At 45.6% G+C, this 72,089-nt stretch overlaps 2 protein-coding genes across 2 annotated transcripts; one reads left to right on the top strand and one right to left on the bottom strand.

Annotated features, from left to right (window-relative positions):
- Positions 1-21,795: 21,795 nt before the first annotated feature.
- fancl (FA complementation group L) lies at positions 21,796-48,600 on the top strand (the record flags this gene model as incomplete). Its single annotated transcript, XM_079229811.1, has 14 exons — positions 21,796-21,879; positions 22,527-22,585; positions 22,661-22,721; positions 23,194-23,250; positions 24,625-24,722; positions 30,118-30,214; positions 32,170-32,238; positions 41,080-41,230; positions 41,352-41,435; positions 43,022-43,067; positions 45,843-45,924; positions 46,563-46,679; positions 48,324-48,395; positions 48,574-48,600. 14 exons carry the CDS (start codon positions 21,796-21,798, stop codon positions 48,598-48,600), a joined length of 1,104 nt encoding a protein of 367 aa, XP_079085937.1.
- Positions 48,512-68,392, bottom strand: LOC306746720 (serine/threonine-protein kinase VRK1-like). The gene is made up of 14 exons (XM_079229677.1): positions 68,293-68,392; positions 67,045-67,201; positions 66,716-66,771; positions 65,310-65,379; positions 64,478-64,565; positions 63,153-63,261; positions 62,898-62,990; positions 58,106-58,238; positions 52,269-52,389; positions 51,878-51,936; positions 50,988-51,166; positions 49,850-49,996; positions 49,262-49,423; positions 48,512-48,976 (listed from the first exon to the last, which is right to left on the bottom strand). Exons 2-14 carry the CDS (start codon positions 67,172-67,174, stop codon positions 48,635-48,637), a joined length of 1,689 nt encoding a protein of 562 aa, XP_079085803.1. The 5' UTR covers positions 67,175-67,201; positions 68,293-68,392; the 3' UTR covers positions 48,512-48,634.
- Positions 68,393-72,089: the final 3,697 nt, after the last annotated feature.

Raw genomic sequence — 72,089 nt, 5'->3', positions numbered from 1 at the left:
CCCATGGGACCAACTGTGATCTCCTCCACAGGACCAACTTGGATCTCCCCCATGGGACCAACTGGATACTGGGATTTCCCACACAGGGCCAGGGATCTCCCCACAGGACCTACTGGAATCTCCCATATGGGACCAACTGGATCTCCCAAAGGGATCAACTGGGATCTCCCCACGAGACGAGCAACCTCCGTTAGTTTCTTTATTTCAGAGTCCGAACACAACAATCTTTTAACAAAGCTTGAGTTCACAGCGACTGAATGTGATGATGTGAAACTGCTCTTTAACGCTCATTGTGCTGGCAATAGTTTGTTTTAAGAGTTTTCTTCTTTTTTTTAAAGGCCCCCCTGAATTAATCACCAACACATTCGCAAAGAAGACCAGAGCCTCGCCATCATCATCCTCCTCTTCGGCGGAGGTATACTACCCACAATCCTTTTCCAGGAGCCGACTAATTAGTCACAGAAAGGTCACGTAAAGTCAGAGTGTGATTAGAGAGAGGGGGAGGAGGAGGAGGAGGAGAAAGAGGAGGAGGAGGAGGAAGAGGAGGAGGGGAAAGGGAGTGAGACGAGAGGGGGAGGGAAGAAATGAGACAGACAAGAAGAAGAAGGAGAAGCTCACACCGACTAGTTTTGGACCCGTGCCAGAACGTCTCCTTTGTTTTGTTGGTGGGGGGGGGGAGGTCCTTCACTGTCGCCGACTGGAGAGCTCTTCTGCAGAAACGTCGGCTTCAATTTTTAATGAAATGCTTATGCCGTCGCACCTGGACACATTTCGGCAGAAAGCGGGCCCCATCAGGTAAGGGTTCCCAGGAGGGTCATTAAAAGAAAAAAGGCAGATCGGACCGGCCCGTGTGCCAGCCGGGACGCGGCGGCCTCCGGAATCAAACGTAGCGAAGACGGCCGTGTGCGCATGTGTGCAGCCGCCAGCGTGTTCACATCTTATTGTTTCCTCTCCCGTTATTATCGCTCGACGCCGTGCAACAGTCGCACGCAGGTAGATCCCATCATGTCTGTGTGTGTGTGTGTGTGTGTGTGTGTGTGTGTGTGTGTGTGTGTGTGTGTGTGTGTGTGTGTGTGTGTGTGTGGTTGAGTGCCAAGCAGAAACCATGGCGGTGGCTGCAGGCCCGCTGCTGCTCCAGTGAGCCTGAGCACTGGTCTTGCCGCAGGCTTCTCCCCCGGCTCAATGTTGAGGCAAAACATCTCCTGTGGTAAAAAAAAAAGAGGCTTCCTGTCAACAGCAAACACGTCGCTGGTGTCGGATGACAACGACACTGACACCGCACACTCCCGACCTTTTGGGAATTCACTGGAAGCGTCACAGATCCACATGATGTACAGTGTGTGTGTCATTCTGCAGCTTTCCCTCTCAAGCAACATATGCTTTGCTGCACACAAACACAGAGCTCTCTCTCAAACACACACACACACACACACACACACACACAGACAATGGCTGCAAATTTGCCCCGCTACCTGGAATAGCCTGATCTCTGAGGGGAGTGGTGTTTTATGACATTCAAACACACACACACACACACACACACACACACACGCACACACACACACACACACACACATACACACACACACACACACACACACACACACACACACACACACACACACACAGACAATGGCTGCAAATTTGCCCCGCTACCTGGAATAGCCTGATCCCTGAGGGGAGTGGTGTTTTAAGACATTCAAACACACACACACACACACACACACACACACACACACACACACACACACACACACACACACACTCACACACACTCATAGACGCAGGGTAAGTGAACCCGCAGCCTAATGTAGTTTAATCACTCCCAGCACATCCATCAGGGGCTCCAGTAGGGGAGTGGAGTATTTTATCACCACTTTTAAGGGTTATTAGTACAAATACACTGTCACCCTGCATTACCACGCGGCGCTTTAGGGTGCCATGCCCTCACCACATTCATTACAATCTCTATCAATATCTATCACAACTAAACGCTCCCCTCTCTTCTCCCCCCTCCTCACACACTGGCTGCCGTTAAAAGATGAAGACTGACTCCCCCTCTCCTCCCCCACACACACACACACACACACACACACAGACACACACACACTCTAAAAGTTTCACTCCATTTATCGTCCGGTACTCTTCCGGCCCCCCGACGCTGTCAGGGCCCGACTTGATGGAGTTCGGCGGGCTGGCAAGGACGTTGCCAGACGGGTGACTTTAAGAGCCAGTGGTCACTCCAAGAAAAAGAATCCCCGGAGCGGATGACTTCCTTTCATGCAGGCTGAGCACATTATTCACTTCGCTCCATTACCGGGCGAACAAAGGTGAGAGGATTAAGAGAGATTTGCTTCTTCTTTTTTTTTTTTTTAAGTTACTTGAGGAAAAGGACAGTTTGCAGATTCTGGCCCCAGGGAGGGATATCAATCAAGCAGTATTCAGACACCTACGGAGTCCATTACTGACTGGCAAGACTGACATTTGGACAAATTTGAAGGGATGTTCTTGTTTAGGTCTTTTAGGTAATGTGTGTGTGTGTGTGTGTGTGTGTGTGTGTGTGTGTGTGTGTGTGTGTGTGTGTGTGTGTGTGTGTGTGGCTCAAAGAAGGACCTATATCACCATTAGAGTAATTAGCTGCATATTACATATGATGTGGATTAATATATTCAATATATATATATATATATATATATATATATATATATATATATATATATAATATATGATAATAATATATCCAGCTAGCCTACTGAACATTATATACCAGCTAGCCTGCTGAACATTATATACCAGAGCTAGCCTGCTGAACATTATATACCAGCTAGTCTGCTGAACATTATATACCCAGCTAGCCTGCTGAACATTATATACCCAGCTAGCCTGCTGAACATTATATACCAGTTAGCAGTGACGTGCGGTGAGGTTTATAGCTGGTGAGGCACTGACTTCATCAGAATCAGATTTACAAATGTATGCGCTCAGCGTAGATTATTTGCCATTTTATTGCCAGTAGTTTACGGGTTATGTTTAATTTCTGCATTCTTTACACATACAAACTGTAGCCCACAAAATGCACATTTCATTAAAAACCAAAAAAAAAAAAAATGTTATCGCTGTCTTACCTTTACTTATAAATGAAATCCATGCGCCGGTCCTTCTGCACAAAAATATCCAGCACTTTCTGGTAAAAGTCCTCCTTATCTTCCTTCAGTTTTAAAACTGAAAAACTGTTAAAGTGAAGAAATATAGTCATCCATGTTGAAAGTCGGGGTGCACGAGACGGAAAAAATAAATCGCTGCACTTGACTCGCTTACGGCACCGTAAAGCCGAGTTTGTCGCTGTCACTTACTCTAAGGTCGTGGAGTCACAAAATGAATGTCTGGGATCATGAGCGCCCCCCTGTCGTGAGGCAAGAGAACTGTTTGCCTCACCTCGGACTTTTTTCTATGCCGTTTTGATCGCTCAGCAGCACACAAAACATGTTACACACACACAGTTGGTGACAAAAAACACTGTACATTATATACGTAAGCCAAATTATGGAAAATCAGTTCATATATTAAACGTGTTTGAACCAGACAGGAACGCGCTCTGACCGCACGGCAGACAGAGCAGTTAACGAGGGATTGCGCAATCCAAGGGGAGGCACAGCCCGCTGCTGCCTCACCGGCTTCGCTTCCGAGCATTTGAACGTGAAATTGCAAAAATTCAGCGATTTTGAAGAAAAAATAATCAAAATTGGTGAGGCTAAATGAAAAATTAAAATTTAAACAATTAAAATTATTTTATCATTATATATTTTCTTTCTTTGCATGATCGCAGGTGATCGCTCACCTGCCTCCCCTGACCGCACGTCACTGCCAGTTAGCCTACTGAACATTATATACCAGTTAGCCTACTGAACATTATATACCAGCTAGCCTACTGAACATTATATACCAGTTAGCCTGCTGAACATTATATACCCAGCTAGCCTGCTGAACATTATATACCAGTTAGCCTACTGAACATTATATACCAGCTAGCCTGCTGGACATTATTTACCCAGCTAGCCTGCTGGACATTATTTACCCAGCTAGGCTGCTGAACATTATATACCAGCTAGCCTGCTGAACAAATACCAGCTAAACATGATATACCAGCTAGTCTTCTGAACAGTATATACCCAGCTAGCCTGCTGAACATTATTTACCCAGCTAGCCTGCAGCCATCATGATTCCTCATCTGCCAAGTGAATGCGTTCGGTTAACTTTCTAGCTCCAGCTCCACCATTTATCCACTGAGGTTTAGCAATTACATTCTCCTGCCTTTGGAGCATATCTGCCTCATAGAAACATGTGTACATGGTTATAAAATCTGCCTTCTTTCATCTTCAAGTCTAAACATAGCGAGAGTTGCCTCTCCCCACCTACAGCAAACCCAGAGCTCTGCGTCCTGACACTGATACATGGCAGATGTTGGCCACAGGTTCCACGGCTGAGGAGGGTTATTTGGAGTGTAAACCCACACAGCTTGGGCTTGCTAAGTGGCACAATTATTGTGCTTACACAGTATTTACGTGCATGGCACACACCTGGCACAATCGCCTCGGCGTGCATTACTGTATAAACCAACCTCTAGAAAATGCATACGAGCCCCCCCTGAAAAACAAGAGGAACAATTTAAGTTTGAGGTTGATATATGGCAGCTAGCTCCGAATTAAAAAGAGATTACAGAGGGAAGCATTCAAATCCTGCTGCTGAAAGAGCCTCAAAGCCTGCAAGTAATGGGACCTTAACAAAATATCTTGAGTGGATGTAAACTGTCTGCATCTGCATTTACATTCGCGCACGTATACAAAACAGACATTTAACGACAATAAACACACTCGTGAGAAAACCCAGTCAGTTTTAAACCTCCCCTTCCCATCTGATCAGGTGGCTGTTTATTCTCTTTTAATTATTTTCTCCTCTTTTTGTTCCCAGGATCATGAAATAAAAATCTATACTTGGATTCCCCAAGCTCTCGTTATCCCGTTGCCCTTTTTTTTAATCGTGCAATAAAAACGGCTTTATAATGAGCGTTGGAATTTGACCCCTTACTGTTCGGGCCATGCAAAGGTCAGGAAAATTAATTTTGCCCACCATTGCAAAGATGGAGAAAAGGAGTAGGAGACCGAGAGGGGCAGAAAGGTTATGAATGCACTCAGACCTGTGTGGCTTGAACTTTATTTAAACGGCTGTCATCCAACAGCTGATCAGTTGCTTACATGATTCAAACCTTATTGCTCGCATAAATTGTGCAATTTGAACTTGTGGCCCTTCACATGCACATAAGGAAGTGAATCTTTTCGGGTGCTCTCTAAATTGAATTTACCTCTTAAAGCGCCGTTAAGGATGTGTGTGTGTGTGTGTGTGTGTGTGTGTGTGTGTGTGGGTGTGTGTGTGTGTGTGTGTGTGTGTGTGTGTGAAGCACCTCGAGCACCGCTGTCATCCTTTTGAGAACAAAAGCACTTGGCGTTACAAGCTGGTCCAAGCCGAGTTCTGCCCTGTTATTTATGGAAAAACGAGGAGTGTATGGATTAAATGGATGATGCCAAGACGAACAACAAACAACAACAACAACGACAACAACAAAAAGAAAAGAAAAAAAAAGAAACCATGATTCATTTCCCAAACCGTGGAAAAGGGCCAAAGGACAAACAAATCAATGGCAGTTTGGATGATATGCGGCCTCGAGCATTGACGTTTGGCATGAATGTAAACGCACAAAAAGAAGTGCAGTTTTCTTTACGTGCAGCGAGGCGGGCCAAAGCCTCAGTGTGAGCCATTTTGTCCTGATTAACGTCGCTCAATGCGCACTCTCCAAGCAGTTGGAGTTGCAGCGAGGCTTCCAGCAGCCGCCGTGTGCTAAATACATATATCCCCCCATCCCCCCCGACCCCCACCCTTCCTCCTTTTTTTTTTTTTTAGCCGAACAGATTAAGCAGAGGGAAAAAAAAGGGATGCTGATGATTTTAAGAGACAACAGTGAGATCCATCAAATTAGAAACCCGCCAAAACAATCAAATAATGCACCGGATAAATGATGTCATTCTGTAAAAATAAAAATCTATGTCCGGGCAGAAGGCCAACTTTACGTTGCCTCACTGGTTATGCAAAACGGAAGGAATGCTTTCTGAACGTGCGGCGGCAGTCATCAATACACAGCAGCGACTCAGCTACTCCTGTTCAATGTAGGAGCGGGTGTGTGTACTGTTAAAAGCCACGTGAGGAGGAGGAGTAGGAGGAGGAGGAGGAGGGGAGGGAGGAAAAGCGGAGGAGAGAAGCGAGGAGGCCCGGCTGGCCGGCTGCCACTCATCTGGGCACCTTCTCTAAGCAGGGCAGAAAATCAAATGCGCCACGAAAGAATTAAAGGAGAAAGAGAGAGAGAGAGAGAAAGAGAGAAAGAAAAAGAGAGGGGGAGAGGGGAAAAAAAATGTTTTTTTTTCTTCTTATAAATAGCAGGGCTTGCCAGAAGGCAGAGGAAATGAGAGCAAGTGAGCGCCTGGAAAAGAAGGGCTTGAGCTTGACACGGGGCTTAAAATTGAGAAGGGGGGGGACCTACTGCGAGAAAATGTCTCCAACCAAAGCAAGGATTAGTGTTCCACCTCCTCCACCGCCAAGATCCGCCAGTACAACTAATCACCTTCACAGCTTCTCTCTCTCTCTTCTTCTCTGTCCTTTTTCACTCTTTTCGTTCCCCTCTTCTTCTTCTTGTGTGTGTGTGCCTCTTCTCCTCTCTGCTAAAGTATCAGCTACTCCCTCTCGTCGTCATCGTCGTCGCTATGCTAAAATTAAAGCGTTTGTTTTTCTGCCTTGCCGGGCGCACTGAGGTGCTCTGCTCCTGCCTTCTTTTATTTATTTGTCATCATATATGTAGATGCTTTTTTTGAAGTTTGCGGCGGCGAACGCAAACTTCAAAAAAGGCATCTACATATATGTTGACAAGGAGACATCACCTGTCTGTCAAAGCCCTCTCTCTCTCTGATCCCGCCCTCTCCACCTGTCAGGCCATCCTCCCCTCCTCCTTCCTTCTCTCTTCCTCTCTCCCTCCTCCCTTGCTCTCTGCCGGCTGCCATCCATTTCCTACTCTCTCCCCCGAGAGACGGCTCCTCACAAAAGATGGCGACGGCGACAAGTGCGACGGGCGCATAAACGTAAACAAGTCAAATTGATCACACGAGAAGACGAGCAAGGCGGGGGCTGCTGGTGGTGCTGCTGGTGGTGGGGGGGTTAAAACAGACAGGAACCATTAAGCTCCCATCCCTCTCTTCTTTTGCTCAATCTCCTTCTCCTCTTGTAGAAGGTGTGTGTGTGTGTATGTGTGTAAAAAGAGCCACTTCATAAGCAGATGCCTGGCATGCGACGGCGGAGTCGCTCTCTCCTCCGCTATAAATACGCCGCTTCTCCGCATAGGTGCGAGCGCAGAAACAGAAATGTAATTAGCGGCGAGGCGGAAAGGCAAGCCGCCCTCTGCGCTCGCATATTTATCCAGGAATAATGCACTACAAAGGCGAGAGAGGGGGAGCCATCTCTCTTGAATATTCATTTACAAAATAACGGTTTGCTGATAAGGCCGAGGCATGTGATAATCAATTAGTTAAATGTTCTAGAAAAAAAACATGGCGAGAAGAAGAAGAAGAAGAAGAAGAAGAAGAAGAAGAAGAAGAAGAAGAAGAAGAAGAAGAAGAAGGGGGGCAATAATAACATGCGGCATCGCGAGAGAGCGAAACGCCGACTTCAGCAGAAGTCGGCGTTTCCCCCGAATATCCGCGCGGCATTAGCCCAGATAAAATATGACAAAGAGAAACAAAGAGGAGGAAGCGGGAGACGAGTTTGTTTCAAGTGTTTTACCGTGTTTTACACAAGCGCGCCTGAACGCACTGGCTGGGGCCTGTGGAGGGTGCGTGGGATTAGAACGTTACAGAGAAGATGCAGAAACAACGGCATGTGTGTGTGTGTGTGTGTGTGTGTGTGTGTGTGTGTGTGTGTGTGTGTGTGTGTGTGTGTGTGTGTGTGTGTGTGTGTGTGTGTGTGTGTGTGTGCGTGTGTAGAGGATGACCCTGCACCGTGGGGCCTTCCGCCGTCGGGCAACACACTCGGCCTCTCAGGATTCTTTTCATCGATTAATTCAAGGATTTCTTTCTTAATTCGTTGATAAGAATGTCGGCGGTCAGAAAATAGTGAAGAACGTTCGTCGCGACGCCCCAAAAAGCTCAAAGTGAGGGTTCGAAAAATGAGTGTTTTAATCCGTCCAAGAGCCCAAGAGCCTACAGATGGACTGAACCGTTTCATTGTGGATTCATGGAACAGTGACTCTCTCAATTCATTGATTCATTGCTTTTCGAGCACCTTTTCTCCCACCGGAAAGAACATTTATTTCCAACTTGTTGCATCTGATCAAGAGTCCAAAACCAACCAATATTAAAAGTAAGATGTGAAAATATGAAGCAAATGCTCAACCGCAAGAAGCAGAAAACCAAAAAAGTATTAATCGATTGTCGCGTCAGTTGCCGATTCATTTTCTATCAACTAATTGATCATTGAAGCGGCCGTTGCTCCACCAGTCGACCAGCAGCGTGCTCCACGTCATGTAATCGTTCTATAAGCAGCGTTACGTATGACAGTTGTTACCGCTACGCTGCTGCATGTAATTAGGACCGTGTGCCCATTAATAACACGGACAAACACTAGTGTTACATATAAGCGGCTGGTGTTAATATTAAGGGTTGCCCCGCGGTGCAAGTCATCCTCCACTGGCCGGAGCGTGAAGTACAGCTGACCTGCTTCCTGCGGCCGATCTGTCATCCTACCATCAGTGCTGTCACTTCATGAAACAAAGTGGGATTTAATTCAGTAACCCCCACAAAAAGAAAAGAAACGGCAAAAGGTATCGCTCGTGACCCGCTTGTTGGTGCCCATTTCAGCCCTCATCAAACAGGTAAGAGGACGGGGAAGTCGGACACGGTTCATACACATTCTGACCAATGGGTTTCATGACTTTTCTATGACTTTAAACCAAATTTCCAACATTTAGTGAAATCTGGGTGTAAACAGAAAAAGTGAGCAAATGTAGTATTTAAACAAACAATGAGAATACAAAGCATACAGTAAACCTTAAATGACACAAATGAATGAGACAATAGTTTGATTAAAAGAATAAACATTTATATAGATGCCTGTATGTATGCCTGCTTATATTTTGAGTCTTTCTTTTAAAAGCATATTCATTATTTCAAACTCAGCGTAAATTAACGTCGTGAACACATGAATATAACACATTTACATGACTTTTACTAAACTTTGGGGATTTTATTTTTTTCAAGGACTCTTCCAGGCCTGGAAATAACCATTTTAATATTCCATGACTTTTCCAGGTTTTCCATGACTGTAAGAACCCTGGTCGGATCAAAATAATAAATTCTAAATCAAACTCGGCGTCCTCAGCCGAGGCCCACAGTCTCGTTTACGGGGTCCGGAACTCCCGCTTTTCCGAGGCCGAGGCCGCCGAGTGACAGAGGGCAGTGTTTTACCCCACGCAGGTGGGGTTTTCTGTCCGCCATCCCTTTTGTTTTGCTTTGTGAAGCGGGGCCGAGGTCTCGCCACGACACCTGAGTGAGAGGAACTTCCTCTCCGCCGCTATCTGGCTTGCGTGACAGGAGGCTTCTGGGAGAAGAGCTTTGAACGGCAGGCTGACGGCACACGGGAAGTGTTGCAGGCGTACATGTAAATTATTATTACTTACACGTTTAACCCAACACACACACACCTTCCCTGATTGCCGGCATGGACCGGGTCTGCCGGGAGCTGCTGCTGGGTGGGGGGGACAATTCTGACATCATGTTGCCCTCTTTTGGTGAGTGTTTGCAACTGCAGCTCACCGTCCTCTCACCTCAGAGGCCTCACATGTCTTTCCCGGTTTTTTGGGGGGTGAATAAAAAATAATACATGTTGCCAGCACCCACCAGTGTGTTGACGTGACCTCTGCACGCATGATGGACATAACGGCGTGGAAACCCGCGTTCTGGAGAAAGTTCTGGAGAAAAAGGCCAGAGACGAACTCCGTGATTGAATCAGCTCGTCCGTGTTCTGATCCGGGAAAAGAGCCCACAGGCACGCTTTTCTTTTTCTCACCTTCTTTTGGTTTTACTACTTACTATTTAAACCAGCTGTTTGATCTCATTTTCAAGAGACGAAGGCAGCTTAAAAACACCGTGAACAACAGCTGCAACATGCAAGAGAGTCAAAGTCAGGGGCCAAAGTGGGGCCCGATTGGGCTCCAAGATGATTTTAAATCCTTAAAAAAAAATTGTTAGAATAAAAAATCGATGGTAACAATATTCTTTGAATACCGTCGATCATCGCTGATGATCTGAGACGGTGACAAAGGGAACTCAACAATACTAAAGAATGGGTGTAAAGTTAATTCCCTGGAACTATGTAATAAAGTAGGGACAATAAATTAGAAGGAAAAACAACGACGTGGTAAATGCAAAAAAAATTAAAAAGGGCCTAATTTCTCCAAAAGGCACCGAGGCATCTGGGATTTAAATACGGCTCACGAGGAAGCTGTTTCTATGGCGCAATGGCAACAATGAGAAATGATTTTAGACAATGTCATAAAAAAAGGTCTCCTCAAAAGTATTGCGATGTTGTACTTATTGTGTATTTTCTGTCACCACCAAAAAAACATTAAAATAAATCCATGGTCTGGTTTACCTTAATCTGATTTAAAGAAAATACAGCAGCTCAACACGGAGGGTTGAAAGAAGCTAAACTTCAGAACCAGAGCTAACGAGCTGAAGAGAACACACACACACACACACACACACACACACACACACACACACACACACACACACACACACACACACAGCGGTGAGCCCTTGTCGGCGGTTGGAGCTCCGTCTCTCCTGGATGCATCTGGGCTGAAATCAATAGGGCCCTCGCAGCATATCATTAGACATAAGTATTATAATTACTTGTGTTATTAATATCGCCTTAATACCGGGGGGTAATACCACACGTAATTCAGCCCCATTGAGGGAAGAGAAAATAAGATAATCACAAATGCATCTCTTATGAAAATCAATGTTGAAATGAATATTCCAATAACGGCAAAAAACGCCGCCCCTCGTTTTTTTTTCTTTCTCATGCATACCAACCAATCATTTTCTGCATTCATCTGGAAAAAATATATATAAATATGTCACACGGGCGCCCATTGTCCCGGGCAAAACAATATGGATTTGTGTTGCCTCGCAAAAATTTTTAATAAAAAGCTATTGATCGGGGATCGAGCGGTTGCCCCTTCCCCCTCCCCCAGACCCCAGCGGGTCCAGATCATTAATGTCCTCCACTGCTGGCTTCACTGGCTCAGATGTGTCCAGTATGGGTCCGGAAAGGGACCGGTAAGGGTCTGGTAAGGGTCTGGTAAGGGTCTGGTAAGGGACCGGTAAGAGTCTGGTAAGGGCCTGGTAAGGGTCTGGTAAGGGTCCGGTAAGAGTCTGGTGAGGGTCTGGTAAGGGACCGGTAAGGGACGGGTAACAGTCTGGTAAGGGACCGGTAAGGGTCCGGCTAGGGTCTGGTAAGGGTCTGGTAAGGGTCTGACATGATGGGGTCTGGTTCCAGAGACACGAGAGCTCCTCTTCCTCCACAAGTCTCCTGATGAACCACAAGTATTAAACGTGATGCTTTAAAACACACTCACTGTCATCCAGACAGAGTGTGTGTGTGTGTGTGTGTGTGTGTGTGTGTGTGTGTGTGTGTGTGTGTGTGTGTGTGTGTGTGTGTGTGTGTGTGTGTGTGTGTGTGTGTGTGAGGGGCCATGTCCTGTGTGTGCCAGCCCAGTAGACTGTTGTGCGTCCTCCGTGTCTCCGTGCAGGCAGACACACACTTCTTCTCGAGCAGGTATCAAAGACTTGGCTCAGCGAGACACTTTTAATTACCAGGTACTTCCCTTATGCTCGCGATTTCAATTTCTCCCTGCAAAAAGCTGGTAATGATATTCAAAATGCCCGCTGGCGTCTTTTTCTTCCACACACACACGCTAGGATGTGAATACCCAGTTTATGGGCTTATTTGTCCTCCAGTCACTTTGTAAAATCTTTATTCCGCCGAAGATCTCTTTCTTTTTTTTTTCCTCATGTGAGCCTCGCTGGAAGGAATGGCAATACAGGTTTTTTTGGGGGGGGGGATCAATGCAGAATGTATTAGCCTGCACTACTGAGACCGACTTCAATAATAAAAGAATTGATCCTTTAAAAGTGAAGCTTACTCCGGTACGGCGCTGAAAGAAGAGGACGTCCATTCCACCGCCCCCAAATAATATTCACATTGTATTTTCAAACCTGTGTCACATTCAGTCGCACAATTACTGAGGGCTTCTTGTTGGAATGCATGCATTATGGAGGAGCATGTCCAATAATGCAGCTTATGCAGCAACATATTCACTCCAGCACAAAGGAGGGGGAGAAGAAAAGAGAGGAACATGTAAGGATGAAGTTAAACGACGGGGAGACTTTGCATTTTATTTAGATTTTTCTTACTAGTGGCCATTTTTTTAATTTACCATCATCCAGTTAATTAGGTTTATTACAGTAGATGCACCACCTGCCATTTAAGTCCGTTCCAATGTCCTCGGCGCTTCTTGTTTCCCAAACACAAAGTCCCGGTTCTCCCTCAGTCACCGGACCGACCGACCCTCTGCAGCCGGCAGTAATCAAGCGTGAGGTGGATGTATAACAAGCGCACTTCACAGCGTGTTAACAAGCGCACTTCACACACTAATCAGCTCGAGTGGACTTTTGCATTTTGCGTCCCACAATCCTCGTGTTCATGTATTATGAAATGATCGGGGTAATCGATAGAGAAGGCCGTCCGCGACTTGCCCGAGGTAATGAGTTTGGGGGGGGTTGAGATAAATGCAAAGTGTGTGTGTGTGTGTGTGTGTGTGTGTGTGTGTGTGTGTGTGTGTGTTCAGAGGTATCAAAGAGTAATAAATACGCACAATGTGCTTTTTTCCAGAAAACTCCGGTGCATTGATTCTCCTCTGAAGGCTCGGCGTTGCCAACGCAACATATTAAACACAATAATACTGGAGACACTAGGAGCTATAAATAATCTCTCCCACTATCTGCTGCTCCGTGAACGTTTGACTGTACGTTCACGGTAAAGTACCGGCTTCCGGTCACATCACTTTCACAGCAAGTCACCGTATCATTTTTACAGGAAATTACAGAAAAATGCCGGATACACACGGAGACTTCACACCCAGTCACGGCATCAAATGACTGTGATTATGTTGCTGTAGTATTACGGTATTGAACTGTGACTATACAGTAAAATACCCGGTCCCGTTATTACAGCAGTGTGCTGTAGAATTACAGTACGGTGATCCCACAATGCTCTCAGGGATTTCACAAAAACATTCTGAGCACAGCGTTGTGAAACATACGCGATAAAAGCATTATTTCATGATGACATATTATGTTTAAATCTCGTGAAATTATAAGAATAATATATAATAAAAAATCATTTAAAATCATTATCAATAAAAAGTTAAAAAGACTGTTCTGAAAGCATCAGGCGGCGTCTTTAAATATCCTAAATGTTCCTAAAGAAGTTCTCAATTTAACAGAAGACACTGAAGCAGCACATTTCAACATTTAGGCAAATACTACTATTTTTTTTCTTTCGAAACAACTGAACAATAAATCAAATTAAACTAATTTCTAATTAATAAATCAAGTCATTGTTTCTACTTTAATGAAGTTGAAGGCGGTCCAGCTAAAATTAACCAAAAACTATTTCATGAATAAAGAGTATTCAAAAAGCAGTAGGAGTAAAAAAGGGGTTTGTGTGTAAAATATCTGGGGAAAAGATTTTTTATTTTTTTTTACTCCTTATTACTGTAAACACAGTCAAATCAGCTGAATGTTGTACATACAATTGCATCAAATATTACTTATTTGCAGTCTAACTAACCAAAAATGTAAAAAGTACAAGCCTGTAGCGGCCTAATGTCACACACACACACACACACACACACACACACACACACACACACACACACACACACACACACACAGAGTTCCACAGTTTCAGGGATGGTGCACAGACACCGCCTCCTGTAATCCCATCAACTCATGTCATGACAGCAGTCTGGATACAAGCCTATCTGCGAAGGCCTGTAATCCACGGCTAAGACTTCACACACCGCGCGCTCCCACTTATCCAGAAACACACGCACACACACACACACACACACACACACACACACACACACACACACACACACACACACACACACACACCACACACGTAAACACAGAGGAAAGTGATAGTTGGTGGCGTCTTCACTCGCAATTTGTCTTGGTGGGAAGACGAGGTGTTCCACTGTGATGTAGAAACGAATCTGAGTGTGTGTGTGTGTGTGTGTGTGTGTGTGTGTGTGCCAGGTTAAAGTGTGCGTCATGGATTTCACCTCAAGCCAAACACACACACATGGATGCATGAATTAGTTGTGCTTTAAAAAAAAAAGAGTTGAAAAGGATCCTAAAAATAGATAATATGTACAATAAAGGGTGAATAGAGGAAAGGAGTTTTCTGTGTTCATATATAATAATAATAAGTATATCAGTAAATATAGAGAGAGCTGTGTCTGAGAACACAAACGTGGCTCAAATATTACATATGGAAATAGAAGAAACTAGAATAAAAAGCAAAATAAAAAAGAGAGGATAAAAACTCAGTTTAGTTTGAAATAATGCAATACATTATCCAGATTAAACATCTAAAAAAATTAAAACCACACATAAAATAATCAAAATGGTGCTAAAAAAAAACAAGACAAAAGATGAGATAATCTACGACACATTCCTGCATGTCTTCAACACATTTCCTCTTGTCAAGCCATTCAATAAATCACCGGTCCAGGGGAACAATATGTCCATTATCATTCAGATACATGCAAAACGCCACAAAGAGAGGGAGAGAGAGAGATAATCGGACAAGGCACCCCTGCTCATGTCTTGCTTCAAAGCGAGAGAGAGAAAGAGAGAGAGAGAGAGAGAGAGAGAGAGAGAGAGAGGCAGGGTGCAGGACCCACACCGTGTAGTTCCAGCCAATTGCCTTCCAGAGAAGTGACCATGGGCCAGCGATAAACAAAGCACCATAGATCACTCCTCTCCAGACGGAGCCGGCGCTGGAGGAGCAGCAGCAGCAGCATCAGCATTAGCATTAGCATTAGCATTAGCAGCAGCCTGTATGCCTCTACCCCCTTCTCCGGATCCTTCGATGCTACATTTTGACGCCCTTTTTTGGGGTTTGTTGTCTTTTCGCAACCCCCCCCCCGCCCGGAGCGCCATAAGAGCCGGGGCTGTGGTGTGCCGTTCCTCTCCGTGAAGAGATTTTGAGAGAGAGAGAGAGAGAGAGACGGGGGAGTGCTACTGCTGCTTCCCAACACTGTGCCAATACAATAAAAAAAGAAAAGAAGAAACAAGCCTTAAATTGTTCCCGTCTCCCAAAGAGAACAACACAGAGCACTTACCCAGTCCCAGAGTCAGGCTCAGTGTTGGTTCTGATCCCAGTGTTTTGCGTCACAACAGAAAAAACCCTCAGACATTCCTCCAAAACAGATGTGCAAAAGAGGAGCAGCGAGGTGCCCCCCCCCACCTCCCCATCTTTTGTTTGTGAGCCTGCCTAGCTAGGTTTCTCTAGTTGTGCATGCTTCTTTTCTTTCTTTCTTTTTACCGCTTTGAAGCAGGTGGATGACAAAAACAAAAAGCATCAATCTCTCCAGGCACATTTGTGTGGCACGCCCGCTTTGACACGCACACCCCTCACCAGCCTCCACACACTATAATCACACATTCACATTCTCTACTCGCAGCGCCGGCAAGGGAACTACAAAAAGGATATTTTAAAAAGCTCAAGGACGAGCGTCGTATTGTCGGCGTGCGCTTTTGTTGTGATCGTGTTTTGATTGGAATAGAACGAGGAATTTTGCCGTATCTCCCGCTCTCCGTCTGCCATATGTTGAGGCAAAGAGAGTTATGGCAGTGGCAAAAGTTAGCGGCAGACAATAAGCGCGAGCCAGGAATCAGGTGTCGGAGGTTCTCTGTACAACGACCCCAGATATCAGGCCTTAGAGTCAAAACCGGCTCAAGACCAACGGGCAAAAGAGTGCCCATTCAAAGCAGCACTATAATCAATATGTTTTTGTCAACGATGGGAAGAAATGCGACTTTGCGATGTGAAATCTCACTTCAATACAGTCAAGATAGCGGTGAAGATGGCAAAAAGGGGTTGATTATTCATCTCGCATCGTGCCATAACTTTAGCTTACCCTATCTCACAGAGGCAAGCAACAGAGCTAAGCCACGCCCCCTTCGCGCCGCGATTTTTCACGTTTGGTGTGAATACCCTCGTTTCACTCACGCGAGTAAATTCCGCGGTGGACGTGGTGCGAAATTTCGCGCCGCGTCCGGTGTGAACACAGCATAAGGCTGAGCCCTTCAGAGGAAGCTCATCTCCTTACTCTATCTCTAAGGCTGAGCCCGACAGAAGAAACTCATCTCCTTACCCTATCTCTAAGGCTGAGCCCGACAGAAGAAACTCATCTCCTTACCCTATCTCTAAGGCTGAGCCCTACAGAGGAAACTCATCTCCTCACCCTATCTCTAATGCCGTGTTCACACCGGACGCGACGCGAATTGCCGATTTATTCGCGGGGCGGCGAGATAGACGCGTTTGAGGCGGCGCGAACAGAACGCTTGACCTGGGGCGAACAAAGCGAAGGACGCGGCGCAAATTCGCGTGAGTTGTATTCTCCCAACTCCGGCGGAGAAATCGCGTGACGCAAAGTTGCGGCAGCAAATAAGCGTTGAGAATCAGCGTTGAGAAGCTCCGCCCGTCATCACCGCCATCCTGCCGTTCCTGAATGAAACTGCTGCTGCTCCGAAAGAACCAGCGCTGACAGCGGCTTCATTGAGACGCTGTTGTGGGACTACAGATAATATTATGAACCCAGACACCATGGAGTTTGATGTTCCGACATATGTGGAGTTTAATCAAAAAGTATAAAGCAGAACTAGTGGTTATTTATTCCATGGTCGATAGCGGAAATGAAAGCTAAGCCACGGCCCCTTTGCGACACAATTTTTTTCGCGTCTGGTGTGAACACTCTCGTTTCACTCACGCGAGTAAACTGCCGCGGTCCGGTGTGAACACGGCATAAGGCTGAGTCCTACAGAGAAAACTCATTTTGGCCGCTTGTATCCGAGACCTAGTTATTTCGGTCTTGACCCAGAGTTCCAGGAAAAGGCTCTCCCATCCACAACCTGACTTTTACCTTCAACAACTCAGTGTTGGCCCCGACTGCCAGGAACCTCAGTGTGACACTTGACAGAGAACTCTCCCTGAGTGCCAACATAACCGCAACAATACGTTCCTGTAGGTACATGGTGTACAATATCAGTTCACTCCGCTCCGCTTCAGCCAATCGGCTTGTAGCTCCGTCACTGAGAGCTAAACACTCACCAAAGTCACGACTGTTTGCTGTCCTAGCTCTTCAATGGTGGAATGAGCTCCCCAATGACATCAGGACAGCAGGAAGTCTTTACATCTTTTGCCGCAAACTAAAAACACATATTTTCCAACTATACCTTGAATGAAGAAAGTAGCACTTTCGTAGCACTTAAATGGCACTTACTTATAGCGCTTTCTTGAAGAAATTGTACTTTCTTGATTCTTGTTGTTCTGAGTTTGTCCTCATGGTTGAATGCACTTATTGTAAGTTGCTTTGGATAAAAGCGCCCCCTACAAAAAACCCAAGTCTACAAAGCACATGTAGACTGGTTGGGTAAACTCCTAGGACCCCTCAAGTAGTCTTGTGAGGGTAAAGAGTGAGTCCACTGTTCCACAATCAGGATGAAATCCGCACTGCTCGTCTTGAATTTGAGGTTCGTCAAGCGGTCGGAGCCTCCTTTCCAGCAACCTGGCATAAGCTTTCCCCTGGGAGTTGAAGACCTCCCGGACAGGATCCTCCACCAGACGTTCCCATTTCTACCTCACTACACGTTTGGGCTTGCCAGGTCTTTCTAGCCGACTCCCCCGCCATCTGATCCAACTCACCACCAGGTGGTGATCAGTTGACAGCTCTGCTCCTCTCTTCACCCGAGTGTCCAAGAAATACGGCCGCAGATCAGATGATACGATTACAAGGTCGATCATTGATCTCCGGCCTCAGGTGTTCGGATACCAGGTACACTTATGAGCCACCTTATGTCCGAACATGGTGTTCGTTATGGACAAACCATGGCTAACACAGAAGTCCAATAACAACACACCGCTCGGGTTCAGATCGGGCAAGCCGTTCCTCCCAATCACCGCCCTGGAAGTTTCTCTGTCATTGCCCATGTGAGCGTTGAATCTTTAGGAGAACTAGGGAGTCGGCAGACGGCGCCGTTTCCAGGACCCCTCCCACCGACTCCAAGAAGGCCGCATTCTCCGAACTGCCGTTTGGTGCACAAGCACAAACTGACAGAGCTTTACTTCCTGCAACCCGTAAGCGCAGGGAGGCGACCCTTTCGTTCCCCGGGCAAACTCCAACACGGCGGCGCTCAGCCGGGGGCTCGATCCCCACTCCAAAAGGACAAAGTCCAACCCTTCTCCAGGAGCTTGGTTCCAGAGCCAGTGCTGTGCGTGGAGGTGAGCCCAACTATATCTAGCTGGTACACAGGACAAACAGGGGAGTAATTCTTCCGGAGTTACAAGTATTTTCCTCCAATGGAGTCATATTTCATTGTTTTGGAGCGTAATTATTAGCCGTGGCCAGTAGAGTAGGAGAAAATATTCAGAATAAAATCTATTGGAGTAAAACAGCGTGACCACGTCCACTACGCCACTACACCACTACACCAGTAGTTCCGTTTCCGCCGCATTGAAACTTCTCGCTACGCTGCAACGAGCTGGCTGTTTATGGGATGGAGGAGAGCTGAAGGGAGTTATATCCACTTCTATATATAATTGAATCCACTTCTATGTAGAATTATATTCAGAATTGAATCCAATTATATATAGAATTGAATCCAATTCTAGTAAATTATCATCTTGTAGAGGTAAATATGAACACTGAATAGAGTCAAAAATACTCAGAATTATTAACTCTGAGGCAAGAGTTGATTTGACTCTATTTAGACTGGGACCAAATGTTATATTTTTAGAGTAATTATTTATTTAATTTGAGTAAAACTTACTTTAACACATTTACTGTGTACCTCTCCACCTCGTGCTCCAGCTCCGGCTCTTTCCCCGCTAGCGAGGTGACGTTCCACGTCCCTAGTGCTTGTCTATGCTGCCGGGGGTCGGCTCCCCAGGACCCCTGCCCGGCCCGTCTAGATAGCACCCGACCCCGATGCTGGTACCTGCGGGTGGTGAGTCCACAGGGTATTATAGTTTATATGTATTGCATATATCATTATTTGTACCCCTCTCATTAATATTCTTTTTTGTGTACACGTTTAAATACATGTAGGAAGGTATATGTATGGGTATGTTGTACATGTTTGTATGTATCTATATATATATATGTATATGCATATATACATGTGTGTATGTATGCATGTATGAGTGTATATATGTTTCCATGTATTTGCTACTAGCTAAACTATTAGTAATATTGTTTGCTATTATATTTTATCACGTGCCTTGTTTTTAGAAGTCGTATGTCAGGGACTGTTCTATTCTGTTCAAATTAAAAATAAAAATAAATACTAGTTATCTGTTCAACAAACATATTGATCTTTCATGTTTATTAATGAAATAAATAACCCTCTGAATTTCTAAGGATTGGAATCATTCTCCATGTCTGCCACATACTAAAGAAGTGTGTTGTCAACTTTATTACGACATCATTCCAAAAAAGGAAAAAGTGATTAGGAGACTGACGTGAAAAAGAAATCTAATGAGAGGCATTCATAAACTGAAGATGACACCTTAAACACCCTTTTCCCTGAGCATTTAGAATTTGCATGAATCTATATCCAATGTTATGACAAATCAGAATGTCATAGCTTCTGGACACGCGTTGGCTCCGTCTTATATCACATTTATGGCATATTTGAGCAGAATCTTTTGACTGTGCTGAGGTTATTTGTCTTCCAGTCACAGTCACAGCATCTCCTCTCATGAATGTCTGCGGATCAACCCACGCAGTGACAACCTGTCAGGGGTCAGGGGTCAGGGGAACACTAGCAGCCTGACAAAGGAAGCCTCGTGAGAGAAGAAGGAAAAGGATCTTTACTTCTCTTCCCAGTGACTGAAGAAGTTCATTATGGAGATAAGGCTGGCAGAATCAATAATTTCTTTTATAATCACTTCTTAAAACCCATTTTTATAGAATTGCTTTTAAGTGATGTCGTCCTTGTATGTCCTTTTATGATCTATGATGCTGTTCTTGTTCTTTTGTTCCCCTGGTTTTGTTTGCATATTTTATTTATTTGTCTGTTTTGATTATTGTAGTATTCATTGCCTATGGTCCTTTGTGTTTACAGATATTTAAGTTATGTCTTCTTTGCTTTTATGTAGAGCACTTTGTGAACTTTGTTTTTAAAGGTGCTATATAAATAAAGTTATTATTATTATTATTATCATTACAGAGCTTTCTGTTACAATCATGGGCCATAATGCAACTGTCCACCTCCACGTCAGTGCACAGTATTCTTCATGAATTGTACATTAAATACTGCATTGGAGTGCTTTTGAAAAATGACTAAATGGGCCCTATAATCACTGAAACTAGTGAATCTCAAATAGGGCTATGGAGATTTAAAAATATATATACAGTGGCTTGCAAAAGTATTCATACCCCTTGAACGTTTCCACATTTTGTCACATTACACGCCACAAACATACATATATTTTATTGGAATTTTATGTGAAAGACCAACACAAAGAGGTTCACCTTCCAGCAGGACAACGACCCTAAACACAAAGCCAGGGCTACAATGGAATGGTTTAAAACAAAACATATTCATGTGTTAGAATGGCCCAGTCAAAGTCCAGACCTAAATCCCATCGAGAATCTGTGGCAAGATCTGAAAACCGACGTTCACAAACGCTCTCCATCTAATCTGACTGACCTTGAGCTGTTTTGCAAAGAAGAATGGGCAAAACTCTCAGTCTCTAGATGTGCAAAGCTGGTAGAGACATACCCCAAAAGACTTGCAGCTGTAATTGTAGCAAAAGGTGGTTCCACAAAGTATTGACTCAGGGGGGCTGAATAATTTTGCACACCGCACTTTTCTGTTTTTTATTTGTGAAAAAACTTTGTGTTGGTCTTTCACATGAAATTCCAATAAAATATATTTATGTTTGTGGCGTGTAATGTGACAAAATGTGGAAACGTTCAAGGGGTATGAATACTTTTGCAAGCCACTGTAAAAGTATATATATATATATGTAAAAAGTAACATCCATTCAAAATCCTTTACAAATAGTTAATTAATACACTTATATTTTATTGAATATGTAACTTCATGAACTGAATTGTATATATTATATATTAAATCAGACACTGATTGCACAGTTCTGTGTATTACATATTTTTTTCAACCAAGAATGCGAGGAGGTCTCACCGACGAGCGTTTGCGACTGAAATTCCGACATTTTTATAAGTCCCTGAAGGCAGCGTCGTGACGTCACCCAATTTTGGATTCCATGGCGGGACGTGTTGCTTGTCAGCCTGGAGCGCGTGCCGTATAAGCCCTGATGGCGGCCCTGCTGGAGGACAACCCGCTGCTGCTGCCGCTCACCCGGGAGAAGACGCTCTACGACGGGTTCATCACCGTCCAGGGAAGTCTCCGTCCGGTTCTTCCGGTTACAACTTCTCCGAGCTGCGTTAAAACTAAAGCTCGTTTAGAGTCCTCGCTGCGGAGCTCCGTGACGGTAGAATATACAACTGGAGACTGTTCACGAAGGCCCACGACCCGCTGATGAAGTCGGCTTACGTGTGGTTCTCGAGACTGAAGAAAAAAAAACTGTTTTTTGTTAACTTTTCCTATTCAACTGCTGCGGCGGCCATGACGGCAGCGGCGACAGCAAAGCGACGGTTAAAGCTCCATTTAAACAGAACTATTGTTCATGTCTATACATGCGTTATGCCGACTTTTAAAGTGTGTCTCGTGGATTCAGATGAGCCTAACCCTGTGACACAACGTGCAGCTTCTACTTAGTTTAGACCTTTTATTGTGTTACATTTCTCAACGGAGTTCTGCAGGCTTCTTTCCAGTCAGCTGTAGAGGTTATGACGTCATGCAGCTGTAGAAGTTATGACGTCATGCAGCTGCAGAGGTTATGCAGCTGCAGAGGTTATGACGTCATGCAGCTGCAGCGGTTATGACGTCATGCAGCTGCATCTCGTTTAAGCCCGTGTATTCTGCTCTGGTCATAAGCCTGCTGACGCCCGTCACGTCCTTGACACCCTGCTGTGCCTCTTCCAGGAGCGGGACTTCCGGCTGAGAGTGCTGCTGCCACCAGGTCGTCCCTTCAGACGGGCCAGGTGAGTGCATCCTCCTCCGGCTCTTTACGGCACAGCGTGCAGGTGGATGTGTGTGACTCTGCCTTTGCTCTGCAGGCTGCACTGCTGCTGGCAGCTGAAGCACCTGTTGCAGGGCTACGAACACATCGTGAAGCAGGTAACTATCCGCTGCAGCGCCAGAGATCAAGGCTCTTTGAGTCCAACACATTGTGTTGTCTGGCTGCTCTTATTGATCTCATCCATCGTTTCATATGCTTTTGTCACGTCATTCTGGCCCTTTTGTGTTTCCTGCGCCCTTCTTGTCAGCCTCGCCTCACTCAGAAGCAGAAGAAGAAGAAGAAGAAGAAAAATATTTTCCACAGTTTAATTAACATCGCCTGGAAAATGTCCCTATTTGTTATGCTGCCCCTCAGGGTTATTTGGATGAGATTGATATTTCACCCCGGGCTGCAAAGTTCATTATTTTCACAGCCTTTAAGCTATCATTAATTATTAAAGCTGGTGACAGCCCCCATTAATCACAAACACTGTGTTTGATTTGAACGGCTAGCTAGAGGAGGGGAAGGAAACAGACAGTTTCACTTCATTATCCCAGCATTCAGGACGTCTCTCTCTGTTTGACTCCTCAGAGGCTGCAGCAGGCGCCGGATCTCGTCTCCTTCCTCCTGGAGCTAAGGACCGTGTTGGTAAGAGCACGGCGACCCCGCGGTCACTTTGACATGCCGCTGTACCAACAGGAAGTAGATGAGGACCTTCAGGCGCCGTCGATGGCCTTGATAATGAAGCACACGTGTTTATGTTGTGAGATTAATGTAAAAGTGTGTAATAGAAATAATTCTATGTCTCGGGTGGAGAGTTCAAAGGTTTCAATCAAAATATGACAAACAGACAAACAGAGTTTCTCTGGTCAAAACAAAATGGCTCCGTTCGTTTATTCATGCTTGCGCAAGCAGGGAGAAATCTTAACAGCCACGAATCATCGATGTCTGTCAGGGTTTTTCAACCACACTCATCAATTTGACAGTGAGTTATATACTTTTCAAATGACCATCCTTTTAAGACCCATCTCATCTCTCATTGGTTCCCACTATACCACATGTGATATACATTGAACTGTGTGTTCCACGTCTCCATATACATTGAACATCTTCCACGTGTCTTGTACTTTGATCCATCTATAGTATATTTCCAACCAATCCACTGTCTCCACATACATCAGATCACGTATAGAAAGATGACGGCGTCCTTACATCAGCATATTTGTCAATCGATTAAGAGCGATATATATACCTTTGAACGTCCTTTTACCAGATAATCAGCATCTTAGAGTTCTTATCAGCTGGTTTGAACTTGAGTACCTTCAACCCCTATGTTATCAGTCTCTCCACGTCTTACTTGTAGTTACTCATTATCTGAACATACACATTATTAAAACCATGTTGAATCAATGAATATATATTAAAATACAGCATATACATATTTTCCCATTACAAGTGTAACAACCCGTGAACAAAGGCGCCAGTTGGCCTCAGTGGAGCTCGATCTGTTTGCTCTTAGTGGAAAGGGGACTCCGTGGTATGGTGAGCATCCTCACCAGGCAGGGTTCTTACGGTCATAGAAAACCTGGAAAAGTCATGGCATTTTAAAATGGTTATTTCCAGGACTGTAAAAGTCCTTGAAAAAAATAAAATCCCCAAAGTTTAGTAAAAGTCATGTAAATGTGTTATGTTCATGATGCTCATTTACGCTGAGTTTGAAATAATGAATATGCTTTTAAAAGAAAGACTCAAAATATAAGCAGGCATACATACAGGCATCTATATAAATGTTTATTCTTTTAATCAAACTATTGTCTCATTAATTTGTGTCATTTAAGGTTCACTGTATGCTTTGAATTCTCATTGTTAGTTTAAATACTACATTTACTCACTTTTTTTTATGTATACAAAATGTTTGGTGATTGAATTTGGTTTAAAGTCATGGAAATCCATTGGTCAAGATGTGTATGATGAGCATCCTCACCTGGGTTTGAAGTTGGATGTGTTCTCTCTTGGTTGCAGGAGGTTTGTCTGAAAAGTCGCCCCGAGTGCCGCTCCATCCCGCCTCCGCAGTACTACTCCCAGCTCATTGCTGAGATGGAGACCCTCGGCTGGGACAGGTGAGTGACCGCTGGGAGCCGACGCTGCAACTCTGTCTGACAGGAGCCCAAAGCCAGGTCAGGTAGGACGGGTAGCTGAGCCGTGCTGCTCCAGGCCTTTCCGCACCTGGCTCGGGCTTTTATTGTGAAGGGAAAGAACAGCAAGAGGGGGATCTGGTCTTTGTCGAGGTTGAAAGGATTTAGAAAGTTTGCCATCTCGGTTCCGACTGCGGATCCTCCGTGTTGTTGTTTAATAAAGATCTCAACCCGTCCTGCACGACGTGATTGGTTGATGCTTTACTGAGCGGTCTGAGACAAATCGGCCTCCTCACGAGTCTCGTTTTCTGCTGTTAATGTTCGCGTTCAAACAAATGTTCGCGGAACAAATACATTGTCAGGTCACTGAATCGGGTTGTGTTGACGATTTTACTCTTCCTTCCCCACGAACTTTCAACAACTGAAGAAAACAATTTAGGATTATTAACTTCTTTTTTACACCGGTGGGGTGAAATGTGTCTGTGGTAACTTAATAACAAGTTAAGTTAGTTAACAAAATATCTTTGGGTCCAGTGCTTGGGTTCAGTGTTTGGGTTCAGTGTCCAGTGCTTAGGTCCAGTGTTTGGGTCCAGTGTTTGTGTCCAGTGTTTGGGTCCAGTGTCCAGTGTTTGTGTCCAGTGTTTGTGTCCAGTATTTGGGTCCAGTGTCCAGTGTTTGGGTCCAGTGTTTGGGTCCAGTGTCCAGTATCCTGGGTCCAGAGCTTGGGTCCAGCGTTTGGGTCCAGTGTCCAGCGCTTGTGTCCAGCGCTTGGGTCCAGCGCTTGGGTCCAGCGCTTGGGTCCAGCGCTTGGGTCCAGCGCTTGGGTCCAGGGTCCAGTGCTTGGGTCCAGGTTGTGATGTAGATCACCCGTGGTCACGCAGCTGGTTCCTAACTTGATCCCGAACACACAAGTCTCAAGTTGTCCCTGGAACTCGGCGGTTTCGGCGTCGTCTTCTTGTAAATGACCCGTCTTCTGCACCCTCAAGAAGGAATCTGTTTTTTAGTGTTTTCTTCTTGCATATGTCGGTAAATACCCTCACGCCTGAATTTGAAAGCTTTTATGTGTCTTTACTTCTGTCGTCTTGCATTCCCGCTTCAAAAGTGAACAAAATATAATAGCTTGTGTTTGCAGCAGATTTTATTTTCTGCAATTATCCATAATCCAATGGAAAAACCCCACTGGCTTTTCTTTGTGGGGGGAACCAGCGTGGCGCTGACCTCCAGGGTGGCCTGCAAGACGACGGCCACAATGCTGGTCGTCACTAGATGTGACCGGTTGCTTGGCTCTCAGTGAGAATGACGCGATCGCCAATGCTTATTTAGTAATGATGAACCACGCGGTCCTCTGGACTCTGAAGTCATTCGCCTCTTGTGCGATGGTCGACACACCAACTCTGGGGTTTCTCCCCTCAGAAGCCACACCTCAGAGGTCATGAGCCAAAAATAAGCAACGTTGAGCAACTCCAAGCCAGAGACAGATACATCTTATTGAAACTGTAAGTTATTGGTTTATATTCTTCTAAATGTCTGTATTTCCCCCCAGAGGTGAGATTAGCATACCAAGGTGTCCGGCTGCAGACCTTTGGTGCTTTAAGTGGCTATATGGAGCAGGCCTTGCTTTAAACCCCCAGCAGTCTAAACTGATGGGAGAGTCTGCAACAACACAGCTCTCAGTAACGAACAGCTCTTAATGACTTCCTTATTTTTAGTTATTGAGTTATAGTTAAATCCAGGTCACATTTAATAACTCTCAGCCCGCGACAGGCCCAGCTAATGCCGCCTCCACTCGTCAGGAGAGGAAAGATATCTTCTCCCCCAGCTCGGATTAAGTCTCCACTACTACACTCATTTTCCACTTTCCTATTAATGATACAATTATGATATTAGCAAAATGCAAATGTCTCTAATTGAAGACTCTCAGGTTTTAATAGGAGCGGGGGGTAAAGGTATGCGTTAGCTGGAAGTGGACCAGCATCACTGTGGGTGTCGCGTTACGGTTAGCAGGCATTACACACAGTGGGCCGCAATCTCCAGAGCACTCCACACTCGCTTAGCGTCTTAATTGGTGTGGGCCTCTGCTAATAGCCACCAGGGGCTGCATCTGTAATCCTGTCTGCTGATTGGGCCAGGTAGAGGTGTGTGTGTGAGAGAGTCTGTCTGTCTGTGTCTCTGTCTGTGTCTCTGTGTGTGTTTCTGTCTGTGTGTCTCTCTCTCCCTCTCCCTCTCTCTCTCTTTCTCCTCTCTCTCCCTCCCCCTCTGCTTCTCCATTCCAGCACATAAGGGTGCAGCCATCTTTAATTGGCGGTTGATGGCACGCCACGTGTTAATTAATGGGAAAAAAAACAGGTCAAGTAGGTGGACCTCCATCACTAAGTGACCCCGGGAGGCTTCAGCTCATAACGGACTCAGCTGGTCCCGTGTTCACAGCCCAGCTCCTCTTCTCACTCCGTTGGGCCCTTCAGAATAAAATGACTCCATGATGGCACCTAATCCCTAAGCCTGGAGGACCCAACGGATGTTGGGCCCTCCAGGCCCGCTGAGGGATTAGGTGCCATCATGGATTCATTTGATTCTTTTTACATTATTAGACCGGCTAATAAATGACTCCTAATCATGGGATGTAATCATAAGTAGGGCCTGGTTCTATAGTTCCGTCCAGTGGTCTGCAAACAGCTGATGAGCTAGCACACCGCTATCTGCTTTGTAAGAGGACTCTGGTCCACAAGCGCCTTCGTGTCGCTTGTGGATTTCTCACCCGAGCATACGTGTCACTCTCACTGTTCATTCATCACGTTGTCCGCAAAACAAAAAGCATTCAGAGAGACGCACACGAGCAGCAGCAGCGTGTGGAAGAAGCTGCAACGGGACACTCTCATCAGTCTCCCAGCAGGACCGCGGACCGTCACGCTGGTTCCATCAGGGCCGAGGAGGGGCGGCTCGTCCTCGGGATCCGGGTGCGAGACCTCGGAACTGTGTGTGTGTGTGTGTGTGTGTGTGTGTGTGTGTGTGTGTGTGTGTGTGTGTGTGTGTGTGTGTGTGTGTGTGTGTGTGTGTGTGTGTGTGTCCGATACGATAGCAGAGCCCGTCAAGATCCATCACAGATTTACTTCTTTTTATTTAACCACTGTTCCAAAAAATAACTCCAAAGTCAGAGTAACCTAGAGACACAGCTCTACTGATATCAGCTGATCGGACTCACAGCTAGACCTGGAATGCTAAAACAAAAGAGTTTGAATCCCAAATGTAGATTTGCACTTTAATGGATAAGTTAAACTCTACAGAATGAACATGTCCATTTAACTTGGTTGCTCTGCTAGCACCCTGCAGGAGAGGCAGTGATGCTAACGCATTCCTTTAGTCCCAGGTGGCTTTAAAAAGGTCTTCTAATGTCTAATATCTGGCTTTTTCAAAAATATTTTCAAACCTTCAAACCCCTCTGCATCGTGCGTTAGACCAGCAGACAGAACCCAACCCCCCAGAGTCACGGCGGAGAGAGAAACTCTTTTGTTCACTTGTTCAACTTCTTTTGTATGGATTAGTTCATTTGGATGCTTGTCACTTCCACTTGCGCGGGTTTATTAAACGGTCACGTTGACAGGCTTGTATTTATTGCTGTAAGCGGTAATGGGCTTTTTTTTTTTTTAGGTGTGTGTGTGTGTGTGTGTGTGTGTGTGTGTGTGTGTGTGTGTGTGTGTGTGTGTGTGTGTGGGTCGGTCGGTCGGTCGGTCGGTCGGTCGGTGTCGGGTCAGCCTGTAAGAAAGCCGTCGGGGTACAGCGGCAGCGTGCGCGTTGCCCTTCGCCGGCGTTTGAGTGCAAAGCGAGGAGACCCTTTTAATGAATCGGGAGCCCGCCGCCCATCATTCCATCACTTCGTGTGTGTGTGTGTGTGTGTGTCGCCCCCCCCGCTCGCATCATTCCTCGCTAACTCACCCCGTAAATCCTCGGCAGATATACGGCCGCGTCAGCCTCGCCGCGGAGCGACCGCCGCGCTGTAAATCTGGAGAGGGAACCTGTCCGCTGCTTCGGTCTGTGACGGGTCTTTTGGTCTTCGGGTCTCGGGCAGGTTGAGACGGACTCCCAGCAGGACGTCTCACAGCAGGACGTCTCACAGCAGGACGTCACACAGCAGAACGTCTCACAGCAGAACATAGAAACAACAGAACATAGAAACAGTCTTACACCGTGGCAGAGAAATATAACCACATCCCTTCTGAGGTTTCTTTCTTCCACTGAATGCTTAATTGCTCTTTGACACCTAAATAAAACTCACCAGTCTCGTCTGAGTCGGTCTCTGCACTGTTCCATCCATCAGCAGCTCTGATTTGGTCCAAATAAATCCCTATTTTTACAAATACAATCACAATCTTTTGTGGTTTCATCCTCTTGTAGAACTGTTCTCCGCTCACCGTGGGAAAAGTCTCTCCAACAGCACTAGAGTCGAGTGACACAACAATGAAATAATGTTCGTGTCAGCAGCGTGTTGAATGGAGGTTAACTGCTCAGTAGTGGGATTGTGATTTACAGGTGCAGCGACTAGAGATCCGGTTCTAACCGGAACAGATAAGACGGTAGTAAACTGTTCTGCCTTCGGTCCTTTTGAAGCGTTGTTTAGCCCTAACATACAGACTTAGAAGTTATAACACCGTTCAAGAAAGACAATTTGCCTACATATGAATAATAAAGCAATATTGATTCTTTTTTTTTGTCTTTTTTTCTCTCTCAAAATAAGCAAGGAACTAATAAAAGTATCAAAAGGGAACTGAACTGAACCCTTTAATATTCACCTGCTAAGTGGGAAGTAGAACGCCGAGCGGTTCTCCAGATGTGCGAAGGACACACAAACACCTATATGTGCAGACACCTGCCTGTATGTGCAGACACCTGCCTGTATGTGCAGACACACATGTGCAGACACACGTAAAGGATTCCTTGCTTTACCGTTGGATGTGAAAGGGTCGCACTAGTTTATAGGACTGTGCAATTAACCGAGTGTACACACAGTTGGTACGTTTGCTCATAGTTTTATGAGGACGCATAAAACCTGGGTGTTCTGTCGCGGCTGCGATGAAGATAATGCCCGCAGCCTCGGCGTGATTGCTTTGGTTATGTTCCTCCATTAGAGCATTAAAAGGCCACATGCTGGAGAGGAATGCAAATGAGAGTTGGTAGAAGGAAGGCCGTGGCGACGCCAGTATTTGTGGCACGCGTGCGGCTCTGCAGATGTAATGTCACCACGTTAGTGATAAATCTCAAGGCGGAGTTGATGTCTCAATATTGCTCTGCGGCTTTGATTAACGACGGACGATGGCCGCTGTCAGTTTACAGTGTCGCGTGCCACTGTCTGCGAACGGCAGTTGATTTATCGTGCACGTCTCCGCAGGCTGCTCTTCATCGACACCGAGTTCCGAACGCTGAGGCTGAAGGCGGAGGACTCCTCAGGACGGCAGAACGTTCTCACTGTTCAACTCAAGTCTAGGGTAAGAGACACACACACACAGTTTACTGTAAGGACCAGATCAAATAGAACTCCTTCACAGTTGGATGTTGACCTGCCAGCCGATCCGAACCCAAACAGGCCGACCCCACCGAGCGCATATTGGGATGTTCAATTTGCTGACAGCAAATCGCTGATTTACATCCGCGCCCCCCTAAATCTGGGTCAAACCGGAGAGGGTGTGGTGAGACGCGAGGTCCCGCTGTGTCTGAGATGTAGCACAGATAAAACCTCTCCACATTAGACCCCAGCGTGATGGAAACCGCTCCTCCATGCATAGAGGACCAACACACTCATCTGCAGACCGCAGCAAAATACAGAGCACTTGAAACGCGTAAAATAGTCAACGAGAGATGGCAAAGAGTGTTTTAATATCATTTGGTTCGGGGAACACATCATGGGTTTTGGTCGAGTTTAGTAGTGAATTGTAGATGCTTGTAGACTCGACTAGTCAAGGACTGGATGGACCGATTCATAAAACAGCCGCTCGGCTTCTGCGGCATCAAAGCCCCGCTAATGAAACAAAAAGAAATGCGTAGCAAAGGGTGAAACTGGCCTTTTGCCAGATTGGACTCGGCCGCCACACGTTCTGGCTGCATCTGAGCCGCGGGTTCATCAGCGCAACGTCTTTGGTAAATCGGACCGTGGGATAGGGCCGATCAGCTATCTGGGGTAACCGCCTCAAATAGGCCGAAGGATCCACCGAGTCCCAGCGCCCCGTTGTAAGAACAGCAGCTCTACCTGGTGCCTTGTGTTGACCTGACAGGAGGATTCAAGTTTATTACAACTCTGCAGGGACGTTGTTGTGGAGCGCATGGGGAAGAAACACGACCAGTCGGACAGAAGTCTAACTTTCAGTCTGAACAGCGAAGGCCAGTATGGCAGGTCAAAGTTGAACTGGGGAGGTGGCGTGTAACTTGTGGCCAACTGCGGTTCTTAAATGAGATAAATGGCTTGCAACCCCAAAAGCATTTGTCCAGCGGACGACATGAGTGTGTTCCAAGAACTGGAAACCGAACTCCAAAAGATGGCCCAGACCCTCATGCGGAGATTGAGCCAACACAAGACTTCTAGCTGCTCGGTTTGCATCGGGGGTTGTGCAATTGTTTTGTTTGTGACATCATCCCAATGTAGAGTTAATGGTCCAAACAGGAGAGGCGGACCATTGTTCAACAAAGGGCCATTATTCCGAAGGCCCTTTGAAAGTCTGTATTTTCTGGAGAGTCTCCCTGCAGTAAACAGAAGCACATGACTCACTACAAGCTCGTAGCTGGCAGGATTGTTGGTATCTTAGTGGGGCTGCGGATCCTCGGCATCGTGAGGTGCTGCTTCCGAAGCCCAGAGGACACCGTCAGGGACCAGGGACGGTGGTGAGAAACCCCTCTGGGTCCACCTGCCCACCTGGCCCTCCCTGCTTCCGCCAGATCCAGCGTCAGGTCATCCCTCACCACACAGCGAGGGAGGAGGCAGCACTGGCATGGGCACAGAGGCTGGGTGGCAGGGGAGGGGGAGGAGGGAGGAGAATGGGGAAAGGACGGAAAGTTGAACAGAGGAGATTTGACCAAAGGTTCTGAAAACCCCTTAAACTGTGGAGCCGATATGGGCTCTATGGCAGATATTGCTATAAAAACTGTATAATTCACTTCTTCATTTACTCATAACCAGTAACATATAGACTGATATGTACACATCAAAACACACAACTCACATTATACTCTTTTATTATAACACCAGCATTATTCAAATAGCCCTAGTGGTTGCAGAGATGCACTCGAGCAGAGGCCTAACAATAGGTGGGTGTTCAAAATGTTTTAATAAGGCTTTAAGGAGGTTCGGCAGCATTATGGTGGCCCTTGATTTTTAGACGGCACTAAACGGTCGGACTCTTAACGGATGTTTTAGTTTCAGCTCATAACTTCATACCCATCGCCTCCACAGCACCCGGCAGAAGCTCCTGAATGCTCGGCGGACCTGCCGGTCCCTCTGGCCATGACCTGGACCCCACAGGTACGCCCAGCGATGGGACCGCTTTTCATTCAACGTACTGCAGCAGAGACCTGTCAATCACCTTGTAGCCCCGCCCTAAAGCGCACCCTGCTTTATGGTCTGTTTGACTCTAAATGACCATAATTTACCAAATGAACATCATGCTGTATTAAAGAAGACTTGAAACTAGAGATTGAGACATAAACTCATGTTTACAATGTTTACTGAGGGAATACATCAAGAGAGAAGTAGAGTCATTTATATAGACTTCTATACAACCAGAGGAGTCACCCACTGGTGGTCAGGAGAGAGAATGCAGCTTTAACACATGAAGCATAGACTTCTATACAAGCAGAGGAGTCACCTCCTGGTGGTCAGGAGAGAATGCAGCTTTAACACATGAATCATAGACTTCTATACAACCAGAGGAGTCACCCCCTGGTGGTCAGGAGAGAGAATGCAGCTTTAACACATGAAGCATAGACTTCTATACAAAGTATGGCATCCCCTGCTTTATGGTCTGTTGACTCTAAATGACCATAATTTAGTAAATGAACATCATGCTGTATTGAAGAAGACTTAAAACTAGAGATCGATCTGAACCCCCAATATAAATCATACCTTTGCCATAAACCATGACTGTAATTTGTTCTCTGGATTAATTTTCAATAATCACACACTCCGTCTTAATTATCCTTTCATGTTATGTATGTTTCATGTGGGTAAATACCAAATCCCATTTCAATCATCATCAGATGTATGAAAGGTCGTGCAGATACACATCCAATAAACATTTCAAGGCCGCACATTCCCGGCTGCCGTGTCACAAGATTATTATTATTATTATCTTATTTGTCAAATATATTTGGCATTTTTGTATTTTTCCCCGAGCTGCAAATGTGGACAGGGTTGATGTTAGGATAGGACATACACTTTATTCATCCCCAAGGGGAAATGTGGTTGTGGCAGCAAGCAGAGTTACATAGAAGACATTCAAGAAAATTAAATAATAAAAGTGCAAAAAAATATATATATATAAAAATATGTATATATGTTTTATATATGAACATATATATGTGTATATATATGTGTGTGTGTATATATGTGTGTATATATATATATATATATATATATATATATATATATATGTATGTATATATATATGTATATATATATATATATATGTATATATATATGTGTGTGTGTATATATGTGTATGTGTATATATATATATATATATATATATATGAATGCTCTCTTGTAACAGTCCTTACTCACAGTCAAAAACAACAGTCAGTTTGTCCATCATAAAAAGTGCTGCTCCGTATCTGAGCATTACTCTGCCTAGTGTTTCACATATGTAACAGAAGGAGTGTGTGTGTGTGTGTGATGACAGTGTAGGCAAAATTCGAGGGAGGAGAGAAAAATATTTGAGTGGAGAGATGGTTGTGTGTGTGTGTGTGTGTGTGTGTGTGTGTGTGTGTGTGTGTGTGTGTGTGTGTGTGTGTGTGTGTGTGTGTGTGTGTGTGTGTGTGTGTGTGTGTGTGTGTGTGTGTGTGTGTCGTTGAGCTGATACATGGCAGGCGTACAGTGAGGACCAGCTTAGAACAGCGCTACCGTATGGAGCCTGTCTGCATGCTGGGCCGTTGATGGATCTCTCCCACACTGCAACATTGTGTGTGTGTGTGTGTGTGTGTGTGTGTGTGTGTGTGTGTGTGCGTGTGTGTGTGTGTGTGTGTGTGGGTGGAGGGGGAGGGCCTGTCTGTCGGTGGACCTGACATGTTCATTTGAATGAGTAATTATTGCCTGCTCTGTTGCAGGGCCAAGACATGCCACTCTGTGCATTTGTGTGGAACTAGAATGGGAAGAGAGATAAACCCGTGTGTGGCTGTGTGTGTGTGTGTGTCCTTTGTGGTAGCAGACTATAAAGGTGATTTTTAACAACTTAAAACTGCATGAATTAAGAAATCGAGGAGGTTCCAGTGTGAACAAAAGTGAGTGACGACACGCATAGACTTGACTATTTATGTATGTGTGTGTGTGTGTGTATAGCTTTTTTTTAAAGATGCTTTCCCTCACATCACCAATAGAGTGATGTGAGGGTATCCTCTTTTTCATTTTAATAATTTGTAATAGCATGATGTAATGCACAGTCAGAGATGTATTCAAGAGAGTACCCTTTAACATTTGGTCTAGACCAGCGGTTCCCAAACTTTTTAGGCCACGCACCCCCTTCTACATCCGGACCGGGTTCACGCACCCCCAATCCCCCACACCTTAAAAAAAAATGCAACAGAGCCTATTTATAGCCGCATAAAATCGGACCAATGCGAGAACTGTTTGCTCGCGCGTGGCGTTTGTTACAATATTTAGTCCGCTGTATACATTTCAGTTACACAGGGCGTCACTTTTAAAGAGCAATAAGGGGCCGTTCACACCAGACGCGACTCTTAAAAACGCGTCGCTAACAAAACCATTGTTTTCCTATGGTACGGCGCGCCTTTCATGCGCGCTTTTTAAATGCCGCGCGACGCGTTTTTCTAGCGTTTTTTCGGCGCGCTTAAAAGTTGAAATATTCTCCACTTTAAGCGCCTTCCGCGGAGTCGCACAGCTCCCTGGATGGCGAGGACACACGCCCAGGCTCAGAGGCAGATTGCATTTCACATGTATTTACTTAATCACAGTAAGCCACGTAAAGAACAAAGAGTGGCACATGCATAGGCTCAGAAACAGATATAAATAAAAAAGGAGGAGTCCATATGAGGATGTTCACATGCAGCGCAGCCTGCAGCAAGAGAGATAGAGAGGGAGAGGGAGAAAGTGAGAGACGTGAGTCTCTATTTGAGAGACTCACGTGAATGAGACTGCAATTGTTTTTGGTTGTTTTGTAACTCTTCCAATTTGGATCTAAAAAATGTAAGGGGCTTCTGACTTGCACTGGCATGCTTGGTGTTCAGGTGGCGGCGCAAATAAGAGGCTTCAGACAGCTGTTAGCCAGAACCTCACTGCACAACACGCACTGTGGCTTCGGGCAATCTGCATTGCCAATCCAAGTGAAGCCCAGACCCAGATAATTGTCATCATGTTTCCTCTTTTTTTTCCCAGTCTGATGCTCACTCTCGTCTCCTCTTTTTCCGACTCCCGGTCGATTTCTTCTCCCGGTCTCTCCCCAACGCACCTCTCCGTTTCTCTCCCTCCGGTTCCTCCCTCTCTCTCTGTCCCTCTCCTCTTTTATTACTCAGGCATGAAAATCCCTCATCTTTCGGCGAAATTCGCCGTTTTGAAACCAAAATATGTCATCCACGTGAATCACGTAGAGTTTTTGTTTTTTGGGGGGGTCAACTGTCCGCCGTTTCTGAGATTGGAGTGGGACACGGAAAAAAAACTGAGGTCGTGGTCATCTTAGCAATAGAAGATCTTTGACGTCGCGAGTCTTGGCCAATCAGCGTTAAGATGTCTACAGCGGCTTCATTTCCCTCCCACCAGTTTTTTAATGGCAAACTAGTCAGCTAGCTAACACGTTAGCTAACGTTGTTGGAGAGACATAGAGTGAGATTACTGGCAGCGGAGAGTCCGTGGCAGCGTGTGACGTCAGCCAGGAGAGCGGCGAGTCAGCGGCGCTGCAGTTCTACCTGCCGACACCTGACTACATATAAGGAGAGGACAATGGAGATTTTATCCAACTTTTATTTTAATAAAAAAAACGAAATGAGTTTCCTCTGTAGGGTGGCCGGGCTCCTGTTTATATTGAAGGGTTTAAGATCTACGTGTAGGAAAAAGTGTATCCTCCAGTTAATTATAATCTATATAGTTATGCGGTTATAATCACTGTCACACAGAGAGAGGTGTGCATGTTCAGGTTTACCTGGTGGAAACATTATTCAGTGTTCTAGACTAACAGTGACGTCTCCTCAAAGTGGTATAACAGTATGACATAATATGGTCAAATAAAATAAAAAGGCTAGTACATTATACATATTATGGCATATAAGTGTAATTTTATGAAGTGAAATGTAGTAGTAGCAAAACAATATTCAGTATAGTACAGCAGTATTGCATATTGTAAGTATTAAGTCTACAAAATATATACACACACACACACTACCGTTCAAAAGTTTGGGGTCACTTAGAAATGTCCTTATTTTTCAGAGAAAAGCACTGTTTTTTTCAATGAAGATTACATTAAATAAATCAGTAATACACTATACATTGTTAATGTGGTAAATGACTATTCTAGGTGGAAATGTCTGGTTTTTAATGAAATATCTACATATGTGTATAGAGGCCCATTTCCAGCAACTATCACTCAGTGTTCTAATGGTACATTGTGTTTGTTCATCGCATAGAAGACTAATGGAGGATTAGAAAACCCTTGTGCACTTATGTTAGCACAACTTAAAACAGTTATGCTGGAGAGAGAAGCTTTACAACTGGCCTTCCTATGCATAGCATCACATGTGTGGGTTCATTATATTCTCAAAATGGCCAGAAAAAGAGCTAAGAGCAAACTTTTGAACGGTAGTGTATGTATATATATATATATACATACATATATATATATATATATATATATACATATATATATATATATATATACATGTATATATATATATGTGTGTGTGTGTATATATGTGTATATATATGTGTGTGTATATATGTGTATATATATGTGTATATATGTATGTATGTATGTATGTACACACACTTGGGTATTGACAAAAGAAGAATTAAAACCCATAATGATCATAGTTTGTCAGTTTCTCGACGAGTGACGCTGTTCGGCACTGACTCGTCCGTCACTGCCTCTATTTATTAAATTGTACATTTTTAATTTTAAATTTAAATCTTACAAAGGGACATTTTATAATTAAAAAAATCCTACTTATTTTTTTATTTTTTATTATGTTTAATATTAATTATTACACCATTAGACCACCATTACATTTTTCCTCTTGCGCACCCCCTAGAGGCAGCTCTGGTCTAGACTGCCATGACCATCTCAGAAGATCAATAAGCCACAGGCCTGTACATTTAATAAATACACATGAAGATCAAACCTCCAAATCTGTATATGACAAACAGAGTAAGATGATGAGATCAAGTCCTATACCAAGTTAACACACTTCCAATACATGTAGACTTCTTCAAATACTAGTCGAGGCCATGGCAACTTCCACCGCCCTTTCTACGGCTCCATGGTGCGTTCACTGCCCCACTGTACCTCCATGGTGCGTTCACTGCCCCACTGTACCTCCATGGTGCGTTCACTGTACCTCCATGGTGCGTTCACTGCCCCGCTGTACCTCCATGGTGCGTCCACTGTACCTCCATGGTGCGTTCACTGTACCTCCATGGTGCGTTCACTGCCCCACTGTACCTCCATGGTGCGTTCACTGTACCTCCATGGTGCGTTCACTGCCCCGCTGTACCTCCATGGTGCGTTCACTGTACCGCCATGGTGCGTTTACTGTACCTCCATGGTGCGTTTACGGCCCCACTGTACCTCCATGGTGCATTCACTGTACCTCCCTGGTGCGTTCACTGCCCCACTGTACCTCCAAGGTGCGTTCACTGCCCACTGTACCTCCATGGTGCGTTCACTGCCCCACTGTACCTCCAAGGTGCGTTCACTGCCCACTGTACCTCCATGGTGCATTCACTGTACCTCCATTGTGCGTTCACTGCCCCACTGTACCTCCCTGGTGCGTTCACTGCCCCACTGTACCTCCATGGTGCGTTTACGGCCCCACTGTACCTCCATGGTGCATTCACTGTACCTCCATGGTGCGTTCACTGCCCCACTGTACCTCCAAGGTGCGTTCACTGCCCACTGTACCTCCATGGTGCGTTCACTGTACCTCCATGGTGCGTTCACTGCCCCACTGTACCTCCCTGGTGCGTTCACTGCCCCACTGCACCTCCATGGTGCGTTCACTGCCCCACTGTATCTCCAAGGTGCGTTCACTGCCCCACTGTACCTCCATGGTGCGTTCACTGTACCTCCCTGGTGTGTTCACTGTCCCACCATACCTCCATGGTGCGTTCACTGCCCCACTGTGTGTGTGTGTGTGTGTGTGTGTGTGTGTATGTGTGTGGCTGAACGTGACACCGATGGCGTTGATAAAAGCAGCACCTTCTTAGTGCCGTTCGTGTAAAAAGAAGAATTATTTCAGCTTGCCGGCTTCTTAAGAGCCAAATTGAGGTCAGTCAGATATATATATATATATATATATATATATATATATATATATTATATTAATAATAATGAATTTCTACAGCAGACCAATTGAGATGGCCAAGGAGCTAATCTCAGCTCAGATTCAGTGCTTTTCATACTTTCATACTTTCTTCCTTCTCACAGATCCAGCATGAATTAAATTACCAGCTCTTCCTCCTCTTCCTCGTGAACTGGGCTGAGCGTAGTTATCCTGCGCTGTAACCGTAATCATGCCACTGGCATTAATTGGGCTGTAATTGCTGGAGCTCTCAGCACCTGGACGATGCTTAATTGTGTGCACTGTGCCGGCACAATGACCCATAATTTTTGGTTCATTTTTTCCACCTAATTCTTTCCCTCTCATTCCATCTGTATTGGTCTCAGACTCCTCCATCAGCCTCCCTTTCTCCTCCGTGTGTGTGTGTGTGATAGGTAGGTGTGTGTGTGTGTGTGTGTGTGTGTGTGTGTGTGTGTGTGTGTGTGTGTGTGTGTGTGTGTGTGTGTGTGTGTGAGTGAGACTGTGTGTGTGTGTGTGTGTGTGTGTGTGAGAGAGAGAGAGAGAGAGAGAGAGAGAGAGAGAGAGAGTGTGTGTGAGACCGTGTGTGTGAGAGAGTGTGTGTCTCTCTGTGTATCTCTCTTGGTTCTCCTCTAATCAGAATCAGCTTCATTGACCATTTGTGTTTACACATACATGGATTTGACTCCGGTTTCACGTGGCTCTTCGTACTTATACACACAATAAACAAGATAAATATACAAACTAAAAAGACAACAGAGACAAAGAGACATTTAAGACAACAGAGACATTAAGACAACAGAGACATTAAAGACAACAGAGACAAACATACATTAAAGACAACGGAGACAAACATACATTAAAGACAACGGAGACAAACATACATTAACGACAACAGAGACATTAAAGACAACGGAGACAAACATACATTAAATATAACAGATATTAAAGACAACAGAGACATTAAACACAACAGAGACAAACAGACAATAAAGACAACAGAGACATTAAAGACAACAGAGACAAACATACATTAAAGACAACAGAGATATTAAAGACAACAGAGACAAACATACATTAAAGACAACAGAGACATTAAAGACAACAGAGACAAACAGACATTAAAGACAACAGAGACATTAAACACAACAGAGACAAACAGACATTAAACATAACAGAGACATTAAACACAACAGAGACAAACAGACATTAAACACAACAGAGACATTAAACACAACAGAGACAAACAGACATTAAACACAACAGAGACAAACAGACATTAAAGACAACAGAGACAAACAGACATTAAAGACAACAGAGACATTAAAAACAACGAAGACAAACATACATTAAAGACAACAGAGACATTAAAGACAACGGAGACAAACATACATTAAAGACAACAGAGACAAACATACATTAAAGACAACAGAGACATTAAACACAACAGAGGCAAAAAGACATTAAAGACAACAGTAGTCAGATGGAGGAGTCTGGTTATTGGTCATCAGAGTGATGGACAGTAGAAATCTCTGCCATTATGAATGAGATTTTGCAGTCAGTCGTGTGGCTGGTGAATTGCACTATTGACGATTTTGACCAATCGGTGGTCTGCAGTCGTTTAACTCCGCCTTCTAGTATCGGCTCAGCTGTGCGTAACGTTCGTTCATTAGCTATTGTCTGCATGGTAACCTGTAATAAGATGGTGATCGGGTTAGTTAGTTAGCTTGACATTAGTTAGTTAGGTGAATAGTTAGCTTTACATTTGCTAGGTGATTAGTTAGCTTTACATTTGCTAGGTGATTAGTTAGCTTGACATTAGCTAGGTGATTAGTTAGCTTGGCGTTAGTTAGTTAGTTGATTAGTTAGCTTGACATTAGCTAGGTGATTAGTTAGCTTGGCGTTAGTTAGTTGATTAGTTAGCTTGACGTTAGTTAGGTCAGTGTTTTTCAACCTTTTTTGAGCCGCGGCACATTTTCTACAATAAAAAAATCCTGCGGTACACCAACAACCCAAAAAGTTACAAAAGGTCACATTACCTATCATATAATACAGATATATGGTAGGTAATTATTGCGCTACCTACTGGCATGGAAGAGTATTTCATTACTCGGCCAGCCACTATATTGCAACTCAGACGCTCAACAATGGAAAATTATTTGTGACAACTAAATAAAATGTTTTGGGAACGATTAAGTGAAATTGGACATTTTTCCACAGCACACCTGACGATCTCTCACGGCACACTGGTTGAAAATCACTGAGTTAGGTGATTAGTTAGCTTGGCGTTAGTTGATTAGTTAGCTTGACATTAGTTAGTTAGGTGATTAGTTAGCTTGACATTAGTTAGTTAGGTGATTAGTTAGCTTTACATTAGTTAGTTAGTTAGTTAGTTAGTTGATTAGTTAGCTTGACATGCCCGAATAGGTCTTTAGTTTAACTTTGGACAGAGCTAACGGTTTCACCCCTGCTTCTTTAAAGTAGAATACACACCTTTTTATATTGAACAGTGTTTTAAAATGAATCAAACATGAGTCAATGATTCGGAGGTTCTTGACTGCTGGGTTGGAGCCCCTCCACATTCTCCAGTACTGTGACCGCTGCGCTTATTCTGCTCTGGTTTGTTAAGAGTACTCTGGACCAGCTCCACAGCCAGTTCCTGCTGGTTCTGGAGTCCCTGTCCGAATTCTGGGGCGCCCTGGATGAGATCGACAGCAAGACCTGGATTCTGGAGCCGGAGAAACCCAGCCGGTCCGACACCATGAGGCGGATCGCCATCGGTATGGAGAAAGACCTTCACATGTCCAACCCGGTGTCGCATCATTTCATATCATGCATACAGGAAAGCCAATCAGTCCATGTGACGAAAAAGCAATGCCCATAAATAAACGTTTGTTACAGGAACCAACGTATCCATCAAAGTGGAGCTGGATCCCAAACACCCCAAGATGCTGCCAGAGTGCTGCCTGCTGGGAGCCGAGCACGGTGGGTAGACCCTCTCTGAGGACACGGGGATCAGGGTGCCCACGAGGCTTGTGGGTAAATGGTTTCTGAAAGGTTCTTCTCAGGCGATACACATTGACCAAGTGGGCCATGCAGCATATTCATATTTACACGTGACCCATTGAAAGAACAGAATTATTTCAATGTTATTGATCATATTAACTCTGAATGCTATATGGAGAACTGGGACTGAGATGATTTCAGCAAAAAAATACATTCAGTAAAATAAACAAACCGTCTTATGAACATGAACCTTTTTAGATTTAGTTAATAAATCCCTTTCGTGCATACATTACGATATCTATGCATTTAATTATGACTACAATGGTATTTTATGTGAAAATGAATATGCATTTTAATGCTGTTAAACTGATCACGTTTTACAAAACGCTCTTGACTCCTTAGCCTGATTTAGGAAATGCCATATTATTTAACTTTATCAATTAATAATCCTTTTAGTACGGAGCCTGTCGCCGGCGACAGAAAGTAACATGCAAAACCAAGATCGCCGTAACTCCTCGAGTATTTACGCAATCGATGTAATTCTGGGGAAACAAAACAGTTTGAGAAGATGAATAATAGGTTAAATTTCTGTAATCTCAAAAGATTTGCTTGTGTTCATTTTCAATTGTTTAGAAGAGAAATATGATGAGAATTCAAATATGTTTCTTTACTTTTTAGTTTTTACAGTGTTTTAAGCCTTTATAACATATAATAATGACAAATACATGCCAGATTTTGAAAGTTACATTTCTCCTGAAAAAAAGGAGCAAAAATAATTTTGACAAAAGGACATTTTTTGACATATGTATTGATAAATAAGACAAAAAGGATCAGGTGGACTGTCAGCAATACAGATCTAAAAGGGTGAAAACTTGGGTTCGGTTGCCCTTCCGTAGTAAACAATTTAAAAAAGGCCCACAATATTTGTCAGTGAGGTCTTCAAAGTCCCGGTCGCTCCCTGACTGCTGCTGCTCCGCTTCACGAGTCCGTTCCTCTGCAGCCGGCTGAGGATCAGGCGATCCCCGACGCCATCGTTCAGATTGAGCCTGAAGGGAAGAGGAAGCGCTGCTCCTCTCAGCGATCTCCACGTGTCTGGACTTCAATCAGCCGGTCGTCTGTTGTCGTGTCAAAAGACGACGTTTTCATTCTCACCACGCCGAACGCCTTCCAGCTTCGGCTTTCCATTTAAGTCCCCGTCAATTGTCGGCCATTGTTTCTGTTAAAACCCAAGGTCGTGCGACTCCTAGCCTGTTGCTTAGCAATGCGACTGAAAAGACTGAAAAGACAGAGGAGGCCGGCGGCGACCCTCAAGTACGAGGGGTCGCGCAGAAATATTGCTTTTTGCATGTCGGAATAACAAATAGTGGAAGTGATGAGCGCTGCAGAGACGAAGCTCCCCGCGGACGGAGGAGCTACGAGGCTCCGGATCAAATAAGAGGGCGTGTGAGGGTATGCAGAGCACGCCTTCTTATTGTAATAATGTGTCTGCAGATGCTGGAAATCAAATTCTAGGCTTTTATTAGAAGCACCGTTAACACCAATCATCCTTTCTGGTGTTGTTGCAGCGGTGACGCCGCTGAGGAACAAGCTGAACGCCAACATGCACCTGTGGTAAGATCCCACCTCGTTCCACTTCAGATCAAGCTTTTATTCACTTTTACAAGTCATGTTATCACTTTACAATTCCTAAAAGTTATATGGTCTGTTTAAGCGCTGGATGTGACACATGGTGACGATGGAACGCACACAGGCTGGGTTGCACCAACATGGATTCAATTAATCCTGGTTTAGAGTTAATTTAGGGTTAGTAAATCTAGGTTTAAACTGGTTTATAATTAATCAGAGATGTGTTGCACATCTTAATGTTAACCCTGGATTAGTTAAACTAGTTTAAACGAGGGTTAAAACAGGATTTGTTTATGTTGCGTTACTGATACCATTAGTTACCGTTCATAGCTACCACTACAACGCTATAGCTAATAAACGCCGTCACTCTAGCTAGCTATCATCAGTGTTGGGGTAGTTACTCAGAAAAAGTAACTAGTTACAAATTACTAGTTACTTCTGAAAATTGTAACTAGATTACTTTACTAGTTACTGCATTTGAAAAGTAGCTTCACTACTAGTTACTTTACTTTACTTTTTTTTTAAGCAAATGTCCAAATTAACTGCAAAGATACATGGACAAACATCATGGCCCTTTCATCACTTTATTTTCAATAAAGGGCATCTCTTAGCCTTTCCACATAGTGTATTGTAAACATGTAAAACAAAATGGCATATTAGCCATTAACTTGAACGAACATTAACCCTGTTCACACTGTCTGACCAAAGAAATATGCCTCACTTTAAAATCCACAAACAACAGGATACAAGAGGCTGTGTATGGTGGGGACATTCAGGTCGGTCAAACAGCATAACACATTGAAAACAGGCTTTTGGAAACATGAGACCCCACTAAACCAAATGGGGGCCGACTCCTACGAACAAAACCAGCTTGTTATAGGAATCATTGTAGTGGTTTAAGAAAAATAAAAAAATTAATGGCACTTTTTCCCATAAAATAGAAACAGAAATGCACATAACCCCAAAAATAGAAACAGAAAATGCAATTAAATAAACAGAAAATCCACTTAATCTTTTCCTAAATAAACAGAATATATATATATCCTATGAAGTTTATCATTTTTCTCTATTCTTCAAAATAGCGATTGTATCGCATGATTAAAAGTCTCTTGAATCTTTTATCCGACAGCCTGTTCCTCCTTGGGGTCAGAACAATACTGGCCAGGCTGAAAAGCCTTTCGACAGTGTTGTAACTTGTTTTATTACATGATTTACTCTTATTGTGAAGAGCATGTAAACAGGAAGTGCTTTTACTTTGAAGGCAGAAAGTACAATGATACGTGCTTGTTGACGCTAACTAATGTTGATGTTACGTGTGGAATATATATACGTTGGGTGCAAGAGCACGTTCTCAATCGCTTTAACAGTTGTAATACTGCAGTGCACCAGTAAAGTGATTCCGTTCATACCAGACGTGTCTTGTCCTCATTAGAAGCTCCACTTCATTACAGACAGGTGCACTTGATGGTATTGGAGTGTTGTATTGCTTTCCAATATCCTTAATCCTAGGGAACCTGGAGAGAACCTGCCAGTTGGATCCGGGCACTCCGTCTCCGTCTCCTCCATTCCCAGCTTCCCTCCTACGCACCAGCAGCTACGTCACTCAAATCACTCAGATCGAGTTCTGTGATAGATTGTTCATGCAGGAAGTGTCGTGTGACTCGCGCGCCACTAAAAGAGAACTTTTCGGACTGGTAAAAATGTCTTGAGTAACGTAGGAACACTGAGGTCTAGTAAAGTAGTGTAGTTCCCAATATTTTGAGTGTACTGCGTTACTTTACTTTGTTACCTATAAAAGTAATTACGTTACTGTAATCCGTTACTTTGTAACTCGTTACCCCCAACACTGGTTATCATGGCATGTCAAAGAGGGTCAAACATTTCAACATTTGAAAAGATGTTGCTGAGCGAGTTAATGGAGAAGTTTAACTGCAGCTACCAGGAGCTGGAGAAGTGGTGGCACAGCAAAATTACTCTCACTTCCATGCTTGCTTGCTGGTCCAACCTTCCCATTGAGGTATATGACAGACTCCTTTGTGAATCTATACCGCTGTGAAAACTCATTGTTGAATAAAATTAAATTGGGTTTAACCGATCTCTCATTTTCCTGAGAGGAACTCTTTCCTCTAACCCCATCCAGTGAAGATATGCAGCCATGTTGTCAATACAACGGAGATAAACCTCCTCCAGGGGTGGTTTAAATAAAACTGCTAATCCAGGTTTAGTCTAGGTTTAAAATAACTGGTGCAACAGATTTGATTTTAATCTAGATGTAAATGGAAATTAAACAGAGATTGCCAAAGGGTTAGATTTACCCAGGATTAATTGTAAACTAAGGTTAAACTAGGTTTAAAGTTTGGTGCAACTGGATTAAAAGACAAGCCTGGTTTAAACCTAGTTCAAGAGTTAATCCTTGTTGGTGCAACCTAGCCACAGTATTTTTGTGAGGGATTCATGACTCCATGTTGTTTAGTTCCTCCTCTGCAGACCAGTTCCACTACTCTGATTATCATTAAGTACAAGTTTCACCTCAGGGTTTCAACATCTGACTCCTGCATGATGCATCTGAAGAAAATCTCCCTCCACCAGTCTGAAGCAGAAGAGATGCTTTTTAAATGTGTGCGTGTGTATATATATATATATATATATATGTACACACACACCAATGGTGAAAGTCTCCTAATCATCCCCAGTGTCTTTGCAGCTCATTTGCATGTGGTTAATTAGTGTGTGAAGGAGCTGTCTGTGGTCTGCTGGCAGGAACCCGGACTCCAGCGTCTTGCACAACCTCCGGGATGTTTTGGAGATCGAATTCCCGTCACCTGCCACCCACAAAAAATCTGTATGTGACACGGCTGCCCCCTTCCTTTCTAACATGTCCGTTCATCACGAGTACCTCGAGAGTGTGTGTGCGCGCATCTATGCATCCTATCCTGTTGGAGCTGGCGCTCTAAGTGGGCGGACATGCTTTATTGCTTATCTTTCTGTCCATTTCCATATTTCACGTTGTCTCTCTGCGTTTAGTTTGGGCTCAAATTCTCCTTTTAATTGGGTTGTTTACAGACAAGATCATTAGAATAACAAAGATGGGAGAATTCTCTGCACTATCAAATCTCTTTAATCACGCAGAGCCATTTATCTCTCTCTTTATTTAAACACTCTTCTCTCCCCTCCCTCTTCGTGGACGGGTGAGAAGGTCGCCGTGTTTATCCGCTGTCGCCACGGTGATTAATGCCTCAGCTTCATTAACATTCAGAGGAGTGCAAAAAAAGTTGAGTTGACCAGATGTTGATTTATTTTTTACCTGCCACCCTCCCTCTCTCTTAATGGATCGCTGTGGAAACAAGAGAACGAGCAGCAGCTCCTCATTACGCTAACATGCAAACCGGAGCGGAGAAAGTTGGGCTGAGCTTTAACACCACGCTTTACAGGGGACCCACCCAAGTCTTAAGGTGTGTGTGCGTGTGCGTGTGCGTGTAGAGCTTCAGCGTTGAGTGTGGGATCTGTTACTCCTATCGCCTTGAAGCTGCCATCCCGGATCAGGTGTGCAATGACCCCCGCTGTGGTCAGCCCTTCCACCAGGCCTGTCTGTACGAGGTATGCGCGCGCGCGCGCGCGCACACACACACACACACACACACACACACACACACACACACACACACACACACACACACACACACACACACACCTAAAACCACCGATACCAGTTTCACGTCCGCTTTACTTCACCTGTTCACCGCTTGACCTTGTGCTCAGACAGTTGCAGCTCTACGTTCAGCTAAGCCAGAGATTCTTAACCTTTTTGACCTTGGTCCAACCAAGTAGCTTCACTAGAATAAGACAGTACTGGAGGATAAAGGTTCCTGGTAGCTTCACTAGAATAAAACAGTACTGGAGGATAAAGGTTCCTAGTAGCTTCACTAGAATAAGACAGTACTGGAGGATAAAGGTTCCTAGTAGCTTCACTAGAATAAGACAGTACTGGAGGATAAAGGTTCCTAGTAGCTTCACTAGAATAAGACAGTACTGGAGGATAAAAGTTCCTGGTAGCTTAGTTCAGTTTCAAACATGCTGAATTAAATAAGTTCTCCCACTAACAATGTGTGTCATATGTGTGTCTCATATCCCTTTATGTTATGGTTTATATGCAGATTATAATCTGTTCATAAGAATATGCAGACAAAGGTTTATGAAACATCACACAACTCGTGTTGACTTGATATGTTTTATTATAATATGACAAAATAGTTGATTTCAAAAGATGATAATCAGAAACATGACCGGAGAACCCCCCCACCCCCTGCAGTCCATTGCCCCAGTACGGTGACTACATCCTGGCTGTGGTCTCCACACTGAACAGTCCGAGTCATTACTAGGGTTGGGTACCCAACACGTCCGGTACCTACCGGACAGAAAAGCAACGCAGATTTCGGTGCTTCCTTCCGGTGCCTGAGCCAATTTAAATACTTTTTTTTTTTTTACACTACTCTGTAAAGTTGCACGGTATATAGATACTAAAAAGGTAGCAAGGTGCCCGCACGCTAAAAACGATTATTAAAATAGCGGATTAGAGCACACTTGCTGCTCTGCTCTCTGTCTGCCTGCACGAAGAGCGGGGCTCGAGGGGGCGGGGCTTCCAGCGCTCACACACACACAGTGCGCGCACACAGAGATCGCTGGAGACACGAGCACGAGCTTTTGAACGTCCGTCCTCGGCTTGATGGAACAAATCTCTCCAGTTGATATGATGACGTGTAGTCCAGTAAAGCAGCAGTTTGTAGAATCCAACGGTTTCTGAGTTCTGTTGCACCAGTCCCATTAGGTCACGTTAAGTTAAAAGGTTTGAAGCTGTAGTTTGAAGTGTGTTTTTGTATGTACTTATTTATATCTATAGTATACTTAAAACAGTTAATAATATTGTTCAATTTGAAGAAAAAAAATTGCCTTGGCAATACAAAAGTATCGGTTTAGGCACTGGTATCGGAAAAAACCCAAACGATACCCATCCCTAGTCATTACCCATGTTACCGAGCGCATCGACGTCTCTTTCACGCGGAGGGAACAAAGCCCAAAGTGGCAGGAAGACGTTCTAAGTTCCACATGAAAGCATTTCAATGCTTTGATCTTGAACATACTTTATGAAGTACGCAGGACATTGAAACAAGCGCTCCGATCACATCAGATCCAGAGTAAGCGTTTCAAAGTGCTCTTTTCTTCTCCTCTTCCTTTCTTTCTCAGTGGCTGCGAGCGCTGCCCTCCAGCCGGCAGAGCTTCAGCATCGTCTTCGGAGAGTGTCCTTACTGCAGCAAGGTGCGTGAGCCCGAAGGCCTTCAGCAGACAAAGCTGCATACATACGCCTCCTTCAGTCCGTGTCCCTGTCTCGTCAAAGAGGAAGCAATCGATTCAAGTTCAGAGAAGCTGTTCATAAAAGCATTTTGAAATCTATTTCATGAGCCGAGAAAAACCAAGGACTCTCTTTCTGTTTCAGCCCATCACAGTGAAGATGGCGGCCTGAGCCGTCGCCCGACCAGGCGGCTCTCAAGTGCTCTTTAGCAAACGGCGAGAGCCGCCAGCCCCAGGAACAGGAAGAGGGCCACAAAGACGAACCAGGGAGCCGGTCCAGAACCGGTACCCTGTTCTGGACCGACTCCCTGTTCTGGACCGGCTCCCCGTCTGTGTTCCCACCAGAGCCGCCCATGGCTGTCGCCCGCTTCACGGCGGAGCACTCTCTGGGCCGGAGGGGTCAAGACGTGGTCCCGGGGACAGTCCCAGTCCTCCCACAGCGCTGGCCTGTGGGAGTCCTCCTCGTGGCGCCCCCTGTAGTGCGTTTGCTTTGTGGGTCGTCCCCATCTCTCAGAGGTCGCGGCGCGGCCGGCGCTCCATTTAGTTTTCTGTCAGAGAAGTTATTGAAGCGTTTGCTCTTTGGAACTGAGACTAAGACTAAGCTGAACATGTTTACTGTAATATGTGTATATAATATGTGTAGTGTCTCTCTCACTCACTCACACACACTCTCACACACACCTTTGTAACCTTCTAGAGAAATTGAGTCACAACATAAAGTCTGAAGCTTTTGCTTATGAACTAAAACAAACTGCTCGTCTGGTTTTATTTTTTTATCCTCAAACCAAAGTTCTTCCTTCACTCAACAAGCTAAGAGGAGCTGCTGCTCACACCTGTTTGGGAGCTCTGGGGCCTCTCAGGTAGCATGCAGGGATGGGTTTGGGCCTGGCTTCTTCCTGTTCCTCCTCATCATCATCATCCTCCTCTTCTCCATAAGCCACCACAGCTCTCGGCCTCAGTGCTCTGCTGGCAGCAGGCAGCTCTCCGTCTTCCTTCTGTGAGCAGCAGAAACATTTGATTATTGATTCATGAATGTTGGACTGGGTTATTGGTCCATTGATCAGCGATAGGAGTCGTTCTTTAAGGCTGGTTACTACTATGACTTATTGATATGCTATTATGGGACCTTTTGACATCATGCACTAGACCTTTTTTGGGACTTTTTTTCAACGTAAACTCAGTATACCATGACTGTTTAAGGACTTAAATTATATTCTATACTTTGTTGTGTTGCTCATCGCAGACTAGATAGACGTGTCACTGATGCAGACGAGATGTAGACATGTCACTGATGTAGACGTGTCACTGATGCAGACTAGATGTAGACGTGTCACTGATGCAGACTAGATGTAGACCCGTCAAGCAGCGTGTGAAGGGTCCTTCTCCTTGTGGGGAACACAGTGACTTGTTTCAGAGCTCACCCGTTGTGGAGGAGCTTTAGTGAGGGGCGGTCCTCTTATGTAGCGAGCGGGCACAGGTTTAGCCTTCCCCTTCTCCTCTTCATCGTCACCACCATCGTCATCCTCCGGCTCTGTGGCTTTGGAGGACCCTCTGGCTCGTCCTGCTGTCTGTGGAGATAATCTGCATAATTCTGCTTCTCCAACAAGGTCCACGCCCTGTAACCACTGAACTCTCCCTTCAGGGTGGACAGATGAGATTACACTCATTTTGTATTTTTGTGACTATTTTCCTCTTAAATAAAACTTTGCCTCACTACATTACCACAATGGTCCATAAAATAATAATATATTTATCCAACACTAGTGGCAAATGGTTCTGCGAGCGTCCCGCTGAATGGCCTTTATCTCCGCTGACATTTACTCTCGGCGCTAAACGGCCACTTCTGTTTAACTAGGGATCAAACTGGCCGGCCCTCTAGCACGGAAATTAAACGACACGAGCAGCGGAGAGGAAATCAGGAGCATAATTGGAGACGCCCCGCGCCGCGGGAAAGTGTGTGTCATCAACTTCCTCAAATTGGGCCATTGAGAGGGCGCTAGCTGGGCCGAGGGGGTCAAGAAGGGATTGTGCATTTGTGGGAAATCACAGTCCTCCTCCAGCTTCAGACCTGGTGATCCTCAGGTTAACCCTTTACTGCCGCAGGTTAACCACTCTGCGGTTAAGAGACTCGACACAGGAAACGAGCGTCTTTGTGTCCGACACCGAAGTTGTTGAGTGTTCACTGAATGTATGTATGTATGTATGTATGTATGTATGTATGTATGTAAATAAATAAATAAATGACCAAACATTTAGTGAAGTCTGGGTGTTTTCCATGACAGTAAGAATCCTGTAATAAGAGTTCTAATCAGACTCTCTGCAGCCGGATGAGAGTGCATCTCCAGCTTCTATGTGTCTTTTCTTTTCTTATAAATGATGCGGGGGTGCATTGCATCAACAAACAAAGATAAAGCTGTTTCTCAGTTGCGACGGCGTGTCACTGCACAGAGGTCTAAAGATGAGGACAAGGGCCCGACCTCGCCATGTTCTCACCTTGTCCCTGGGGGGTCTTGTTACTCTCACCTTGCCCCTGGGGGGGAGGGGTCTTGCTGCTCTCACCTTGTCCCTGTGGGGTGGGTCTCGCCGCTGGGCGCTGGACTCCCCCGCGGGCTCCCTCGGCCCGGAGAAGTCTAGTCTTCCCGTGACGCCGCTGGCCAGCAGCTGCTTGAGATGCGGGTAGTTTGGCTTGTCCTTGTAGTCCAGAGTTTTCACATAATTGAGGAACGCGGCCACCTCATCTGAGGACAGGAACAGAGCGGACAGTCAGTGTGTGTGTGTGTCTCTTATCTGTGGCGGGCAGCCGGTACCAAACATGCATACACAGGTGTGACCTCTCCTTATAAGAGGCCAGATAAAAACACGTCTGTTAGATTTGGTGCAAAGTTATTCAGGAGCTTGGAGGTAATTGGGATCTTCATATGGTCTGGATCCTGCATTCCAGTCCTCAACCCCACGGGACAAAACCAAACGCACTTTCTACTGGATTACTTTGGAGTGTGAAGGAGCCCATTCTCACGAGGATGCAGAGCCACGCGGCCCTCTGTTTGGGCTGAACTGGGGTCGAACACAAGGAACTGAAAACCCATTTCCCACCTCGAGACCTCGCAACGTTTTGGCTGCGTTGAAAAGACGAAAAACGTCTTCACGTTGAGCCAGAAAACAAATCACGAGACTGCGCTAATGATGTATTTGAAAATGCAACGGGTCATAAAAAATGTAAAGTAAAAAAATACGATGCACGCCATAAATGCAATACAACGGCACTGCTTTTACTTTGAAGGCATTTTACGTACACGTGCACATACGTAAATTAATTGGTGTAGAACCTTCTGCAAACGGGCTGGGACTCGTTTTGACAGTTCTGAGTGCAGTCTCTACGATTTCAACCGTGTTTCTTTTACTTTTTATATCTGGGAAACATCGAGTGTAGCTGAGGTTGGAGCTCCTACCTGTGCTGCCTCTCCTCACGGACAGGAGCTGGACGGAGTCCGGCAGATTCTGCATCAGTCTGAGAGAAGAGAAGAGACAGAAACCTTCTGAGACGGAGGTCAGGGAGACAGTAAAGCACAAACGGTGCTGGAGACATAATGACAGCCAGGGCATTTATTTGTTCTAATTATTAGCATTGCAACACAACATTACAAACTCCAGATTAAAAAATATTGAGTTAAACAAAAATGGAATGGAAAGTCTTCTTCATAGTTCTTCTATCAGTCATTAGTCATTTAAAGAATGACTCAAAGGAACACATAATTCTGATAACGATGGTCAGTAAAACCTTCTTTCACACCATCAATACAGATCCACAATGCTCCCTGACACAAAACCAGTCCCTCCTACCTGTCCTTGGCCTCTTGGACCTGAGTTGGGTTCTTGAGAGTTTTATCCCAAGGCAGAGACCCACACAACCAGTGAAGCAGACAAAAACCCAAAATCTGGAGGTCGCCACGTCTAGATGGAGCTATAGAGACAAAAGGATACGGTGGTCAGAAAGAAAATGATAACCAGAGATATTTTATTATCCATAAATCACCCTTGACCTCCATCAAAGGTATCTGATTGTAAAGCTTTCAAATGTGTTGGTCACAGCTTTGATATTGTTCATTATTTTAGATCAATAGGATAGTTCCACAAAGACGAGAATAAAAGAAAGAAGCAGCTCTTTCTCCAGAGGAGTCGAGGCTGCTGAAGGTTTGCAGAGCGGGTGAAGCAGACTTTGAGTTATTCATCACAGATTCCTCTTGTTCGGCCCGAGATGGAGACACAAAGGCAGTGAGATCAGGAAGTACAATCACAGGATGATGATGATGATGATGATGATGATGATGATGATGATGATGACCATTGGGGTTTTGACCTGATGTTGGTGCTCGTTACGAATCACAGTTCATCTTTCACTCTTAACCAAAGGATGACTAAAGTCACAGGACCATCAAAGGCGGTAGGATTAATCCTCTGGGGAACATGACCATCGAAACGCTATGCAATATCTGTCAAGACATTTCAGTCCGGACCGACTGACCAACAGACCGATTGACTGACAGACCAATAGACCGACCGACAGACAGTCAGACCAACAGACCGTCAGACCGATTGACCGTCAGACCAACAGACCGATAGATCGTCAGACCGACAGATCAACAGACCGGCAAACCGTCAGACTGACAGCCAATTCTTTGAGCCGTTTTCGCGAAGGTTCACTCCACCAATCGGACGATGTCGTAAAAAGGAGATATAGTCTTTAGTGTCTCCAGAGCGCTGGAGCGCTGGAGTCTAATGGATGAACGCCGGGCGGCAGCAGCTCAGTCCGTTGGGGCTCGGCTCGAGAACAGGAGGGTCATGGTTCAAGTCCCTGCATGGATCAAGTACGTAGTGTGGACTGGTAGCTGCTGCCTGTTGGCCTCCTGGTCGGAGCTGCCCAAGCCATCCTCATACTGCCGTCACACGCAGAGGCTCCATCGTTGCTGGACAACGTCCGACAACCAAAGCGTTGGGAACAGAGGAACCAGACCTCGAGTCCACGTTAGCCGCTGCTAGCATAACACACCTGAATCTCCGGCCGAACAGGAGTCTAGATGCTTTGTGCGGTTTTTGTCGAGGTAAAAGAAGTGCATCCTTTATTTTGTATTACTTTAATGTTTGTTTGTTTTTAATCTACAATTTGGTTCACTTGCTCACTGTTTCTGCTGTGTTTCGTTTTGCCATGTCAGTAAAGCAGTGACACATTGGTCTTTCATCTGAAGTCTGATCTGCAGCTTTGGAGCTCTTGATAATTAAATACCGAGACCTGTAACCAGCTGTGTGTGCAGATGTCTCCTGAGGGAACAAAGGCTTTCCACAAATCATAACAACAAAATATTTCAGGGATTTGATCAGGAGGGCCGATGTAACAGAATGTGATATTAGGGCATTAAAGAAGACTTCAGAAACCGTGTGTGAGAAACCAGTGTGATCGACTGAGACTTCCTCCGGAACAGCTCTGGAGTGTGTTTGCATCTTATTGTGGGCGTGTGATTGCAGGGGTCTACATTAATGCGTGAGGTCTATCAATACTTGTCGACCAAGTCCATCCAGAGGGGTCGAGCCCGGGGACTTTTAGCAGCTCAATACTCTAACGGCTGCCACACGTCTCCGGAGAAATTACCTATCGACTGGCTCCATCAGAGGGAGAAATGTCCTCCTGAGCCACGGCCGGCATTGATCCTCCCCAGCCAATAGGCTGGTCACAGGAGAAGCGTGGTCACCGCCACACAGAACCATATTACACGGAACGAGTGGGAGGTAATCTGATTACACGCTAAGAAATTTGTATTATAAGTCATTTCAATTTCTTTTCTTGGTCCTCGTCGCCGCGTCTTCAGCACGGGGACAGACTATGAAGAGTCCCAGAAGACAGGGAACCTCTTCAAGGGAATAAAAGCTGAGAGGTGTGACTGGATGAAGAACTCTGGGGTTTAGCAGGGAACACTAAACTGCTGGGACCCAGCGGGGGGCTCGCCGATCAATGAGGAAGACGAGAACAGGAGAGGTGGTTAAAGGCTGGATGTTGACTCAACGTGTGCAGGATGGGCCTTTGAGAGGTGGAATAAAGACCACGTGGGGCTTGGAAAGGTACAACACCGTACAGGTCCCTGATCACACAAGTGTTCAGGGCTCTTACGCTCATGGGAAACCTGGAAAAGTCATGGCATTTTTAAATGGTTATTTTCAGGCCTGGAAAAGACCTTGAAAAAAAAAGGAAATCCCAAATGTTTAGTAAAAGTCATGTAAATGTGTTATATTCATGTGTTCATGTCGTTCATTTACGCTGAGTTTGAAATAATTAATTTGCTTTTAAAAGAAAGACCTTCAAAAATAAGCAGGCCTACACTCTCATTGTTAGTTTAAATACTATGTTTACTCACTTTTTCATGTTTACACCCAGATTTCACTAAATGTTTGGTCATGGACATTTGGTTTAAAGTCATGGAAAAGTCATGGAAACCCATTGGTCAGCATGAGTATGAACCCAGGTTCATGTGATCACAAAGCAATGTGCTGCTGACATCAGTGCAGATCAAGGAGAAGAAACTGGTGGAGTTGATTACAATACATTTACCTCTGGCAGACACTTCCTTATCAAAATGGAGGATCTAATGCCCAAATCAGACTCCACCATTCCAACCAACGGGCTCTGTCCAACATGAATATTAGACACAACAAGTTTAGTTTTGTAATCCCGTGTAGTGCCACAGAGCGAGGCAGCAGAAGTCTCTCGCCCACTTTGATAACAGCGTTTCATGAACTGACCGATAAGTCAACGCTCCGTCGCTCCAGGATGCGTCAAGTCTGTACGCTCCGAGATCGGATCGGATCGCACGGAGTTTGGGTGTCCATGCATGTGGGCACAGTGCGATTGATCAAACGTCGGTCTCCATCACCACTTCCCCCCGTAGAACAAAGCAAAGAAGCACTTTGAGCACTGGCAGGAGTACAAGGCTTCTGATCAGAAGACGTTTGAAGAGTCCGTTCTTGTCCTCATTTGTAGACGCAGAGTAGCTGCAGTCTCACGAAGGAGAACCCAGAAGCCCGTTTACGACGATCCAGGTTATGGTTTGTTGCAAAGAAACTCGCAGACTGAACGTTGGAAGCCCAGAAATGTCTCCGGTAACAGGAGTCGACTTTCTGACCCACCGGGTCAAACCGAATAGTAACAACAGCGAGTGTCAACTATCCGTTCGTTCCCCCCCCCAAAAAAAAATGACACTTCTATTTTCTGCTGCACTACAGTTTAAGAGCCCTTGTGGGAGGAAGGCACGCATTAAGTCAGCGTTACAGTGCGGCTTCCTATTGTTAAAAAAAAAAAAAAAAAAAAGTAATTGCACAGCACTCCATCGCTGCTAGCAGCCGTTAAAGGAGAATAAAGATGAAAAATACATGCGATACCGACACGGTGGGAGAAAAGAAATAAGTGTTGCGGCTCCCAGAGCGCCGCAATAGATTAATAATTAAAAAGATCAACGGCTGCATTAAGCGGCGCTGCTCTTCTGGATGTAAACGTCCTCGTGTGAGGAACGGCAGCACGTGCACGTGCTTTCGCATGTGCACGTAATCAGCTCTGGACAGATGCTTGACACACGCACACGGCAGATAAATGCAGAGGACCCGCGGGAACACGTCTTCCTCCCGCTGCCGGACGTGTTGTTGTTAATCATCTGCTATTGTTATTCAGATTCCCAGAGCGCTCTTAACCCTTTGGAGACGGTCTTCTGCCCGCCGGACGCCCACCGAATGGCGCTAATCGCACCGTTTAGCTGGAGGTCAAAGGTCAGCGCTCGCCAGCTGCGTCCGCCAACCTCACCATAGCAACATGTCAACATCTTGGCGGGGATCGGAGGAGTCGTGATCTCTCTTTATGCTTAAAGGTGACGATATGCAGAAAGATACATATTCACACCGTGTTCTTCTTTCCCATCAGTTTGAAACAGGAGCATGGACACTATGAGGACGTCTATGATCATCACAAATATACTTATGAAGCCATCTAATCTGTTTACAGCACTGAATAATTAGAGCTATAAACACTTATTCATAATGCTTTATAACACATGAATCATTTTATAATTACTTTTAAGGTAATAGCTGGTCACTCAGTCACGTATCATGGTGTATTATAATGTATTATAAACACAATACATTATTGTAATGTTTTCATAATGCACTACAATGGGATTATCAGATAAGTGGTCATTGTTTGCTTTCAGTAAAAGAAAAGAAAAAAATCTCACAAAAGGTTGTAAAATAATGTTTTATTCAAAGCAAACAATAACCACTTAAGACTTATGACACATAAGAAATATTAGACTGCAATGATGATACACGGTGATGCAGTCAGTGAGTGAATTATGACTCATTATGACACTCATAAGATGCATTATGAATATGTACAAGAGCTGTAAGCAGTGCAATGCATTCTGGGTATGTTTCTATTGCTGATGGATCTTGACTTAAACAATGAGTTCTTTCACGTCACAATTTCGACAGCTCACCTCTCTCTCTTTTCAAAATCATGTTAAAATCGACACGACTTGCATGTGATAGTTTCTGCTGACGGGACGTTTTCTGGTTTCTCCTCCTCATCGACCCGCTGATGGAAACACCCGCGCGGCGATTAGGCCGTCTGAGCCGGAGCTAACTCACGGGATGGAAGCTCGTGAGGTTATCTGTGGCTCCCTTTGCACCAAACAGCAGAGCTTCATTAATGGGCGGATGAATACACGAGGCGGGTTACGACTCCGGCTAATTAGGGAATTGTTAAATGGAGACGGTGCCGGGGAATTCAGCAGGGGGGGCCGCGGACGGAGAATCGATCGGTCAATGAAGAGGGAGCTTGTAGGCAATTTGCCAGTTAATGTGTTCCCAATATCTGCTTTACATGTACTGACAAACAAAGACTGCAGAGGACGGAGCTTGTGGTCAGCTTAATACACTGTGAGAATACCTAAAGGCTGGCAGTGGTGAGCACTAAAAACCACACAATCAGCAGTCTGAGACAGAATCATCTTTGGGGAACGATTACAGTCACCAACTAGAAAATTTCGCAAGAAATTTTGATGGTGTGGCAACTACTGCCGCAAACTCCTTTTGTTAACGTTTTAAACTTTAAATCGTTTCTCTACATTGAAGTACGGCAAGTCACTATGGGCACAAAGATGAGTGGTTCTTTGGACTCTCTTCACCACGAAACCCCATTCAAGTCAATGGGACAATTTCTCGCAGTTTTTCGTGTTTTTCGGGGAAACGGACGGTCGAATCTCTTAGAAAAGTCATAGCACACGATTCCCGATGCAAGCCGTACGTTTTGATGTATTTTGATGCATGTGCTGGCAACGCCAGGAGGAGATACTCGCCAAAGTTTTGTGGGACTATGATTATTATTATTAAGCCTGCAGTGTGCTCGCCACACTGAATAACGCCTTCAATATGGATAGGATACATTTAGGAGCTGTTCTTAAAAAATTGGGCGATAGTAAGCTATATCTTTTCTTATTTTACAGCCCTAGTAACAAGTAACAGTTTAACGTAAAGTCCAGAGCGTCCTCATCTTCTGTCACGTGACATATTTTTGACTGAAGGTGTCGGATACCAGCCAACAGTTTGCCTGAGTAGTTCCTCTGCTTATGAATTAGAAAGCTCACCAACTCCTCTGTGGGCATCGAGGCTGGTGTATTCGATGGTTCCATTGTGACCCTTCTTGGGGTTCTCCTTGTATTCTTTGTGGACTCCATCAGGACAGTATCTGTAGGACAGCCCATAGTCTGCCAGATAGACCTGCGGGGCACACACACACAAAGTTACTCAACAAATAAATGGGATAGCATTCGGAAGCATAGCCCGTGATTGCGCTGTTTAGGCTCCGTCTAGGCTCCTCTTGGCGGGCCCTGCTCCAGCAGTTATAGGCCTCCATTGCGAAAAGAAAGGCAGAGCAAGTCTGCCTAACGTTCAAACATGAGGGGCTAGATGAAATAGTCCAAACTGACACAGATAGGATGAAACTTTCAGACATATTTAAATATGAAGAATATTAAGTTATTAAATTGTTTATATAGGTTACTTTTAGGAAAAATGACACCATGTCAATTTAATAGGCCTATAATTATTGTTAAGCACTGCATTAGCATGTTTCTTTCAATGAAGTTCCACTTAAATGTTGTACCTGCTGAGAAATGACTAAACACCTTTGATACTTTAATTTTTTATATATATATCATTACCCTCCCGGAGCCAGACCCAGGAGGGGAGCTCGTCGGCGAGCGTCTGGTGGCCGGGCTTTCGCCCATGGGGCCCGGTCGGGCTCACCCCGAAGAAACAACATGGAGCAGCAGTCACCCCGTGGACCCACCACCCGCGGGGAGAATTATCGGGGTCGGGTGCTATGCAGACCGGGCGGCGGGCCAGGCAGGAGACCTGGGCGAGCCGATCGCCGGCAGCATAGACTAGCTCTAGGGACGTGGAACGTCACCTCGCTAGCGGGGAAAGAGCCGGAGCTGGTGCAGGAGGTGGAGCGGTACCAGCTAGATTTAGTTGGGCTCCCCTCCACGCACAGCATGGGCTCTGGAACCAAGCTCCTGGAGAAGGGTTGGACTTTGTCCCTTTCTGGAGTTGCCCAGGGTGAGAGGCGCCGGGCGGGAGTGGGGATACTCACGAGCCCCCGGCTGAGCGCCGCTATGTTGGAGTTTTCCCCGGAGAACGAGAGGGTCGCCTCCCTGCGCCTACGGGTTGCAGGGAGTAAAGCTCTGACTGTTGTTTGTGCTTATGCACCGAACAGCAGTTCGGAGTATCCGGCCTTCTTGGAGTCGGTGGGAGGGGTCCTGGAAAGGGCGCCGCCTGCCGACTCCATAGTTCTCCTGGGAGACTTCAACGCTCACGTGGGCAATGACAGAGAAACCTGGCGGGGCGTGATTGGGAGGAACGGCTTGCCCGATCTGAACCCGAATGGTGTTTTGTTGTTGGACTTCTGTGCTAGCCACAGTTTGTCCATAACGAACACCATGTTCGAGCATAAGGTGGCTCATAAGTGTACCTGGTACCAGAACACCTTAGGCCGGAGATCAATGATCGACTTTGTAGTCGTATCATCTGATCTGCGGCCGTATGTCTTGGACACTCGGGTGAAGAGAGGAGCAGAGCTGTCAACTGATCACCACCTGGTGGTGAGTTGGATCAGATGGCGGGGGAGTCGGCTAGAAAGACCTGGCAAGCCCAAACGTGTAGTGAGGGTGAACTGGGAACGTCTGGCGGAGGACCCTGTCCGGGAGGTCTTCAACTCCCACCTCCGGAAGAACTTCTCACAAATCCCGAGGGAGGCTGGGGACATGGAACCCGAGTGGACCATGTTCAAAGCCTCTATTGTGGACGCGGCTGCTCGGAGCTGTGGCCAGAAGGTCATCGGTGCCTGTCGTGGCGGCAACCCGAGAACCCGGTGGTGGACACCGGGGGTGAGGGAAGCCGTCAAACTGAAGAAGGAGGCCTTTCAGGCCTGGCTGGCCCAGGGGTCTCCTAAAGCAGCTGACGGGTACCGGCAGGCCAGAAGGGCTGCAGCTGCGATGGTCGCGGATGCTAAAACTCGGGCATGGGAGGAGTTCGGGGAGGCCATGGAGAAGGACTTTCGGTTGGCCTCAAGGAAGTTCTGGCAAACCATCCGACGGCTCAGGAAGGGAAAGCAGGGCCTACCCCAGGCTGTTCTCAGCAGGGGGGGGAACTGCTGACCCGGACTGGGGACATCGTCGGGCGGTGGAAAGAGCACTTTGAGGAACTCCTAAACCCGGCTAACATGTCCCCCGGAGAGGGGGCAGCGCCGGAAGACTTTGGGGTGGTTTCTCCCATATCCCTGGCAGAGGTCGCTAAGGTAGTCAAAAAGCTCCTTGGTGGCAAGGCGCCAGGGGTGGATGAGATCCGCCCTGAGATGCTGAAAGCGCTGGACATTGTTGGGCTGTCTTGGTTGACACGCCTTTTCAGTGTCGCATGGGGGTCGGGAACAGTGCCCATGGACTGGCAGACCGGGGTGGTGGTTCCCATCTTCAAGAAGGGGGACCGGAGAGTGTGCTCAAACTATCGTGGCATCACACTGCTCAGCCTCCCGGGAAAAGCTTATGCCAGGGTGCTGGAAGGGAGGCTCCGACCGCTTGTCGAACCTCAGATTCAAGACGAGCAGTGCGGATTCCGTCCCGGTCGTGGAACAGTGGACCAGCTCTTTACCCTTGCAAGACTACTTGAGGGGTCCTGGGAGTTTGCCCAACCAGTCTACATGTGCTTTGTGGACTTGGAGAAGGCTTTCGACCGGGTCCCTCGGGGGTTTTTGTGGGGGGTGCTGCGGGAGTATGGGGTGCCGGACCCGTTGGCACGGGCTATCCGGTCTTTGTACGCCTGCAGTAGGAGCTGTGTTCGTATCCTCGGTAGTAAGTCAGACACGTTCCCGGTGGGTGTTGGCCTCCGCCAGGGCTGCCCTTTATCACCGGTCCTGTTCGTGACCTTCATGGACAGGATATCTAGGCACAGCCAGGGGGCGGAGAGGATCCGGTTCGGGAGTCTCGGGATCGCCTCTCTGCTGTTCGCGGATGATGTGGTCCTGTTTGCCTCCTCGGATTGTGACCTCCAGCATTCACTGGGGCGTTTTGCAGCCGAGTGTGAAGCAGCAGGGATGAGAGTTAGCGCCTCCAAATCTGAGGCCATGGTGCTCTGCCGGAAACCGGTGGATTGCTCCCTCCAGGTGGGGACAAACTGCCTACCCCAAGCGAAGGAGTTCAAGTATCTCGGGGTCTTGTTCACGAGTGAGGGTAAGGTGGAGCGGGAGATCGACAGACGGATTGGTGCGGCTGCAGCAATAAAACAGGCGCTGTACTGGTCCGTCCTGGTGAAGGGGGAGCTGAGCCGGAAGGCGAAGCTCTCCATTTACTGGTCGGTCTATGTTCCAACCCTCACCTATGGTCACGAACTCTGGGTCGTGACCGAAAGAACGAGATCTCGAATACAAGCGGCCGAAATGAGCTTCCTCCACAGGGTGGCCGGGCTCACCCTTAGAGATAGGGTAAGGAGCTCGGACATCAGGAGGGAGCTTGGAGTCGAGTCGCTGCTCCTTCGTGTCGAAAGGAGTCAGCTGAGGTGATTCGGGCATCTAGTCAGGATGCCTCCTGGACGCCTCCCATTAGAGGTTTTCCAGGCACGTCCAACTGGTAGGAGACCCCGGGGAAGACCGAGGACACGCTGGAGGGATTATATCTCCCGGCTGGCCTTGGAACGCCTCGGGATCCCCCAGAATGAGCTGGAAAGTGTTGCGGGTGAGAGGGAAGCCTGGGTCGGCCTGCTGAACCTGCTGCCACCGCGACCCGACCCCGGATAAGCGGCTGATAATGGATGGATGGATGGATCATTATCAGTCATAACCAGTGAACCAGTCATAACCTCCCGTTATTGAAGTTCAACAAAGATCCTTTAAGTTTACGTAACTAAACTGACTGGTAAAACACCATCATTAAAATGTTCCCAAAGTCCAGCCGTTATAAAGGATATTGAATAAATATCAACCGTGTATACATATTGATGCATTTGCTGTAATCTCTTTGAATCCCCTATGGCTAACGCAGGCTTGTGGTCATTTTCGGCAGGTCGCATGGTTGCGAATTGCTCACAGTGCTGAAATGTGCGCTTATAAAAAAAAAATTTTGCTCAGTGCTGAAAAAAATTAGAGGGAACATTGCTCACAACCCCATGAGATTCATGATCATGTTAGTCTCAGGGCTACTTTTCAAGGAACTAAAAGTGTCTTCTCAAGATGTGGAGACTGGCTGCTGGCGGACAGAAGGGTGAGAACTCTGCAGCTCACTTTCTTCTAAAGGAAACAAAAACTAAACCTTTGTGTTCTCTCACTGCAATGTCATTTACCGCTGCAGAGTATTTACTGATGCATGTTGGATGTAATGAATGAAATGTAGAAGAGAGAGACTGTCTCCACAGTTAATCATCTGTTGAGTGTTTGGTAGTTATTTATTTGTGCTTCAGAGCATGACCGTCGTGAAACAATCTCTCATTCACAGCACCGGCGTGCTTTCTTCTCTCTCTCTTTTTCTTCTGTCCTTTTTAAAATGAGGCAGGAAGTTGAACACAAAGCCTAACTTCACATTTAAAGTTATCTAACAAACACAAATGCTCGCCCCAATCGTCGTAAATTGAAACTAGAGTACCTCCTTGTTTTAAGAATACATTGGTACAGTTGAAGCAGCGCCGCTGTGTCTGACGGTCGTCCTTGCAAACCTAATCCATGAAGGTACTATGCATTCAGAAAGTGCCCCCCTGGCAAAGGCCTTTTTAGGGGGGGGGGAATGTCTCGGCAACTGAATTTAGTAACTGCAGTGAGTTACTCAAAAGGTTCCTCGTTCCTGCAGTTGAAAGAGGGGCTTCTTATGTACGAGATAAATGAGCGCAGCTACTGACCTGTTCAGGGTCTCTGTAACCAAGCATGAGGTTGGCAGCTTTAATGTCTGCGTGGACGTACTCGTTCTCATGAATGTACTCCAGTACATCCACCTGGCACAGGCAGAAAACAGAATACACACACACTGAATAGCAGTTTGCAGTGATTTAGAAGTGAATGTCCGATGTTTGCTCTGTTCACCTCATGGGTAACGAGGTAAAGAGATACAGCTTCTTCATACAACCATCAATGAACATTTAACATGAAGATCTCACCAGTTCTCGACCAAGCTGGAGAACGGTGGCCTTCTTCAGTTGACCTCTGGTGCGCTCACAGATTTTCTGAAGGTCACTGCCCAGTCGGTCCATGACCATGAAACGATACCTAAGAGGGAGAGATCACAGGTCCAATTTGTTTTCTTTTCCTGATTCCTAATAACATCCCAGCTCTTAATTCCTGATATGTAGACCACTCTTTGGTTTGAGAGTACTGTAAAAAAAAAAAAAAAAAAAGATTACCAGAAGAACTAGGTTTGAACCAAACATTTAGCAACCTTTATTTACCAAGCCATACCAAGGTACCACGTCTTTCCAAGGTACCACGTCTTTCCAAGGTCAAAGTCTTTCCAGGGTACCAAGTCTTTCCAGGGTACCAAGTCTTTCCAGGGTACCAAGTCTTTCCAGGGTACCAAGTCTTTCCAGGGTACCAAGTCTTTCCAGGGTACCAAGTCTTAGGTATCTTGGGGGTAGCATTCCAGACAGACTTGATTACTAACATGGCGCATCCCAGGTGAAGGACAGCGTGGACAGGCGTCATAAGGAGGCGACGTTCCGCCCCTTTCAGTTGACCACCACAGGACCTTATTTATTTTTTTGTGCGGTAGCCAACGGCGAGAAACAAATAATGATTTGCTTCAGTTTGAATTGTGCCATGAATTTCACATGTGAAGTTTGTCAAATAAAGATAATTTTGCACGTTAAGAAAGTAGCATTTTGACGTAAAAGTGTATCTGTATATACGACTGTGTAATTAGAAAGACGACACACCCAAAACTCAACCGGTCTTACTCGTTCTTTTGTCGCTGGATAAAACACATCAGTGTGATAACGTTACACTTGTGTTTGGATATAGCAAAGTAACCTATAACTAGCATGCCACGGTAACGGCCGTGTTGGTGTGAGCGAGGCAAAAGGTGTAGTTTCGGTTTCACACTAAACTAAATGTTATACAAATCTCTGACAAACTGAGACTGCAAAATTATCTTTTGAATTGACAAACATATGTCTAATTCATGGCACGATTCAAAAAGATACTTGTCTCTCACCATTAACTACTGTACATTTTCTTTCCGAAATAGGGTCCCATGGGTGACACCGGAAGGGGCGTGACTTCTCTCTCTTCAGGTGTGCTTATCAGATCCCAATGCATTTACCCCTGAGCCAAATGCTGCCGTCACAACAACGTCCTCCATTTCAATAGTGATGGCTTCCAAAGATGCAACATATTATAAACAAACCCCATGATGTAAGATGCAGAGAAGGTGCAGAGGTTGTTTTTGCACTCAGAGAGGCAGGCATGGATCATGGGCACCGTCTAATACCTGAGTTCATTGTATTCAGCGAGTCCTGATCCCCAGTACGTTGGGATTCCCAGGAAGTCCAGTTTCCTGCTTCGCCTCCATTTTTGCACTGGAACAAGATTAGAAGAGAGATAATTATTTCATTGTGTTTCACATTTAATTTCAACACTCGTGTGGAGTCTGAACAGAATAATGGGAGTCAAACCAACAACTACATTAACTACAAAACCCAAACGGCCGTATAGAGAAAGAAAGGAACCCCTCGTGCCTCTAAGTTGTTCTGAAGGGGATGAATGTTAACTAGAAGAACCTTTGTTGTTACTTATCACAACCATTTCAGAGTCTAATTGTTCCCTGCACTCAAGCCCCAGTCTAACACGCTCCTTTTTCAAGAGCACTCTGAACAAACGCCCCCAAACTTAGCGGAGAAGTAGACTAAAGTTTTGCCCAGAATACCGATTTGTCCTTGTAAGTGTAATAACGTGTGCATGCAAATATCAATCTTAGAGTACTGACACAACTGCAAACACACACACACACACAAGCCCCCAGACAAAGCAGTGGGCCTGGCTGAGGGCTCGATGGCGGCCGGCCTGACTGGCTCTCCACCAGGCTGGCAGGTGGTCAGGGCTCAGCGGAGGCCGGGCATCATTACGTGTGAGTGGCTCGCTCTCTCACAAAGCCGGTGGAGAGGAGGAGGGGGGGTAACTGCCACTGAGGTGCATGTTTGCTTTGGCTTATTATTAATTACTGTGCTGCGGGCGGCAAAGCCTCGTGTCTGCGGCCACTTCATCAGTCAAACGCGCTCGTGCTGCAGCGAGCTGCTGGGACTCTGGCGGGCGGCGGTACTCACTGTTCTCTGCTTTGGCTGCCCTCTGGTAGAACTTGAGCTCTGAGAACAGGGGGCCGTTCTCCCGGGACTCCTGCACACGAGAGCACGGCATTAACACTTTCATCAGCACTTTCATCATCACGGGTAAAGAAGCACGGCATTAACACTTTCATTATCACTTTCATCAACACGGGTAAAGAAGCACGGCATTAACACTTTCATCAGCACGGGTAAAGAAGCACGGCATTAACACTTTCATTAATACTTTCATTAACACCTTCATCATCACGGGTAAAGAAGCACGGGTCAGCCGCAAGTCTCAAAACTATGTCTTAAGACACGCCAGGAATTGGGTTTGGGGGAGATATGTTGGCCTCCTAAATAATAAGTATCAACCCACATGAGGGAAGAAAACCAGTTGTGGATTGTACAGTATTTACCCTGAGAGAAGCAGCTGAGAGGGGAGGAGGGAGGAGAGAAGAGAAGGGAGGAGAGAAGAAGGGAGGAGAGGAGATAAGAAGGGAGGAGAGGAGAGGAAAGAAGAAGGTAGAAGAGAAGGGAGGAGAGAAAAGAAGGAGAGGAGAGGAAAGAAGAAGGGAGAAGCGAAGGGGGGAAAGAAGAAGGGAGGATAGCAAAGAAGAAGGGAGGAAAGAAGAAGGGAGGAGAGGAGAGAAGGGAGAAAAGAAGAAGGGAGGAGAGGAAAGAAGGAGAGGAAAGAAGAAGGGGGAAGAGAAGGGAGGAGAGGAAAGAAGGAGAGGAAAGAAGAAGGGAGGAGAGCAGAGAAGAACGGAGGAGAGGAAAGAAGAAGGGAGGAGGGAAGAAGGGAGGAGGAGAGAAGGGTGGAAATAATAAGGGAGGAGGGAAGAAGGGAGGAGAGAAGAAGGGAGGAGAGAAGAAGGGAGGAGAGGAGGGAAGAAGGGAGGAGAGAAGAGAAGGGAGGAGGCTTTGTTTAAACTCTCATCATCTGAATGGAGCCAGCTTTAAAAAGAAAGATGAAGCGTCATCCAACAAAGAAAAGTTGACCCACGCTCAGCATCACCGGGCAAAGCACCAATCAGACTGTACGGTCCCTGGTAGCCGGCTTTAAAAAGGAGTATTTCTGCATATCAGCGTCAACTGAACTTTATGATACATCAGTTGCACAAAAAGACTAATGTCAAAGGACAACGGCTTGCTCTAACAACTGAGTTAATTTTCTCACATGCTGTCTTAACTAAGTGGCGTGATCTTTTGGTGAAGTTGAAACTTAAAGAAAAAGAAAGAGGAAATGTCACTTTGCCGTAAATTGGTATACATGTGGTACAGCTGGTTTCTGCTCCAGGGAAGAGGGCAGTGGGAGCGTCTTGCAGGATATCTACATCTTGCAGTATACACTGATAGTTGGAAAGAGAAGCATTATCTTCTGTGTGCAGCCCAGAGGTACTCACCACTTTTATGACAAAGCCCGTGTCCACTGCAACAGGTCTGTCCACTTCATTGGAGGCTTTGGGACAACAGGAGACAGGAGGAAAGATCAGACAAAGTGCACGACAGTATATTACATTTTAACTCTTGGACTACTGCAGGCTGTTTGGATTAGTTTGTAACTGAAACCAGGAAGAAGCAAACAAAGTAATTGCTAAGTGGAAAGGTCTTAGATTAGAGCTCATGTTGGAGCAATCTGATCTGTGAGCAGCTTTCACAACCAAGTGTGTGTGTGTGTGTGTGTGTGTGTGTGTGTGTGTGTGTGTGTCATCAGATACAGTGGTCTCATTACCCAGATAGATCAGCCCGCAGCCACCTTGAGCGATCATTTTCCCCAGCATCCACTCCTTCTTCTCGCTGTCGGTCAGGATGAAGCCCTCTGGGAGCGGCTTGGGGAGCGCTCGCTTTTTTGGCGGTGCCATGACAACTGAGAACGTTTCAGAAAGTATCTGTGAGAAGATAGAAGTTATTCGGTAACAAGAAAAACGCAAAAGGAGCATTTTGATTGCCTCTAATCGGCTCTCAACATGTCGGCGGCAGACGGGCGGCTTGTAGCAAAGGGTGTTAACGGCGCAAACCTGAGGGGTAGCCAGAGCGCGGGGCTAACACCGCTAACCTGAGGGGGAACCAGAGCACGGGGCTAACAACGCTAACCTGAGGGGGGACCAGAGCGCGGGGCTAACAACGCTAACCTGAAGGGGGAACCAGAGCATGGGGCTAACAACGCTAACCTGAGGGGGAACCAGAGCGCGGGGCTAACAACGCTAACCTGAGGGGGAACCAGAGCGCGGGGCTAACAACGCTAACCTGAGGGGGAAACAGAGCACGGGGCTAACAACGCTAACCTAAGGGGGAACCGGAGCACGGGGCTAACAACGTTAACCTGAGGGGGAACCAGAGCACGGGGCTAACAATGCTAACCTGAGCGCTCTTGCTTGTTTGTACTTTATGAACTCAATTAGAAACACACGTTTGGTGGAGGTCTGCATTCTCAGAGGAGATATGTCTTTAACCTTTGACCTTTCATGGAATTAAGACATTAAGAGGATTGTTGATCAATCTCTGAAAGTAGTATAAATAGATAATAAATGGTATATTTGTTAGATATTTACATATTTTACTCTTAACTTAAGACACTTTGCCATGTCCAGTCGCGCATGACAGCCTGACACACACACACACACACACACACACACACACACACACACACACACACACACACACACACACACACACACACACACACACACAGCTCTGATAGCCGTTTAGAAGTATGGTCTATATAACTGTAGTACAACTATAGTAGTATAAAATACACATGTTCATGTTCCTACTACGTGGTTGTAGTCTCCATCAGTTTGTTATCCTGCATTTTGCTGTATAAAGTATTTCCGGAAGGAACACCATCATCATCTTCAAACTGATGAAGATCCCCCGTGAGGCCAGAAGGGTCACGTCACACACACAACACTTGACAGCTAGCGATAGCAACGGTAGCTAACGCTTTACCTTACGAGGCGCTGTCCGCTGAAACACGTACCGAGCTCCAGCCGGACAGACACGCCGCCAGGTGAGCCTCTCGTGAGCTCTCGTGAGGACGGTATGGACAGGCAGCTGTGCTTAGTAACGCTCTGTAGCCATGTCCCCTCCACTGTTCTCAACAGAAACTTAACACCATCACTTCCTGAGTGTTGTCCCTCCCGCCACGCCGCGCAGCCAATGGCAGGGCAGAGAAAAGTTTCCAACAACTCAACAGCCAATAGGGAAACAGTAGCAGTCGGTATATGCATAAGACGCTAACCCTGGGTTCTTTATGCCAACTCGTGTTTTTTATTCAAAACCTGATGCCTCTATCAACTGTTATATGTATTTTTTAGAATATTTATATTGTACTCATAGTAAACCGTATTCACATAAAGGGTCAAATTCTCTTTAACAGCCAGCATTGAAACATATTGTATAGGAAAACTACAGGTTGTGGTAAAAGTACATCAAACCTTCATTATGTTGCATTGTAATTCATCTGTAGGAATCGGAGAAGAAGAAGAGCATATTTATGCTTGGCTTTAAGAATCAGAAACGGTTTCTTGACGTTTTTATGTTTGTACATTCAAGGAAGTGGATAACAATAAACTTGAGACGACTAGTCAACAATCCAGCGTTAAGTATTACAACTATACATAAAACAGGGCTCTCAGGGCTCTTTTTAAGACAGGTAAGCGTGACATCTCTCGGGGGGGGGGATTACATTTCACCCAGATACAACAGATACGTTTTTCTGATTGGCTATTCATGTCGCCCATCTCTTTTTATTGATTGGCAGGGGATTCGGGGGAGACGTGCTTGATTCCTCCATGGTGAGGGCAGCGCGACCAGGTCATGTTTGCGCGCTGCGGCACATTAAATAGCCTAAGAGTTTTTTTTCAGCGTGAGAAATACGATGTGTGGCGGGAGGGCGTGACTTAAGACGAAGTGCGTGACAGTCATGCTCAATGCGTGACACTTGAGAGCCCTGCATAAAATAAGGATATTCTACAACACCTGGTGTTTGCTGTCAGATCTAAGAGCCAATCAGCTCTCTGATGTGGCGAGAGCCAGGCTTTTCCCATCATGCACTGGGCCAAGCAGTCGTTGGAGAGCTACTGCGGCACCTGACTCTGAAATCGACAGCCGGCTTGGTCTCGTGAGAGTATCGTTGACCACGTGTGCATGACGTCAGAGCAAGTCGGGAGCAAGTCGGACACAAATCTAACCGGCATGCATTGTGCGCCGATCGCCGCCGAACGATTCTGATCAGAACTAGGTCATCTGGAACGAGCCTATTCACACACTGATGGGAAGACGGGCGACGGGTCTGGAGTCCTTGGGTCCTTGGTTTCTTTTGTGGATGATGTGAAGGTCTTGAAGCAGGCTTGTACGTGGCATCAGTGTTAAGTGAGGTTTTGAAAACAAAGGCAGTTCCGCCAGTGAGGAAGATAGCAGTAGCATGTTGTGATTTTTTTACTGGATTCCGACTTTAAACTTGATTTTGTTGTTGTTGTAAAGCATTAATATTATTAGCATTAGAAGCAAATTAACTGCAATCAACTATACTTGTACTTAAGTGTTTATTATTTGCTCTCACGTGGTCCTTGAATACAGTTGAGACTAGTTGGCATTTAAACAGACACGCCTGTGGCTCCTCACGTTGAAGCGCCAAACTTTAAATGCGTAATGTGTTTCTTTCCTTCACAGGTTTTTAATTATAAAGGACGGAGCTAACGTTTCTAGTGTGCTCTGGAATCTCCACGCTTAAACCTCTGCATGGTTCCTGCTCCAGCCAGCGCCCTGGACGATGAATGATCTGGTACCTGTGCACAGGGCCATCATCCACCAATCCGTGTCGTCATCTTGAGCACATGATATTTTGGTGCAAATTCTGATCAGGACTCATGAGATGTGGCGGTATATTTAGGATGTACTATTGTTTATTGTTGCGGCCAGCAGGACACTATCAGTTGACAGAATGTTGTTGTGGCAAATGAAGAGGAAGACAACATTCAGATTCGGGTAACCAGCGGGGGGCCGTTTATTTCTTTGTTCAAGAATACAATCTCACAACAACTTCAAACATCTCCAAAAGAACATAATCCCTAAATCTGAATGATATACCTCCCTTCACGCCACTTTCCACCCATCAGATTTTAGCAGTCGACCCGAACACATCTGCACGGATGTTTACTTACATAACTCTTATTCTGCGTTTGCCTTTTCACTTTTTTGCGGCGGAAAGGGGGCGCGGCTTTTCGTGACTTAACTCCGTGAAAACAGTTACCATTTCCGACATTCAACATTGAAATAACCACTAGTTCTGCTTTATACTTGTTGAGGAAGTCCCACAACAGTTGGAACATCAAACGCCCCCGTGTCTGGGTTCATAATATTATCCGTAGGCACACACAGCTCCGACCTGCGTCTGAATGAAACCGCTTCCAGCGCTACTTCAGGACCAGCAGCAGTTTGATTCAGCAACGGCAAGACGAGTGATGACGACGGGCGGAGCTTCTCAAAGCTGATTGTCTTTCGCAACTCAGCGTCAGACAAATTTTTCCCAACGTTTTTTTGCCTCATCTGTGCCGCCAGGAGGAAAATTCGCTTTTTCGCAACCATTCGTGTCTGTGCATTGACTTTGCATGTAATCAACGCTTTTGCATTACTCTCGCTGTTCAGGTCAGCTGACTTCTTGGCCGGTCATTGAATATCCTCTGCAAGTCGCCTCACATTTTGGCATCAGGCCCTGTCTCTAGTTTTCTAGGAAATGCTCTAATGATCTCAGGTCATATTCGCTTATTCTTCCTCAATGTAACGATGATTCTTAGTGAACAGTTAGAAGAACCTTCCTGACTGTTGATTACCTGACTGGTGATGTCTGGTTTCACCTGATAGCCCTGATCTTGTTTTTCCCAGAGCATCCAAAGGTGTTCTGCAAAAATATTGTGCGTTACGTCAAATTCCATTCAGTGACTGGAGTAAAATCCTCACGATCTTTGATGTAATCGCACCGATTCTCAGCATCGTAGCTTTTCTCAGTGCCATGATCCCTCATTTCAGTCAAGTGGCCACAGGTGTGTGAAGTCACGGCATTGGGTTCTGGTTCCACAGTAGTTTGGAGAGCATTAAGGCAGCAAAAGGCACGATTTATGAATGGAATTATTTTCATAAAAGAATACAATACAACCAAACATCAATAAACCCCTCAAAAAAATCTCACATAAACCATCTGAATATCAACTAAGCTGCAGAGACTGTGCTTTTTATCGATTACTGTCATTTTATTCTCTGAGCACAATAAATACTGTGTACAGCCGGGCTGTGTCCTTCACTTGCAATAAGAAGTCTGCTCCTGCATAGAAATGTATTCATTCGTTTCATTATTCAGTAATATTCCAAATTAATTTTTCATTTAAAGGCCTCATTATTGCTGTGATTTCCCTGCCATTGAAAGGTGGGTCACCCTGCTTCACAGAGCGGATCATGCCCATGAAACAAACTCATTAGTAGGTTGTAACATCTTAAAATGGTCTAAATGCTTCTTCTTTTCAGAGGATTTTACAATTTGCCAAGAGTGACATTCTGGGTGCTTCTGCATGTTTTGTCTTGATGTTATAGGTGCCTTCAGTTTTAAAAAGATACCCTGCTGTGTATCAGCCTGGTAAAACATTATCAGACCGCCTCCGGAGGGGCTGGTGCTCCATACCTTCCATCCTGTCCATCCAATACTCCAAATAGTCAATAAGGGCAGCAATGTGCAGTAAAAGGGAAGCAGAGGCAATGCCGGATTCTGACGCGGGTCTGGGC

The sequence above is a fragment of the Taurulus bubalis genome (assembly GCF_910589615.1).
Source record: "Taurulus bubalis genome assembly, chromosome: 14".
Lineage (NCBI taxonomy): Eukaryota > Metazoa > Chordata > Actinopteri > Perciformes > Cottidae > Taurulus > Taurulus bubalis.
This window is presented reverse-complemented; position numbering and strand designations above follow the sequence as displayed.

What these genes read in the sequence shown, in the direction of transcription:
- LOC306746720 (XM_079229677.1), bottom strand. Translation starts at nt 67,174, where the DNA reads ATGGCACCGCCAAAAAAGCGAGCGCTCCCCAAGCCGCTCCCAGAGGGC. An exon ending in GGCAGCCAAAGCAGAGAACA is followed by an intron (nt 64,566 to 65,309) that starts GTGAGTACCGCC and finishes ATCTTGTTCCAG; the next exon opens with TGCAAAAATGGAGGCGAAGC. An exon ending in GCCCCAGAGCTCCCAAACAG is followed by an intron (nt 48,977 to 49,261) that starts GTGTGAGCAGCA and finishes CTTCTCTGACAG; the next exon opens with AAAACTAAATGGAGCGCCGG.